Source organism: Cherax quadricarinatus, chromosome 49 (assembly GCF_038502225.1).
Source record: "Cherax quadricarinatus isolate ZL_2023a chromosome 49, ASM3850222v1, whole genome shotgun sequence".
Lineage (NCBI taxonomy): Eukaryota > Metazoa > Arthropoda > Malacostraca > Decapoda > Parastacidae > Cherax > Cherax quadricarinatus.
The window spans coordinates 27,716,508-27,788,596 of NC_091340.1; the positions used below are offsets into that span (position 1 = coordinate 27,716,508).

At 40.7% G+C, this 72,089-nt stretch overlaps 1 protein-coding gene across 2 annotated transcripts; it reads left to right on the top strand.

Moving 5' to 3' along the window:
- Nucleotides 1-15,286: 15,286 nt before the first annotated feature.
- On the top strand, nucleotides 15,287-39,023 carry LOC128697061 (methyltransferase-like protein 27). Of its 2 annotated transcripts, none has more exons than XM_053788588.2 (6): nucleotides 15,287-15,434; nucleotides 18,506-18,657; nucleotides 24,526-24,641; nucleotides 28,128-28,220; nucleotides 35,321-35,433; nucleotides 38,048-39,023. In XM_053788588.2, the coding sequence occupies exons 1-6, from the start codon at nucleotides 15,312-15,314 to the stop codon at nucleotides 38,117-38,119; spliced, it is 669 nt and encodes a 222-aa protein (XP_053644563.2). In that variant the 5' UTR covers nucleotides 15,287-15,311; the 3' UTR covers nucleotides 38,120-39,023. The 2 variants fall into 2 exon arrangements, with proteins under 2 accessions (XP_053644563.2, XP_053644564.2); XM_053788589.2 differs by having other exon boundaries at nucleotides 15,291-15,392.
- Nucleotides 39,024-72,089: the final 33,066 nt, after the last annotated feature.

A 72,089-nucleotide genomic window follows, 5' to 3' on the forward strand; every position in this document is an offset into this window, starting at 1 on the left:
AGTGGACTCTTCCTTCCTTGCAAACTAAGTTAATTGCACCCAGCGTCACGAGGCATGTTTTCCTCTCCTTGCTAGTATTCTTGTTGCAGCTACACAGTGAGAGAGTTCAACGGGAGTAATTACTCTTTCTCCTTACCAGGAAAATTAAGGAAAAACATGCTCTCCACTTTATCTGCAATTGGGACTATTAGAAATTCTAGTCTATAGCTAAATAACAGGAAATCTACCTTCTTGTATTGAACACTGTTGCAATGTGTAGCAAGGAAGAGATGTAAAGCTGAACTCAGCAGTTCTTTAGTACGGAGGGTGCACTGGCAGGCGCTTCAGCAGAGGACAAGCTAGGTTAAATTCAGACATGAGAGTGTGAACACATCACAAATCTCTCACTGAGAGCAAAGAAAATACTGACTTTGTGTGGTATACTCTGAAATACTGTCAATCTCCACTAGGAAACTAGTGTTAAAATGAAACACTGAGGTAAACATTGAGGTGCTATGAAGAAAGGGATAAGATATCACCCTATTGCATAATGTATGACCAAGTGACTCCCTATCAATGAGAACATAACTATGCATCTGTAGCAGCTTGCTCAGGACATCGGTACAGGGGTCATACTTCCCCTACCACAAACTAGGGAAAATTGGGTCAGTTACAATACCCAGGTAAGTCCAGCCATACCCAGACCTAATTATGTTAGCTGCAGCTGATAGGTAGGGGTGAGATTTGATTGGAATTACCAATAGATCCCGTCAAGGGTGGGTGATTTCACCCAAACCAAGTGAGTACAACTAAGCATTTCATATTATATTGAAGTGCTGAGATATACACCCCTTTGGGGCAAATTATATAAATAAGCACTATAATCCACAGCCATAGTGGTAACCGGAACGGCACCCTGAAGGGATGGCCGGGGAAAGGCTGTTCGACATTGTGCTGTTACAGATACGTAACGATTGATATATGTTGTTTCATGCAGGAAAGTGTACTTATCTAACCAGATCTCCACAAATTTGGCCCTTCGAACCAGACTGTGGCCATACAGTGGTCCAAGAACTTGTGTTTACAAATAATAAAGAATTTATGGTCCTTTGAAAAACTGTTAAAAACTGGAGTCTTTACAAAATATTTGAGTAGCTGCAAGGACTCAAAGTGGCCCGGTGGCCTGGTGGCTAAAGCTCCCGCTTCACACACGGAGGGCCCGGGTTCGATTCCCGGCGGGTGGAAACATTCGACACGTTTCCTTACACCTGTTGTCCTGTTCACCTAGCAGCAAATAGGTACCTGGGTGTTAGTCGACTGGTGTGGGTCGCATCCTGGGGGACAAGAATAAGGACCCCAATGGAAATAAGTTAGACAGTCCTCGATGACGCACTGACTTTCTTGGGTTATCCTGGGTGGCTAACCCTCCGGGGTTAAAAATCCGAACGAAATCTTATCTTATCTTAATCTTAAAGAGAACGGTAAGTTAGGTCCAGCTGCTTCTCATCACTGCCTCTAGAAAAAGGAAGTCGGTGCGCTGCCTCTCAAGCTGCCATCTGAGCATAGAAATTGCAGCAGCCACCCTCACCTGCTGTTCACCTAACATCTCCCAGCACAGCATAGAAAGTGGGGGCACCCAGCACTGCTGACACTCACTACACAGCAACTCACCCAAATGCACACACCTACGGTGCACCACCATTCAGAGGCGTCGCAAGGGTTGGTGTCACCCGGAGTGAAATCTTCGGTGTCACCCCTATGAAATCCAAGGGTGGGGGGATAGGGGTAGTAAACTCCAGTTATATCACTGCTGCATGACCAGTTACATAACTGCTGCACGACCAGTTACATAACTGCTGCACGACCAGTTACATCACTGCTGCACGACCAGTTACATCACTGCTGCATGACCAGTTACATCACTGCTGCATGGTCAGTTACATCACTGCTGCACGACCAGTTACATCACTGCTGCATGACCAGTTACATCACTGCTGCATGACCAGTTACATCACTGCTGCATGGCCAGTTACATAACTGCTGCACGACCAGCTACATCACTGCTGCATGACCAGTTACATCACTGCTGCATGACGAGTTACACAACTGCTGCACGACCAGTTACATCACTGCTGCATGACCAGTAACATCACTGCTGCATGACTAGTTACATCACTGCTGCATGACCAGTTACATAACTGCTGCACGACCAGTTACATCACTGCTGCACGACCAGTAACATCACTGCTGCATGACTAGTTACATCACTGCTGCATGACCAGTTACATAACTGCTGCACGACCAGTTACATCACTGCTGCATGACTAGTTACATCACTGCTGCATGACCAGTTACATAACTGCTGCACGACCAGTAACATCACTGCTGCATGACTAGTTACATCACTGCTGCATGACCAGTTACATAACTGCTGCACGACCAGTAACATCACTGCTGCATGACTAGTTACATCACTGCTGCATGACCAGTTACATAACTGCTGCATGACTAGTTACATCACTGCTGCATGACCAGTTACATAACTGCTGCATGACCAGTTACATAACTGCTGCACGACCAGCTACATTACTGCTGCATGACCAGTTACATCACTGCTGCATGACCAGTTACATCACTGCTGCACGACAAGTTACATCACTGCTGCATGGCCAGTTACATCACTGCTGCACGACCAGTTACATCACTGCTGCATGACCAGTTACATCACTGCTGCATGACAAGTTACATCACTGCTGCATGGCCAGTTACATCACTGCTGCACGACCAGTTACATCACTGCTGTATGACCAGTTACATCACTGCTTCATGACCAGTTACATCACTGCTGCATGACGAGTTACATCACTGCTGCACGACCAGTTACATCACTGCTGCACGACCAGTTACATCACTGCTGCATGACCAGTTACATAACTGCTGCACGACCAGTAACATCACTGCTGCATGACTAGTTACATCACTGCTGCATGACCAGTTACATAACTGCTGCATGACTAGTTACATCACTGCTGTATGACCAGTTACATAACTGCTGCATGACCAGTTACATCACTGCTGCATGACCAGTTACATCTCTGCTGCATGACCAGTTACATATCTGCTGCACGACCAGTTACATCACTGCTGCATGACCAGTTACATCACTGCTGCATGACCAGTTACATAACTGCTGCACAACCATTTACATCACTGCTGCATGACCAGTTACATCACTGCTGCATGACCAGTTACATAACTGCTGCACGACCAGTAACATCACTGCTGCATGACTAGTTACATCACTGCTGCATGACCAGTTACATCACTGCTGCATGACCAGTTACATCACTGCTGTATGACCAGTTACATAACTGCTGCACGACCAGTTACATCACTGCTGCATGACTAGTTACATCACTGCTGCATGACCAGTTACATCACTGCTGCATGACTAGTTACATCTCTGCTGCACGACCAGTTACATCACTGCTGCACGACCAGTTACATCACTGCTGCACGACCAGTTACATCACTGCTGCACGACCAGTTACATCACTGCTGCATGACCAGTTACATCACTGCTGCATGACCAGTTACATCACTGCTGCATGACTAGTTACATATCTGCTGCATGACCAGTTACATATCTGCTGCACGACCAGTTACATCACTGCTGCATGACCAGTTGCATCACTGCTGCATGACCAGTTACATAACTGCTGCACAACCATTTACATCACTGCCGCATGACCAGTTACATCACTGCTGCATGACCAGTTACATCACTGCTGCATGACCAGTTACATCACTGCTGCATGACCAGTTACATAACTGCTGCACAACCATTTACATCACTGTTGCATGACCAGTTACATCACTGCCGCATGACCAGTTACATCTCTGCTGCATGACCAGTTACATAACTGCTGCACGACCAGTTACATCACTGCTGCATGACCAGTTACATCACTGCTGCATGATTAGCTATATCACTGCTGCATGACTAGTTACATCACTGCTGCATGACCAGTTGCATCACTGCTGCATGCCCAGTTACATCACTGCTGCATGACCAGTTACATCACTGCTGCATGACCAGTTACATCACTGTTGCATGACCAGTTACATCACTGCTGCATGACCCGTTACATCACTGCTGCATGACTAGTTACATCACTGCTGCATGACTAGTTACATCACTGCTGCATGACCAGTTACATAACTGCTGCATGGCCAGTTACATCACTGCTGCATGGCCAGTTACATCACTGCTGCATGACCAGTTACATCACTGCTGCATGACCAGTTATATAACTTCTGCCCGACCAGTTACATCACTGCTGTATGACCAGTTACATCACTGCTGCATGACCAGTTACATCACTGCTGCATGACTAGTTACATCACTGCTGCACGACCAGTTACATAACTGCTGCATGACCAGTTACATCACTGGTGCATGACCAGTTACATCACTGCTGCATGACCAGTTACATCACTGCTGCATGACCAGTTACATCACTGCTGCATGCCCACTTACATAACTGCTGCACGACCAGTTACGTCACTGCTGCATGACCAGTTACATCACTGCTGCACGACCAGTTACATCACTGCTGCATGACCAGTTACATCACTGCTGCATGACCAGTTACATCACTGCTGCATGACCAGTTACATCACTGCTGCATGACCAGTTACATCACTGTTGCACGACCAGTTACATCACTGCTGCATGACTAGTTACATCACTGCTGCACGATCAGTTACATCACTGCTGCATGGCCAGTTACATCACTGCTGCACGACCAGTTACATCACTGCTGCATGACCAGTTACATCACTGCTGCACGATCAGTTACATCACTGCTGCACGACCAGTTACATCACTGCTGCACGACCAGTTACATCACTGCTGCACGACCAGTTACATCACTGCTGCATGACCAGTTACATCACTGCTGCATGACCAGTTACATCACTGCTGCATGACCAGTTACATAACTGCTGCATGACCAGTTACATCACTGCTGCATGACCAGTTACATCACTGCTGCATGACTAGTTACATCACTGCTGCATGACTAGTTACATAACTGCTGCATGACCAGTTACATCACTGCTGCATGGCTAGTTACATCACTGCTGCATGACTAGTTACATCACTGCTGCATGACTAGTTACATCACTGCTGCATGACTAGTTACGTCACTGCAGCATGACCAGTGACTAATGTTTAGCAATGAAAATGTTTAAAGGCCATAAACCGAACTTTCTTAATGATAAAATAATCGTAGTAATATTGAAGACACATAAACTCAAATACCACTTTGAGTATAGGCAACAGATCCTTCATTTATTCATGTTCAACAATGATAAAAAGAAAACTTGAAAAATAAAGAAAGACACTAGTTCCGATTTAACCTTGAGTACAGGTAACATCTCAAAGAATCTGATCTTACATTTCCTTCAATCTTACATTGCCTTCAGTCCTGCAAAATCATCTATCATATCAAAATCAATGATTTTCTCTATATAGGCCTATTTGTACTGTGTAATCCTATAATAGGTTATACAGAAACGAAGATTTTTTCTCTTAGGTTGCTGCACCATGGTTTAGGTCATTTGTGTCATCTTCTTTAGACTCTATGGTGTCACCCCCTAAATGGTGTCACCCGGGGCGGCCCACCCCCCTTATGACGCCTTTGCCACCATTAGACTGTGGTCTCAGACCAGTTTGTCTGAATCTTTATGTAGTGTTAATAGTATTTATAGTGTTTATAGACACAAATTAAGGGACGAGACTGTCTCATGTTTGTCTCTTATAATTTTAAGGGAAGTTTTTCTTAAGTTTAAAATTTCGTATACATTAGCAGTGAAATTTATATATGTATGTATATGATGCATAATGAATATACATGTAGATGTGTATAGCGTCTTACAAAAGGGCAACTCAGTAGTATTCCAAGCTAAGACAGCATCAACAACCCAGGCTAGCAAGAGCCAGGATCAAGGTCCGGCCAAATGCACCTTTCAAGGTCACTGGCGATCACTGGGTCAGTAAGACGTGCTGACAAATCGAATAACGAGGGCAGTCACATTGTACCTGCCACAAAAATCTTTCACAAAGATCGACTGTAGTCAGTAGTCAGACACCTGTCACACCTGCCACAACTGGCATACTAGTGCTTAGTCTTCTTAATCTCTCATTACCAATATTTGAAGGTCATGATTATGAGGAGTTTATTAATGGATTTCAGTCTCTGGTACATAACTGATCTGAAATGTCTGATTAAATCGTTTCCGGTGGTCAAAGATAATTATCGACAAGGTTTAAGAGTCTTAGCAGATAATTACCTTGATGCTGACAAAGCCAGGGTTAGACATGTATTCAAAATCTTAAGCTTTGAAGCCACCAAGACATAGTTTTTCAGATTTGCAGACATTTAAAATCACAGTAGACAATAGTCTCAGATCACTAGAGACTAAATATGATTTAAGTCAATGTGATTGATTTATCAGTGGTAATGTACAGGATAAGCTGTCACTACAAACCATTGAACGATTTAATATTATGTTCAACAAACACTATTTCTCTTGTAGAGAAATTAGCAAAGGTTTACAAAACAGTTTCTTGCATGCAAGCAACGAGACATGATGATAAACCTACAAATCCTGCTGTGGATAGTAAACCTTCAACTCAGTATAAAAAGAGTATACCTACTCTCACTAAATCACAGAATGGGAAATCCCATATAGGCATTTATCAAGCTGTGAATACAACAGACAGTAAACAGACTATCACACACAAACGTACTCCAAAATGTGTTCTTTGTGATGTAACACATTGGGCACAGTATTGCATTCAAAACACATCAATGGAGGCACGTAAACAACGTGTTCATCAGATGAAAAGGTGCATCAAGTGTTTAGGTGAACATAAGGGAGGTAAATGCTCACTGAAGAAGTGTTTTACATGCAGCATTACGCCCAAATACTTTTGCTGAACAGCAGAAAACTTACACAGAATCAGGAAGTCAACAAGCAACAGCATTAAATGTGAGGGATAAGTTTAAAGCAACAGCTCTCCTGATAGCTCGAGTTGAGTTATCTAATAAATTACACAAAACCAATGTGCTAACACTATTTCATCAAGGCTCACAAAGGTCCTTCATAAGAAGAATAGTGTTGCAGAAACTTAATAAACAACCCTATGCCAAAGTACAGTTAGATATAGCTGGTTTTTTCCAAAGTTCTGGTAAACAGACATATGACCTAGCCAGAATCACTGTTGGTCTAGGAAACAGGAAAAGACAGTAGAAGCTGTGGTAGTAGATGATTTGCCTAAGTCTGTGCAGATCCAGGGATTAAAAGAAACAGTTGCACCACTAAGGGCAGCCAATGTCAAGTTAGCTTGCCCAGACATACAGACGGACACTGTTAGTCCAATAGATTTAATCATTGGAAGTGATTATTATCATTATTTTGTGCAAAATATAGTAAGTAAACATGATGTTCACTTGCTGAAAACAGCAGGAGGCCACATGATATGTGGTCCCATTCCCTCTCAAAGTGGGAAAGAAACTGATATTGATTCAGTGGAAAAAGTACTAGTTACGAGAATAACCGCTGATCATGTACCACAGCAAAAATTATCATTACTGGAAGAAATGAATGAACCAGTTGATAAGTTGTGGGATTTAGATGCGATAGGTATTGATGTAAATAAACCAAGCCCACAAGAGTCTCAGACTTATAGCCAAAATTTGGACACTGTCAAATATAAGAACATAAGAAAGAAGGAACACTACAACAGACCTACTGACCCATGCGAAGCAGGTCCTTGTCCAACCCCCAGATAAGCTCAATGACCCACCTAGTCAGGTCACTTCCACTTAAGGAAGGAGCAAAGCATCAGACCTAGTAGCATAAGCTAGTCAAGTCCAACTCACACCCACCCACGCCCACTCATGTATTTATCTAACCTATTTTTAAAACTACACAACAATGTAGCCTCTATAACATCACTCGGGAGTTTGTTCCACTCATCCACAACTCTATTACCAAACCAGTGCTTTCCTATATCCTTCCTGAATCTGAAGATGGACAGTATTGGGTTAGGTTACCATGGAAAATAAATCCACCACATCTACCTAGCAATTATCACATGGCTTTCGGACAAATGAAAGCACAAATACACGAGCTTAAGAAAAATCCAGAGCTACTGACTGTCTATGATAATATCAGTTGGACAATAACTATATTGAGGAAGTAGTCGAAGACAAGCTGAAGACAGAAGCTCATTATCTCCCGCACCATGGAGTCAGAAGGATTCTGAAACCACTCCACTACGTGTTGTATACAATTGCAGCGCACGTGCAAATAAAGATGTAGCAAGTTTTAATTGACTGTCTGATGACCGGACCCTCACTAACTGAGAAGCTTGGAGACGTGCTCATGAAATTTCACACAAATCTATATGCCTACACGGTTGATATTTCCTAGATATTTGCAAGAAATAGAGATTATATTCGATTCTTGTGACCTGAAAATTCACATGATCCTCAAAGTCCTGTGAAAACATATCTTTTGAAATCAGTTTTGTTTGGTGCAACGTCCTCTCCATTCTTGCTAGAAGCTACTCTAAATACACTTTTGAAGAAATCTGAAAGTAACTTCAAAGAAATCTAAAATAAAAGTTTTTATGTGGACTATCTTTAAGGTACTGTGAATAAAGAGGAGGATTTAAAATCCTTATACAGAGAAGCTAACAAGGAAATGACATGCAAATATACCTCTAAGGATGTGGAAAGCTGATTCAACTCATTTAAGGGAACTTATCAAAGATTTCCCCGAAGCTGTAATTCCTGATTACAACAACATGCTTGGACTTAATTGGAACAAACAAGAAGACACTTTGAGCCTAAGAGGAATAAACAATAGCCAAGCAGTAGACTCACCAAGTGTAGTTTACTGTCAGAGGTATCACAATGTTTTGATCTTCCAGGACTCGTCCCACCAGTCACCATAATATGTAAAAATGCTTGCGCAAGATGTATGGAAACTCAAAATGGGGTAGGATGAGAACTTACCTCTAGAAATGAGTCAGGCATTAATTAGGTATCCTCCTGGATACCTAATTAACACATCCTCCGGGGTACTTAACACATCCTCTAGGGTACCTAATTAACACATCCTCTTGGGTACCTAATTAACACATCCTCTAGGGTACCTAATTAACACATCCTCCGGGGTACCTAATTAACACATTCTCAAGGGTACATAATTAACACATCCTCTAGGGTACCTAATTAACACATCCTAAAGGGTGCCTAATTAACACATCCTCTAGGGTACCTAATTAACACATTCTCTAGGGTACCTAATTAACACATCCTCTAGGGTACCTAATTAATACATCCTCCAGGGTACATAATTAACACATCCCCTCTGGTATCTAATTAGCACATCCTCTAGGGTACCTAATTAACACATCCTCTAGGGTACGTAATTAACACATCCTCCGGGGTACCTAATTAACACATCCTCTAGGGTACCTAATTAACACATCCTCTAGGGTACGTAATTAACACATCCTCCGGGGTACCTAATTAACACATCCTCTAGGGTACCTAATTAACACATCCTCTAGGGTACCTAATTAACACATTCTCTAGGGAACCTAATTAACACATCCTCTAGCTAGCTAGGGTACCTAATTAATACATCCTCAAGGGTACATAATTAACGTATCCTCTAGGGTACCTAATTAACACATCCTCCAGGGTACGTAATTAACACATCCTCCGGGGTACCTAATAAACACATTCTCTAGGGTACCTAATTAACACATCCTAAGGGGTACCTAATTAACACATCCTCTAGGGTACCTAATTAACATATCCTCTAGGGTACCTAATTAACATCCTCTAGGGTACCTAATTAACACATCCTAAGGGGTACCTAATTAACACATTCTCTAGGGTACCTAATTAACACATCCTCTAGGGTACCTAATTAACGCATCCTCTAGGGTACCTAATTAACACATCCTCCGGGGTATCTAATTAACACATCCTCTAGGGAACCTAATTAATACATCCTGTAGGGTATCTAATTAACACATCCTCTAGGGTACCTAATTAACACATACTTTAGGGTACCTAATTAACACATCCTCCGGGGTACCTAATTAACACATTTTCTAGGGTACCTAATTAACACATCCTCTGGGGTACCTAATTAACACATCCTCTAGGGTACCTAATTAACACATCCTCAATGGTACCTAATTAACACATTCTCCGGGGTACCTAATTAGCACATTTTCTAGGGTACCTAATTAACACATCCTCTAGGGTACCTAATTAATACTTCCTCTATGGTACCTAATTAACACATCATCTAGGGTACCTAATTAACACAACCTCTAGGGTACCTAATTAACACATCCTCTAGGGTACCTAATTAATGCATTCTCTAGGGTACCTAATTAACACATCCTGCAGAGGACCGAATTAACACATCCTCTGGGGCACCTAATTAACACATCCTCTATCGTACCTAATTAACACATTCACCGGGGTACCTAATTAGCACATTTTCTAGGGTACCTAATCAACACATCCTCTAGGGTACCTAATTAACACATCCTCTAGGGTACCTAATTAATACATCCTCTATGGTACCTAATTAACACATCTTCCGGGGTACCTAATTAACACAACCTCTAGGGTACCTAATTAAAACATCCTCTAGGGTACCTAATTAACACATCATCTAGGGTACCTAATTAACGCATTCTATAGGGTACCTAATTAACACATCCTGCAGAGTACCAAATTAACACATCCTGCAGAGTACCTAATTAACACATCCTCCGGGGTACCTAATTAACACATCTAGGGTACCTAACACATCCTCTAGGGTACCTAATTAACACATCCTCTAGGGTACCTAATTAACACATCCTCCGGGGTACCTAATGAACACATCCTCTAGGGTACCTAATTAACACATTCTTTGGGGTGCCTAACGGACACATCCTCTAGGGTACCTAACTAACACATCCTCTAGGGTACCTAATTAACACATCCTCTAGGGTACCTAATTAACACATCCTCTAGAGTACCTAATTAACACATTCTCTAGTGTACCTAATTAACACATACTTTATGATACCTAATTAACACATCCTCTATGGTACCTAATTAACACATCCTCTATGGTACCTAATTAACACATCCTATAGGGTACCTAATTAATACATCCTCTAGGGTACCTAATTAACACATACTCTAGGGTACCTTATTAACACATCCTCCTGGGTACCTAATTAACACATTTTCTAGGGTGCCTAATTAACACATCCTCTAGGGTACCTAATTAACACATCGTCTAGGGTACCTAATTAACACATCCTCTATGGTACCTAATTAACACATCCTCCGGGGTACCTAATTAACACATCTAGGGTACCTAATTAACACATCTAGGGTACCTAATTAACACATCGTCTAGGGTACCTAATTAACACATCCTCTAGGGTACCTAATTAACACATCGTCTAGGGTACCTAATTAACACATCCTCCGGGTTACCTAATTAGACCATCCTCTAGGGTACCTAATTCACACATCCTCTAGGGTACCTAATTAACATATCCTCTAGGGTACCTAATTAACACATTCTCTAGGGTACCTAATTAACACATCCTCCGGGGTACCTAATTAACACATCCTCCGGGGTATCTAATTAACATATCCTCTAGGGTACCTAATTAATACATCCTCTAGGGTACCTAATTAACACATCCTCCGGGGTACCTAATTAACACATCCTCTAGAGTACCTAATTAACACATACTTTAGGGTAACTAATTAACACATCCTCCGAAGTACCTAATTAACACATCCTGCAGAGTACCTAATTAACACATCCTCCGGGGTACCTAATTAACACATCCTCTTGGTTACCTAATTAACACATCCTCTACGGTACCTAATTAACACATCCTCTAGGGTACCTAATTAACACATCCTCTAGAGCACCTAATTAACACATCCTCTAGGGTACCTAATTAACACATTTTCTAGGGTACCTAATTAACATATCGTCTAGGGTACCTAATTAACACATCGTCTAGGGTACCTAAATAACAAATCTTCTATGGTACCTAATTAACACATCCTCTGGGGTACCTAATTAACACATCCTCTAGGGTACCTAATTAACACATCCTCTAGGGTACCTAATTAACACATCCTGTAGAGTACCTAATTAACACATCCTCTAGGGTACCTAATTAACATCCTCTAGAGTACCTAATTAACAGATCCTCTAGGGTACCTAATTAATACATCCTGAGTAACTAATTAACACATCCTCTAGGGTACCTAATTAACACATCCTCTAGGGTACCTAACACATCCTCTAGGGTACCTAATTAACACATCCTCCGGGGTACCTGATTAACACATCCTCTAGGGTACCTAATTAACATATCCTCCGGGGCATCTAATTAACACATATTCTAGGGTACCTAATTAACACATCCTCTAGGGTACCTAATTAACCCATCCTCCACGGTACCTAATTAACACATCCTCTAGGGTACCTAATTAACACATCCTCTAGGGTACCTAATTAACACATACTTTAAGGTGCCTAATTAACACATCCTCCGGGGTACCTAATTAACACATCCTCTATGGTACCTAATTTACACATCCTCGGGGGTTCCTAATTAACACATCCTCTAGGGTACCTAATTAACACATCCTCTAGGGTACCTAATTAACACATCCTCTTGGGTACCTAATTAACACATCCTCTAGGGTACCTAATTAACACATCGTCTAGTGTACCTAATTAACACATACTTTATGGTACCTAATTAACACATCCTCTAGGGTACCTAATTAACACATCCTCTAGGGTACCTAATTAACACATCCTCTAGGGTACCTAATTAACACATACTCTAGGGGACATAATTAACACATCCTCCGGGGTACCTAATTAACACATTTTCTAGGGTGCCTAATTAACACATCCTCTAGGGTACCTAATTAACACATCCTCTAGGGTACCTAATTAACACATCCTCTATGGTAAGTAATTAACACATCCTCCGGGGTACCTAATTAACACATCCTCTAGGGTACCTAATTAACATATCCTAAAGGGTACCTAATTAACACATCCTCTAGGGTACCTAATTAACACATTCTCTAGGGTACCTAATTAACACATCCTGCAGAGTACCTAATTAACACATCCTCTAGGGTACCTAATTAACATCCTCTAGGGTACCTAATTAACATCCTCTAGGGTACCTAATTAACATCCTCTAGGGTACCTAATTAACACATCCTCTAAGGTACCTAATTAATACATCCTCTAGAGTACCTAATTAACACATCCTCTAGGGTAACTAATTAACACATCCTCTAGGGCACCTAATTAACACATTCTCTAGGGTACCTAATTAACACATCCTCTAGAGTACCTAATTAACACCTCATCTAGGGTACATAATTAACACATCCTCTAGGGTACCTAATTAATACATCCTCTAGGGTACCTAATTAACACATCCTCTAGGGTACCTAATTAACACATCCTCTAGGGTACCTAATTAACACATCCTCTAGGGTACCTAATTAACACATACTCTAGGGTACATAATTAACACATCCTCCTGGGTACCTAATTAACACATCCTCTAGGGTACCTAATTAACGCATCCTCTAGGGTACCTAATTAACACATACTCTAGGGTACATAATTAACACATCCTCCGGGGTATCTAATTAACACATCCTCTAGGGTTCCTAATTAACGCATCCTTTAGGGTACCTAATTAACACATCCTCTAGGGTACCTAATTAACACATCCTCTAGGGTACCTAATTAACACATACTTTAGGGTACCTAATTAACACATCCTCCGGGGTACCTAATTAACACATCCTCTTGGGTACCTAATTAACACATCCTCTAGGGTACCTAATTAACACATCCTCCGGGGTACCTAAGTAACACATCCTCTAGGGTACCTAATTAACACATCCTCCGGGGTACCTAATTAACACATCCTCTAGGGTACCTAATTAACACATCCTCTAGGGTACCTAATTAACACATCCTCTAGAGTACCTAATTAACACATCCTCTAGGGTACCTAATTAACACATCCTCAATTGAAGGATAAATTACTCTTTTTTTTATTCACTAGCCATTTTGATTTTGATTTACCTATAGTAAATTAAGATTTGTAGTGACAGTGTTGTAAAGCTATCTCACCCAGTGATAGTGTTAGGCTGTTTCTTTTTCACTTCTTAAAGCCGAGTGTAACTTTTTTTTCACTTCTTAACGCCGAGTGTAATTTTTTTTTCCTTCTTAAAGCCGAGTGTAACGTTTTTTTTTCACTTCTTAAAGCCGAGTGTAATTTTTTTTGCTTCTTAAAGCCGAGTGTAACGTTTTTTTTCACTTCTTAACGCCGAGTGTAATTTTTTTTTCCTTCTTAAAGCCGAGTGTAACGTTTTTTTTCACTTCTTAAAGCCGAGTGTAATTTTTTTTGCTTCTTAAAGCCGAGTGTAACGTTTTTTTTCACTTCTTAAAGCCGAGTGTAAAGTTTTTTTCAATTCTTAAAGCCGAGTGTAACGTTTTTTTTCACTTCTTAAAGCCGAGTGTAATTTTTTTTTTTGCTTCTTAAAGCAGAGTGTAGCGGTTTTTTTTCACTTCTTAAAGCCGAGTGTAAATTTTTTTTTGCTTCTTAAAGCCGAGTGTAACGTTTTTTTAACTTCTTAAAGCCGAGTATAAAACTTAATTCACTAATTTATTTGAGAAACAGCAAATTCATTTTTATTACAATAAAAGTTCACATTTTATAGAAAATCATATTTTTCTGATCACAGAATTGAGTTTAAGCATAAAAAGTGTAAATATTTCTAGTTGTATATTATTAAATCAAGTTAAAAGGTTTCTCTGAGTCCTTTTACAAAATATAACCATCCTCACACTCCAACAGCTCATTAAATCCAAAAAAAGCATTCGTATCCACTCAAAATATAACCCTCCTCACACTCCAACAGCTCATTAAATCCAAAAAAATCATTCGTATCCACTCACTCCAACCGAACACGCTCACCCATGCCTCCGGTACGTCCAAGCCCACTGCTCACAAAACCTTTACCCCTCCCTCCATCCATACATATACTTTGTAAATTAGAGAAACAGACTTCTCTCTAAGCATTATATTTAAAATTTATGCAGCACCTGATTGGTGAAGATGTATTGTAATACGAGCATTAACTCTCCTTTTGCAGATGAATACACGAAGCAACAAGGAAGAACTCGGCCGTAATTGGCTTAAGGAGGTAATCAAGCCTGGTCTACAGGCATCACAGGTAATAGGAATCTACAATGATGCCTCCAAAATTTATGATCAGGTGAGTGAGTAGTAAAGAGTACACACATGCAAACATTATCTCTCGGTCCATAGCAGGATTCAAACCTGTAAACTCGGCATCAGAGTATACACCACTTTGTCCACACAGCTAGACGGTTACTTCTCCATACCCAGGAGCATCAGGTTTGTACAGGGTTATCTCATCAAATCCTACCAATTGCTAAATGTTAATCATTTCAAAATCTCTCTCATAGTTCACTGCATGTGGCAGGATTTGATGAAAAAACTTTGTACAAGCCTGGTGCCCCAGGGTATGGTGCCTGTTACGGCCCCCTGCCAAACTAGCGGTTAAATAGTTAACCTGCCGGCCGGCAGTACCAATGGGTACGTCATCAAACCCATTGTGGGGACTGCTGAGCCGGCCTTAAAGCATTAAGTACCTGAACTCCTCAGGGTACGCATTTAAGCAGTAGGCACCTGGACACCTAATAGTACACATCTACTGGCTTTAGAAACAGTATGTAACTGAGCACCTCACGGTACGCATCTACGCAGTAGGTACCTGAACACCTAATCGTACACATCTACTGGCGTTAGAAGAACCGCTCACCGCAGCTCACTGAGTCTGTTGGCCTCAGTTACTTGACGGCCGCATTCAGTGAGCTTGCAGCATGGTGTTCGGCTAGCGGTGTGTCAACCGGCTTTGGAGAGGATTTACTGGACTACCGGTGATGTCTGCGGACTCACCGCCTACGCTTGTCAACTGTGGGCCGGAGTCATCTGATGCTGTTTAGTGGGACATTACATGAAGAAAAGGTTGGAGTGTTACACTAAACTGGGCTAGGACCGTAGTGTGACACTTAGGGACGTATGATGGAGTGGAACACTGAGATATGCTACAGGACCGTAGTGGAACACTGAGAAGAAAAGGGTGTCGTGTGACACTGAAGATGGCCTGGTTGTAGTGTACATTGAATAGTGTCATGTGACTGGCCGCGACAAAGACGCTATGCGGGTAGTGTGACGCAAGGACAAGGGTGTCAAGTGTGACACGGTTGGGAAAGTGTGTGTATTACACGGAGAAAAGTATGTCAAGTGACAGTGGAGAAAGAGCGTCACAACTCGGATAAGTGTCGTGAGAAACGCAGTTGATTGTAATTTATTATTTTAGCAAAGATATATATAGTGACACAAGAGTGTCAAGAGTTGTACCCTGTGTAGGGTTACGAATTATTTATTTTAGTTAGATGCTAATTATAATTTATTGTAACATGTATATATCAGATGTTAGTTCAAATACCTATAGACATAGTATGTGTATATATATATATATATATATATATATATATATATAAATAAAATAGGGAAGTACTACCTCTAGAACTGTCCTGGGGACCCTCATCCTCAGAAAAAAGAATAAACTTGCTTCAGGGAAAACTCAAGGTTCTCCCTGAAGCTGTTTGATAATTTTCTCCTACCACCCCCTATATTTGATATATATTTCATTTAAAACGCAAAATACATTGACAAAACATTCACAAAAATACAATAGAAAGTAAAACAACATAGATAACACACACATGTATATATGATTATATATATATATATATATATATATATATATATATATATATATATATATATATATATATATATATATATACACACACACACATATGTGTGTTTGTGTATATTTCGCCTGCTCTTGCGAATTCCTTGCATTGTTAATATCTCACGTAAGGCTGATACATACAGGAGATGAGATGAAAAGCTGTAAGCCTTCTCCCTGAAAGCTGGCTGCCTTGGATCAAAGCCTAGCGCAAGCTGGACTCAAACGTATGGGTCCAGTGTGGGTAGATTGGTAAAGCACTGCGTACCTTGTTCCAAGGTTCGTAGGTTCGAGTCTCCTTCAGCCAGAGATCAGTGTTTGTATATATTTCGCCTGCTCTTGCGAATTCCTTTATATATATATATATTATATATATAATTATTTAACACATCCGCTATATATTCTACATATGCTTTATTTGAAAAAAAAGATACATTGACAAAATACATTGACAAAAATACAATATGGAATAAAACAACATAGATAACTCAGAGCTACATCTCGAATACTTCGCCCAGCTCCCCGGCAGTGGGCCGCGTGCCCAGAATGCTGCAGGCATTTTCCCTCTGGGTCGCGACACTGAGTCTCTGAAAGAGGAAGCTGGTCGCCCTGTGGTCATTGGTTTCTATGATGAGCTTTTCACCCAGCTCTTTGAGGAACTTTAGAGCACACTTGCTCCAAGTGTGTCTGACGCTATTGGGATGAAGTTATAGCAAGGGGGAAGGTGTTCTGGGCCTCCCTGTTCCTGGCAGCTCCACCCTCTTCAACTACGGAGTATGGCAAGTAGGTGACTGCCAAAGTGGCGGTGTAGGTGTAGTCCCAGGCAATCCGCTTTGCATCCTTCCAAGGTAGCATAGTGGCTCCATCAGGACGCTTTTGACGTCCGTCAGACCTCTGCACTTTGGGTTCACGTTGAGCTGGGCAACGGGCGTGGCGAGGCTTCTCTTTATGATGTCATTGACCTCCTCATGTCTGGCATACTTCCCTTCTGATGTGTGACACACGAGACCATGAAGTCCGAATTGATCAGCTGTCGCCCTGCCGCAAATACACCAATGTTCGGTGAGGATGGGGGCGGCTAGGCGAAGAGCAACACCAATCCGAATGGCCTGTGGGTCGAGACGGGTGCCCAGGGAGGAACTGGGAACAGCTAACAGGAAATCTCCCGAGTGTTGTGCCTTCACAGCCAGGAGATGAGCTTCGTCCTTTGCAATATCTCTCTCTCTCTCTCTCTCTCTCTCTCTCTCTCTCTCTCTCTCTCTCTCTCTCTCTCTCTCTCTCTCTCTCTCTCTCTCTCTCTCATATAATATATATATATTTATATATTATATATATATATGAGATAATGTATTGTGAGGTAATAGGAAATATTCTCCTCGCGTTGCCTTACCTTTGTTAATGCTGAAATTTTTGAAATCAATAGTTTAATAATTGCTGTAAAATATTTGGTGAATATATTAACATGTATAATCTGTTACATGTTTTCTCCTATATTCTTCCAGTATACTGTTGATTGTAAATACCAAGGGCCGACCATTATGGCAGAGGAGGTCGCTCGACTGGTCGCAGAGGAGCTAAGGCATGAGGTTAGAGTTCTGGACGTTGGCGCTGGTACTGGGTTGTTGGGACGCGAGCTCCACAAGTTAGGCTTTTCGTGAGTATGTTATTATTTTTCCAAACATCTATGTGTATAGTGTGTATAACTTGGTCACACAGTACATGAAAAATCACTGTGTATAGTGTGCATATCTTGGTCACAGTACAAGAGTCTTTGCTCAACACAAACAATCAAGCTAGATCTATCGAAATGTTATACAGAATTTAATAAGAAATATCTCTCTGCACTGTTCCTAGACTGGCATAAAAATGAGGTAAAATAAGATTTCGTTCGGATTTTTAATCCTGGAGGGTTAACCCAGGATAACCCAAGAAAGTCAGTGGGTCATCGAGGACTGTCTGTCTTATTACCATAGTGGTCCTCAATCTTGTCCCCCAGGATGCCACCCACACCAGTTGACTAACACCCAGGTACCTACTTGCTGCTAGGTGAAAAGGACAACAGGTGTAAGGAAACGCTTCAAAATGTTTCTACCCCGCGCGGGAATCGAACCCAGACTCTCCGTGTGTGAAGCAAGAACTTTACCAGCCAGGCCACGGCTTAAGAAACCATTCTTTCTAACCTATTATATTTTCCAGCAATAACTCTGAAGCTTGCAATTAACACATCTAAAAACATTATTACACTACTTTCTACCTGTCATAATTATCTCTAAGAAGTAGGTACTCTCTCATACACATAAAACTTAGCATTTCCATCATTAGTGAGAAACATAAATGGGCTGCTGTTTGTTACCTTTCAAAATGTCCCCTAATCTTTTAAATCCCCCATCCCTTACTCCCTCTATCTCTGTTCCCAAATGTCCCATCGCTATATCTAACCCACTGTGTATAACGTCCACCTCTACAATGTTTGTAAATAGTTAAAATTGGTTCATAGTTCAGGTATAAGACGTTTATAACAGAGAAACTTTCCTTACAATGCAATAAAAGCAAGACAGAGTAAATGCAGTAAACCAAGGTATTATCAAGTGATAAACCAGGGTATTATCAAGTGATAAACCAGGGTATTATCAAGTGATAAACCAGGGTATTATCAAGTGATAAACCAGGGTATTATCAAGTGATAAACCAGGGTATTATCAAGTGATAAACCAGGGTATTATCAAGTGATAAACCAGGGTATTATCAAGTGATAAACCAGGGTATTATCAAGTGATAAACCAGTGTATTATCAAGTGATAAACCAGGGTATTATCAAGTGATAAACCAGGGTATTATCAAGTGATAAACCAGGGTATTATCAAGTGATACACCAGGGTATTATCAAGTGATACACCAGGGTATTATCAAGTGATACACCAGGGTATTATCAAGTGATACACCAGGGTATTATCAAGTGATACACCAGGGTATTATCAAGTGATACACCAGGGTATTATCAAGTGATACACCAGGGTATTATCAAGTGATACACCAGGGTATTATCAAGTGATACACCAGGGTATTATCAAGTGATACACCAGGGTATTATCAAGTGATACACCAGGGTATTATCAAGTGATACACCAGGGTATTATCAAGTGATACACCAGGGTATTATCAAGTGATACACCAGGGTATTATCAAGTGATACACCAGGGTATTATCAAGTGATACACCAGGGTATTATCAAGTGATACACCAGGGTATTATCAAGTGATACACCAGGGTATTATCAAGTGATACACCAGGGTATTATCAAGTGATACACCAGGGTATTATCAAGTGATACACCAGGGTATTATCAAGTGATACACCAGGGTATTATCAAGTGATAAACCAGGGTATTATCAAGTGATAAACCAGGGTATTATCAAGTGATAAACCAGGGTATTATCAAGTGATAAACCAGGGTATTATCAAGTGATAAACCAGGGTATTATCAAGTGATAAACCAGGGTATTATCAAGTGATAAACCAGGGTATTAAGTGATAAACCAGGGTATTAAGTGATAAACCAGGGTATTATCAAGTGATAAACCAGGGTATTATCAAGTGATAAACCAGGGTATTATCAAGTGATAAACCAGGGTATTATCAAGTGATAAACCAGGGTATTATCAAGTGATAAACCAGGGTATTATCAAGTGATAAACCAGGGTATTATCAAGTGATAAACCAGGGTATTATCAAGTGATAAACCAGGGTATTATCAAGTGATAAACCAGGGTATTATCAAGTGATAAACCAGGGTATTATCAAGTGATAAACCAGGGTATTATCAAGTGATAAACCAGGGTATTATCAAGTGATAAACCAGGGTATTATCAAGTGATAAACCAGGGTATTATCAAGTGATAAACCAGGGTATTATCAAGTGATAAACCAGGGTATTATCAAGTGATAAACCAGGGTATTATCAAGTGATAAACCAGGGTATTATCAAGTGATAAACCAGGGTATTATCAAGTGATAAACCAGGGTATTATCAAGTGATAAACCAGGGTATTATCAAGTGATAAACCAGGGTATTATCAAGTGATAAACCAGGGTATTATCAAGTGATAAACCAGGGTATTATCAAGTGATAAACCAGGGTATTATCAAGTGATAAACCAGGGTATTATCAAGTGATAAACCAGGGTATTATCAAGTGATAAACCAGGGTATTATCAAGTGATAAACCAGGGTATTATCAAGTGATAAACCAGGGTATTATCAAGTGATAAACCAGGGTATTATCAAGTGATAAACCAGGGTATTATCAAGTGATAAACCAGGGTATTATCAAGTGATAAACCAGGGTATTATCAAGTGATAAACCAGGGTATTATCAAGTGATAAACCAGGGTATTATCAAGTGATAAACCAGGGTATTATCAAGTGATAAACCAGGGTATTATCAAGTGATAAACCAGGGTATTATCAAGTGATAAACCAGGGTATTATCAAGTGATAAACCAGGGTATTATCAAGTGATAAACCAGGGTATTATCAAGTGATAAACCAGGGTATTATCAAGTGATAAACCAGGGTATTATCAAGTGATAAACCAGGGTATTATCAAGTGATAAACCAGGGTATTATCAAGTGATAAACCAGGGTATTATCAAGTGATAAACCAGGGTATTATCAAGTGATAAACCAGGGTATTATCAAGTGATAAACCAGGGTATTATCAAGTGATAAACCAGGGTATTATCAAGTGATAAACCAGGGTATTATCAAGTGATAAACCAGGGTATTATCAAGTGATAAACCAGGGTATTATCAAGTGATAAACCAGGGTATTATCAAGTGATAAACCAGGGTATTATCAAGTGATAAACCAGGGTATTATCAAGTGATAAACCAGGGTATTATCAAGTGATAAACCAGGGTATTATCAAGTGATAAACCAGGGTATTATCAAGTGATAAACCAGGGTATTATCAAGTGATAAACCAGGGTATTATCAAGTGATAAACCAGGGTATTATCAAGTGATAAACCAGGGTATTATCAAGTGATAAACCAGGGTATTATCAAGTGATAAACCAGGGTATTATCAAGTGATAAACCAGGGTATTATCAAGTGATAAACCAGGGTATTATCAAGTGATAAACCAGGGTATTATCAAGCAATAAAATATAATCGAGACTGTAACTAAGATTATTTTTTCAACATAATGAAGGCAATATATATATATATATACCTTGACTGGAGAAGTGGGTTTAACACAGAAAAATGATTGTCTTAGCCAAAGAGTTATTCTTATCAGAGGAACAGGATAACATCACCTTCTATCAATAGACTGTGTATGATAGAAAAAAATCTATTAGTTCATAATAGACTGGGCAAGTGATCAATGGATATATAGAAAGTTGGTCATGAATATCAGTTTTATTATTATTATTATTATTATGGAGAGCGCTAAACCCGTAGGATTATACAGCGCATGTGGGGGGGGGGGGATGGAAGGTATTCAGGCTCAATTCCGGAAACTGGAGCACAGATCCAATTCCCTAGATCAAGAGCCCCTCACCAGCGTCAAGGAACCTTCCTTGAGGAGGAATATCAGATAAACTTCCAGTCAGGTTTAATCTTCAAGAATATAGAAATTTTTTGACGAATACCTGGAGACTTCGAGGGGGGGGGGCGTTCGAGGGGTAAACGCCCCCGCGCCTCGGTCTGAGACCAGGCCTCGAGGTAGGTCTAATAGCATCACCAAAAGTTTGAGAATGGAAATTACCTTTGAAGGGAAAATTGGTTTTAGTCCCTGGACTTGCTCTCCTCTTCCTTGGATCAGACCTGAATGGCTCCCATTCTCACAGGTGCTGTACGAGGAAAAGAGAAGAAATTAAAAATTAGACATAAAATAAAGAGAGAATTAGTGAAGCTACAAGAAGAATGAGAATAAAAAGATAACATAGTATCAGATCCCTTAAAAGTAGAATCAGATCCCTTAAAAGTAAAATCAGATTCCTTAAAAATAGGATCAGTTCCCTTTAAAATACAATCAGATCCCTTAAAAGTAGACTCAGATCCCTTAGAAGTAAAATCAGATCCCTTAAAAGCAGAATCAGATCCCTTAAAAATAGAATCAGAGCCCTTTAAAATAGAATCAGATCCCTTAAAAGTAGAATCAGATCCCTTAAAAATAGGATCAGATCCCTTTAAAATACAATCAGATCCCTTAAAAGTAGACTCAGATCCCTTAGAAGTAAAATCAGATCCCTTAAAAGCAGAATCAGATCCCTTAAAAATAGAATCAGAGCCCTTTAAAATAGAATCAGATCCCTTAAAAGTAGTATCAGATCCCTTGAAAGAAGAGAATAAGATCCCTTGTGTCGAATTAGCCAAATTGGCAAAATAAAAAATTAATGTTAATTAATAACTCTGTGGCAGAATTACATCTTTTTCAAAATAACTATTGATGCCATTAAACATAAAACCATTCGAGAATAATCAATTTTATTCATATAGAGTAAGTCAATTAACAGAGCCTAAAGAACAATTTAATCTATTCATCAATTTTAATGAGGTTTATGTCATAATCGATTAAAACCAGATTTCCAAAATTTTGTACATTATTGATAATAGGCACTTGGAAAATCCTAGAGGGACTAGTCCCAAATCTGTACACAGAAATCACTCCTTAGGAAGTGCAAAATCTGACAGATGAAATGCAGGGGCTCTATGAGTACCTTAAGAGACGACACAGTAAGTGTCAGGGGCAGAAGATTGTTCAGCATACATAAGGGGGATTACCAATAGACCCCTGGCTGTCTTCAAGAGGGAGCTGGACAGGCATCTAAAGCCAGTAACCAACCAGCCGGGCTGTGGTTCGTTCTTCGGTTTGCCTGCAGCCAGCAGTAACAGCCTGGTTGTTCGGGCCCTGATCCACCACGAGGCCTGGTCATGGACCGGGCCGCGGGGGCGTTGACCCCCGCGAAGTATCGTCTGGAAAGAATTTAGCATATGCACTGCACATCCATCTAACATAATTATATGATATATGTGGCAATAATCAGTATTTCCGAAGGCATAAATAACAATATGAGATTTTTTTTTCGACTAATTATTTTAATTATTTTAATGTCTATTACCTTTACGTACATAATAAAATTCTTTCCCAGTATCAATTCCCAAAATTTGATTTAAATCTGCTACATTCAGTTTAATGAATATTGCAAAGATCTCACCAAACTAGAGAATTACCCTATTTTCCGGCATATAAGACGCGCTTTTTTTCCTACAAAAAGAACCGTAAAATCAACCTGCGCCTTATATGCTCAAGGTCAGGGTTAAAAGTAAGCTTTACCTTACACTTTAACGCTTACCAACGTTACGTTACAGCTGCCTAGAAACAGCGTCTCATAAGCCTTACATCCTCGTGCGCCTTATATAACAGAAAATACGGCAACACATATTTATTCTAAAATGTATTTCTGTTCTTCATTAAAGTGGACGATTTTGAAGATTACTCAAAATATTGCCACAGGAATATCGATGCTCTGGAGCCCTCAGAAGGAATGATGAATATTCTTAAGAACACAGGACACTACCGAGTCAAGTATCAAGAGTTGATGGTCGTCGGACAACACACAGTTCCTCAGGGTAATAACATGTGTTCAAGAATGATCTGCCTAGAACAAGCCAGTAGGCGTATTTTCTTGTTCCTCTGTTTCTATATTAAATATTTGTTATATTTAAAGGAATCTGCTTGTATGTTACAGAGATTTGTCCAATAAGATATATTGAAACTACTACATAAATCAATCAACGTATATATATATATATATATATATATATATATATATATATATATATATATATATATATATATATAGAGATGGGGTCCACCTCTGATGTAAATTGTGGGACCCATAGCCTCGAAGTGGATAAAAAGGCTTCAAGGAAGAATATTTGGATTTCTTCCTGAAGCCATTTGAATATTCCACTTCCCCTACCACCCCATCTTTTAAACTATTTTTTTTTACCTTACATAATATATATATATATATATATATATATATATATATATATATATATATATATATATATATATATATATATATATATATATAAGACGGAGAATGATAGCAGATGAACAAGGAGGTTTGGTAGATAAAAGACTGTTGAGTAGACTTCAGGATGTACATGTTTACAGAGGGGCCACAGATATATCAGATCACTTTCTAGTTGTAGCTACACTGAGAGTAAAAGGTAGATGGGATACAAGGAGAATAGAAGCATCAGGGAAGAGAGAGGTGAAGGTTTATAAACTAAAAGAGGAGGCAGTTAGGGTAAGATATAAACAGCTATTGGAGGATAGATGGGCTAATGAGAGCATAGGCAATGGGGTCGAAGAGGTATGGGGTAGGTTTAAAAATGTAGTGTTAGAGTGTTCAGCAGAAGTTTGTGGTTACAGGAAAGTGGGTGCAGGAGGGAAGAGGAGCGATTGGTGGAATGATGATGTAAAGAGAGTAGTAAGGGAGAAAAAGTTAGCATATGAGAAGTTTTTACAAAGTAGAAGTGATGCAAGGAGGGAAGAGTATATGGAGAAAAAGAGAGAGGTTAAGAGAGTGGTGAAGCAATGTAAAAAGAGAGCAAATGAGAGAGTGGGTGAGATGTTATCAACAAATTTTGTTGAAAATAAGAAAAAGTTTTGGAGTGAGATTAACAAGTTAAGAAAGCCTAGAGAACAAATGGATTTGTCAGTTAAAAATAGGAGAGGAGAGTTATTAAATGGAGAGTTAGAGGCATTGGGAAGATGGAGGGAATATTTTGAGGAATTGTTAAATGTTGACGAAGATAGGGAATCTGTGATTTCGTGTATAGGGCAAGGAGGAATAACATCTTGTAGGAGTGAGGAAGAGCCAGTTGTGAGTGTGGGGGAAGTTCGTGAGGCAGTAGGTAAAATGAAAGGGGGTAAGGCAGCCGGGATTGATGGGATAAAGATAGAAATGTTAAAAGCAGGTGGGGATATAGTTTTGGAGTGGTTGGTGCAATTATTTAATAAATGTATGGAAGAGGGTAAGGTACCTAGTGATTGGCAGAGAGCATGCATAGTTCCTTTGTATAAAGGCAAAGGGGATAAAAGAGAGTGCAAAAATTATAGGGGGATAAATCTGTTGAGTGTACCTGGTAAAGTGTATGGTAGAGTTATAATTGAAAGAATTAAGAGTAAGACGGAGAATAGGATAGCAGATGAACAAGGAGGCTTTAGGAAAGGTAGGGGGTGTGTGGACCAGGTGTTTACAGTGAAACATATAAGTGAACAGTATTTAGATAAGGCTAAAGAGGTCTTTGTGGCATTTATGGATTTGGAAAAGGCGTATGACAGGGTGGATAGGGGGGCAATGTGGCAGATGTTGCAAGTGTATGGTGTAGGAGGTAGGTTACTGAAAGCAGTGAAGAGTTTTTACGAGGATAGTGAGGCTCAAGTTAGAGTATGTAGGAAAGAGGGAAATTTTTTCCCAGTAAAAGTAGGCCTTAGACAAGGATGTGTGATGTCACCGTGGTTGTTTAATATATTTATAGATGGGGTTGTAAGAGAAGTAAATGCGAGGGTCTTGGCAAGAGGCGTGGAGTTAAAAGATAAAGAATCACACACAAAGTGGGAGTTGTCACAGCTGCTCTTTGCTGATGACACTGTGCTCTTGGGAGATTCTGAAGAGAAGTTGCAGAGATTGGTGGATGAATTTGGTAGGGTGTGCAAAAGAAGAAAATTAAAGGTGAATACAGGAAAGAGTAAGGTTATGAGGATAACAAAAAGATTAGGTGATGAAAGATTGAATATCAGATTGGAGGGAGAGAGTATGGAGGAGGTGAACGTATTCAGATATTTGGGAGTGGACGTGTCAGCGGATGGGTTTATGAATGATGAGGTGAATCATAGAATTGATGAGGGAAAAAGAGTGAGTGGTGCACTTAGGAGTCTGTGGAGACAAAGAACTTTGTCCTTGGAGGCAAAGAGGGGAATGTATGAGAGTATAGTTTTACCAACGCTCTTATATGGGTGTGAAGCGTGGGTGATGAATGTTGCAGCGAGGAGAAGGCTGGAGGCAGTGGAGATGTCATGTCTGAGGGCAATGTGTGGTGTGAATATAATGCAGAGAATTCGTAGTTTGGAAGTTAGGAGGAGGTGCGGGATTACCAAAACTGTTGTCCAGAGGGCTGAGGAAGGGTTGTTGAGGTGGTTCGGACATGTAGAGAGAATGGAGCGAAACAGAATGACTTCAAGAGTGTATCAGTCTGTAGTGGAAGGAAGGCGGGGTAGGGGTCGGCCTAGGAAGGGTTGGAGGGAGGGGGTAAAGGAGGTTTTGTGTGCGAGGGGCTTGGACTTCCAGCAGGCATGCGTGAGCGTGTTTGATAGGAGTGAATGGAGACAAATGGTTTTTAATACTTGACGTGCTGTTGGAGTGTGAGCAAAGTAACATTTATGAAGGGATTCAGGGAAACCAGCAGGCCGGACTTGAGTCCTGGAGATGGGAAGTACAGTGCCTGCACTCTGAAGGAGGGGTGTTAATGTTGCAGTTTAAAAACTGTAGTGTAAAGCACCCTTCTGGCAAGACAGTGATGGAGTGAATGATGGTGAAAGTTTTTCTTTTTCGGGCCACCCTGCCTTGGTGGGAATCGGCCGGTGTGATAATAAATAAATAAAAATAATGTATATATATATACATATGTATATATATATATATATACATATGTATATATATATATATATACATATGTATATATATATATATATATGGTGCCTAATATGTCAGTTAAAAGATATTTTTAATTTATGTTGATATAAAAATTAATGATTTTGTACCAAAACAACCTTAGAAAACTTACCTGACCTCGTTATAATAAGCGCAATTTAATTTAACCTAGTCCATCTAAATATATTTTATATTGGTGTACAATAATTTAATAAACAATGAAATAAATTTTTCTCGTTAGCTTCAGAATGATTTTTGCGAAATTACTGCATGCATTAATTTTCGCTTGCCCTATTCAGCAAGAAGTGCGTTGCTATTCAAGTGAAAAAAAGGCAAGTTTCACGTATTCGGCACGACATATATATACATATATATGCTTTGTTGACAGATACGTACGATTTGCTGGTGATGTGTGGATCGATGGCTCCGGGTCACATTCCAGCTGAATGTGTGGAAGATTTTATCCGTGTTACAAAGCCAGGTGAGTCCCTCTGTATTGTCCCTAATTACCATAACAGGTAGAATAATACTTTTTCTCACCCAAATGAGAAATAATAAATTAAAGAGTCACATTTGCAGTATACGGAACATTTCTTGACACCGCTCAGCTTAGTGGGTTTATCATGCCACAAGCGATGAGCTTAGTAAAGTAGAGTAAGGAAATGAATGATAGTGAGAATCATTGACTATACGAGTATGTGCGATGTACGACAGGTCACGATGGCTCACGAAATCGTAATGACACGATTGCAAACAAATTATACAACGGGCAGGGTTAGAACCCGCAATCAGAGAGTCAGAAACTCCAGACCGACGTGTTAACCACTGGGCCAGCTAGCTACAATAAGATTCATCCAACTAGGTGTATTTATACACCATAGAAAGGTTAACATAGGCACCACTGTGACCACAAATGCTAGCTGGTCCAGTGGCTAACGCATCGGTATGGAGTTTTGGGACTCTCTGATCGCGGGTTCTAACCCCGCTCGTGGTAAGGTCGGGACTCGACGATTCACATACTATCTAAAAGTTTTGTAACAAGTTCGGTTTTATTATAGACATCATTATTTTTGGCTAAAGTTGTTGAAAATACTGATGTTTACTGATTCATCATCTCCTCTACTCTGGGTGTCGTACTCTCTTCTCTGGGTATCGTACTCTCTTCTTTGGGTGTCGTACTCTTTGGCAGTATGTAGTACACCTTAGTACTTCATTTCCTGGGTATATGCAATAATCGGAAATAGGCGGTACGAGATGCAAAGCAGTGGGGAAGTTGAATGATAGCTCTACGACTTTCGTGTTGGAATAAACACATCAGGAGCATTGCCAGCTTCTGTTGATGTGTTGATTGCAATACGAAAGGCCCAGAGCTATAATTCAACCCTGTGGTTATTTTACTCTCACACACATAACCACAAATAGGTGAGTGCAAATAGGTGAGTGCACACACACACACACAAACACACAAAATCACCCAAAATCACACACCCAAGTGCAACAGAAACAATGGGAAGACCAGAACGAGCCCCTGGTTTACCCGACGGTGTAAGGAGGCAAAAACAAAGTGCAATAGAGAATGGAAAAAGTACAGAAGGCAGAGAACACATGAAAATAGGGAGATCAGTCGCAGAGCCAGGAACGAGTATGCACAGGCAAGGAGGGAGGCCCAACGACAGTATGAAAATAACATGGCATCGAAAATCAAGACTGACCCGAAACTGTTGTATAGCCACGTCAGGAGGAAGACAACAGTCAAAGACCAGGTGATCAGATTGAGGACAGAAGGTGGAGAACTCACAAGAAATGATAGGGAGGTATGTGAGGAGCTGAACAGGAGATTTAAGGAAGTTTTTACAGTAGAGACAGGAAGGGCTTTGGGAAGACAGCACAGAAGGGAACATCAAGAGGGAATATACCAACAAGAGTTGGATGACATACGAACAACCGAGGAGGAGGTGCAGAAGCTGCTAAGTGACCTTGATACCTCAAAGGCGATGGGACCGGACAACATCTCCCCATGGGTCCTTAGAGAAGAAGCAGAGATGCTGTGCGTGCCCCTAACCACAATCTTCAACACATCCCTTGACTATGGAACAATACTCTTCTCCAGACTGAGAGACTGACCACCTCAAAACTTCAAGGGTGATGGACTGATTACATCGTCTTCAAGTATCCTCTGCTTCTATCAACTTTTCTGTACTCGACTGAAGAAGCCTACTGTGTAGGCGAAACGTTTCGGAATAAAGATACCTAACTGTTGCATATGTGTCTTACCTAACAACCTGTCGGTATTTTATACCATTTTAATGTTCACATCCCTTGAAACTGGGCAACTACCTGGGAAATGGAAAACAGCAAATGTAGTCAGCATATTTAAAAAAGGAAACGGAAATGAGGCACTAAACTACAGACCTTTGTGTCTGACATGTATTGTGTGCAAAGTCATGGAGAAGATTATCAGGAGGAGAGTGGTGGAACACCTGGAACGGAACAAGATTATAAATGAAAACCAGTATGGGTTCATGGAAGGCAAATCCTGTGTTACAAACCTTCTGGAGTTTTATGACAAGGTAACAGAAGACATGAGAGAGAGGGGTGGGTTGATTGCGTTTTCCTAGACTGCAGGAAGGCCTTTGACACAGTTCCCCACAAGATATTAGTGCAGAAGCTGGAGGATCAGGCGCATATAACAGGGAGGGCACTGCAATGGATCAGGGAATACCTGACAGGGAGGCAACAACGAGTCATGGTACGTGAAGAGGTATCACAGTGGGCGCCTGTGACGAGCAGGGTCCTGCAGGGGTCAGTTCTAGGACCAGTGCTATTTTTGATATATGCAAACGACATGATGGAAGGAATAGACTCTGAAGTGTCCCTATTCGCAGATGATGTGAAGCTGATGAGAAGAATTAAATCGGATGAGGATGAGGCAGGACTGCAAAGAGACCTGGACAGACTGGATATGTGGTCCAGAAACTGGCTTCTCGAATTCAACCCTGCAAAATGCAAAGTCATGAAGATTGGGGAGGTGCAAAGAAGACCGCAGACAGAGTATAGGCTAGGTGGACAAAGACTACAGACCTTACTCAGGGAGAAAGACCTTGAGGTGACCATAACACCGAGCACATCACCGGAGGCACACATCAACCAAATATCTGCTGCAGCATACGGGCGCCTGGCAAACCTGAGAATAGCGTTCCGATACCTTAATAAGGAATCGTTCAAGACACTGTACACTGTGTATATTAGGCCCATACTGGAGTATGCAGCACCAGTCTGGAACCCACACCTGGTCAAGCACGTCAAGAAGTTAGAGAAAGTACAAAGGTTTGCAACAAGGCTAGTCCCCGAGCTCAGGGGAATGTCGTACGAGGAAAGGTTGAGGGAAATCGGACTGACGACACTGGAGGACAGAAGGGTCAGGGGAGACATGATAACGACATACAAGATACTGCGGGGAATAGGCAAGGTGGATAGAGATAGGATGTTCCAGAGAGAGGACACAGAAACAACTGGAAGCTGAAGACTCAGACGAGTCACAGGGACGTTAGGAAGTATTTCTTCAGTCATAGAGTTGTCAGGAAGTGGAATAGCCTAGCAAGTGAAGTAGTGGAGGCAGGAACCATACATAGTTTTAAGAAGAAGTATGACAAAGCTCAGGAAGCACAGAGGGAGAGGACCTAGTAGCGATCAGTGAAGAGGCGGGGCCAGGAGCTGAGTCTCGACCTCTGCAACCACAATTAGGTGAGTACAATTAGGTGAGTACAATTAGGTGAGTACACACACACACACACACACACAACGATCTAGTAAGTATTTGTTTAGTCAGAGTTGTGAGGAAGTGGAATAGTCTGGCAAGTGACGTAATGGAGGTAGGAACTATACATAGTTTTAAGACGAGGTATGATAAAGCTTATGGAGAGAGGATAGAGAGGACTTAGTAGCGATCAGTGAAGAAGCAGGGACAGGAGCTATGACTCGATCCCTGCAACCCCAAAGAGGTGAGTACACACACACATATATAATTTTTTTTTTCTTCTTCAACAAGTCGGCCGTCTCCCACCGAGGCAGGGTAACCCAAAAAAGAAAGAAAATCCCCAAAAAGAAAATACTTTCATCATTCAACACTCACCACACTCACACATTATCACTGTTTTTGCAGAGGTGCTCAGAATACAACAGTTTAGAAGCATACACATATAAAGATACACAACATATCCCTCCAAACTGCCAAATCCCAAACCCCTCCTTTAGAGTGCAGGCATTGTACTTCCCATTTCCAGGAGTCAAGTCCGACTATATGAAAATAACCGGTTTCTCTGAATCCCTTCACTAAATATTACCCTGCTCACACTCCAACAGATCGTCAGGTCCCAAGTATCATTCGTCTCCATTCACTCCTATCTAACACGCTCATGCACGATTGCTGGAAGTCCAAGCCCCTCGCCCACAAAACCTCCTTTACCCCCTCTTTCCAACCCTTTCGAGGACGACCCCTACCCCTCCTTCCTTCCCCTATAGATTTATATGCTTTCCATGTCATTCTACTTTGATCCATTCTCTCTAAATGACCAAACCACCTCAACAACCCCTCTTCTGCCCTCTGACTAATGCTTTTATTAACTCCACACCTTCTCCTAATTTCCACACTCCGAATTTTCTGCATAATATTTACACCATACATTGCCCTTAGACAGGACATCACTGCTTCCAACCGTCTCCTCGCTGCTGCATTTACCACCCAAGCTTCACATCCATATAAGAGTGTTGGTACTACTATACTTTCATACATTCCCTTCTTTGCCTCCATAGATAACGTTTTTTGACTCCACATATACCTCAACGCACCACTCACCTTTTTTCCCTCATCAATTCTATGATTAACCTCATCCTTCATAAATCCATCCGCCGACACGTCAACTCCCAAGTATCTGAAAACATTCACTTCTTCCATACTCCTCCTCCCCAATTTGATATCCAATTTTTCTTTATCTAAATCATTTGATACCCTCATCACCTTACTCTTTTTTATGTTCACTTTCAACTTTCTACCTTTACACACATTCTCAAACTCATCCACTAACCTTTGCAATTTTTCTTTAGAATCTCCCATAAGAACAGTATCATCAGCAAAAAGTAACTGTGTCAATTCCCATTTTGAATTTGATTTCCCATAATTTAACCCCACCCCTCTTCCGAACACCCTAGCATTTACTTCTTTTACAACCCCATCTATAAATATATTAAACAACCATGGTGACATTACACATCCCTGTCTAAGACCTACTTTTACCGGGAATATTTTCCCTCTCTTCCACACACCCTAACCTGAGCCTCACTATCCTCATAAAAACTCTTAACAGCATTTAGTAACTTACCACCTATTCCATATACTTGCAACATCTGCCACATTGCTCCTCTATCCTCTATCATATGCCTTTTCTAAATCCATAAATGCAATAAAAACTTCCATACCTTTATCTAAATACTGTTCACATATATGCTTCAATGTAAACACTTGATCTACACATCCCCTACCCACTCTGAAGCCTCCTTGCTCATCCGCCATCCTACATTCTGTCTTACCTCTAATTCTTTCAGTTATAACCCTACCGTAAACTTTTCCTGGTATACTCAGTAAACTTATTCCTCTAATTTTTAGTCTCTTTTGTCCTCCTTCCCTTTATATAAAGGGACTATACATGCTCTCCGCCAATCCCTAGGTACCTTCCCCTCTTCCATACATATATTAAACAAAAGTACCAACCACTCCAACACTATATCCCCCCCTGCTTTTAACATTTCTGTCATGATCCCATCAGTTCCAGCTGCTTTACCCCCTTTCATTCTACGTAATGCCTCACGTACCTCCCCCACACTTACATTCTGCTCTTCTTCACTCCTAAAAGATGGTATACCTCCCTGACCAGTGCATGAAATTACCGCCTCCCTTTCTTCCTCAACATTTAAAAGTTCCTCAAAATATTCTCGCCATCTACCTAATACCTCCATCTCCCCATCTACTAACTCTCCTACTCTGTCTTAAACTGACAAATCCATACTTTCCCTAGGCTTTCTTAACTTGTTTAACTCACTCCAAAATTTTTTCTTATTTTCATTAAAATTTCTTGACAGTGCCTCTCCCACTCTATCATCTGCTCTCCTTTTGCACTCTCTCACCACTCTCTTGACCTTTCTTTTACTCTCCATATACTCAGCTCTTCTTATAACACTTCTGCTTTTTAAACACACACACACACACACACACACACACACACACACACACACACACACACACACACACACACACACACACACACATATATATATAAATATATATATATATATATATATATATATATATATATATATATATATATACATATATATGTCGTGCCGAATAGGTAAAACTGAAAATTGGTGAATTAGCAAGAACTCATTTAAAAATAAGTCCTTTATAAATTTTTCTCATTTACGTTTAAAGTTATGATTATTTTTTCATTTATGCCAATGCAAAAATTAATAATTTTGTACCAAAAGCACCTTAGGAAACATACCTGACCTTATAATAACAAGTGCAATTTGATTTAGCCTAATCCAACTTAATATATTTTAGATAAGTTTTCAATAATTTAATAATAAATAAATACATTGAAATATGTATTTTTTTCGTTAGATTCAGAATGATTTTTGGGGAAACTACTGCATACAATTAGCGAGACGAGCGTTGCTATTTAAGCCAAAATCGAATAATCAGGGCACTTTAAACCATATATATATAATTACACTCTCTTTAGCATGTGTTTGGTGATTAGCATATTAATGTATATTTCGATATATATTTATTGGCGTACGATTAACCTTGAACTTACACGTTCTACCAGATCTATGAATATTTATATCCAAAAAATATAATTATTCCGTTCACCTCACATTCCACAGTGAACGTAATGGAAGGGACCAGTGAGTTAAATCTTCAGGATTTTCACTACAAGAACACTGAGTATATCGTCCACATACCTCAACAACTTAGCACTTTTAAGATGTTTTTGAGTATTTTGTTCCCAGTATACATGTACAAATTAATACACGAGACAAAGGATTACCCATAGCCATGCCAAATTTCTCTAAGTAGTTTTTCACCCCACACAAATTTAGAATAGGCAATTTAATCAAATCAATAATTTGATTAGTGTTTAACGGAAAGTCATATTCTGGAAGGTCTTAAGCATATCAGTCCTACAGATCATCTAATGGTACTTTAGTAAACAACGCTGTTACATCAACACTAAATTTGAAATCACTAGACATTTTAATGCCTAGAACTCATTTTTTTTTAAACCTTTCACCACACCTAGAACTCTATTAATAAGATCACTGCACTGGTTTCTGCTAATCAACTCTCTGTACACCTGTCTCCATCTATCCTGGATGACAGTAAATAGTAATCATCTCTCTGCACGTCTTCTATCTCCATCTCTCCTGCATGACAGTAAATGAGTTCTCATCTTACATCATAACACTTTCAATTTTCATAATTCATTATCACTACTATTACCACTAATATTGCCTCTGCCACAGGTGGATGGGTGGTCCTTCTGATACGACTGGAGTACCTGTTGACAGCTGAAGACTACAAAGACAAACTGGAGGCTCACATGAATCGTTTGCAGAAGGAAAACATGTGGTGTAAGGTAATGTTCTCGAGTTCATTTCCTCCGCATTTTATCATAAATGTTTGGTAGTGTAATGATGTAAGTTCACGTCGAAGTTGAGGGTTAAACGAAGTAGGTAAAAAATGAATGCGCCAGGGTTTATATAGTGTTAATAGCTGTTAATGAGAATAAGTACTACGTATCTGTCGATGCTTAGTCCTGACGGCAGTCGTGAGCGGATGTATCCCTTTGAAGCTTAGTTTTGATACCTGTAGGTAAACTGTTTAACTTACCCCCAACGAAAACCAGAGGTACCATGGGCACACTATAACACAGTAAATGTCTGAGGCTCAAGACTTTTTCAGCAGTCCCCTATCATACATAAGGGAAATTACCAATAGACCCCAGGCCGTCTTCATGAAGAAACTGGACTGAAATCTAAAGTCAGTGCCCGATCAGCCAGGTTGTGGTTCGTACGATGGACTGCGTGTAGTCAGCAGTAATATCTTGGTTGATCAAACCTTGATCCACCGGGAGGGCTGGTCAAAGACCGGGCCGCAGGGGCGTTGACCCCCGGAAGAACCTTCAGGTGGATTCCAGGTAGGCAGAGTCTGCCAGCCTCTCTACAGACTAGCAAAGTTATGGTAAACACTTCCTCAGCAGGTTGGTGTCCGGTGTCCTTGATGACACCTGATTTCTGGTCAATAATCAAGCTGAATACTCTAGCGCACTTGGTCGCTGGTTGAAGCTGGGAGTGCAACGAGGATAGATACAAGACATGGTGAGATGACACTGACCAGCTCTAGAGATGAATCACCTCGCTTGCCCTATAACAACACTGCTACCTACTATGTACAATATAATGGACTGCAGTCCATATAAATGAAGAAAGTGAGGGACAAAATTAACGTATATGCCCCCGGGTCTCCTGTGAGCTCGGTGTTTCGAACGTGTGATGTCTGGCACTCAGCTTAAGGTGTTACTCGTATACATGCTTGTAACACCCACATAATCAGAGTCCCCTTCTCTGTGTGTGAGCTCTGGTTTAAGGTCAGAAAGTCCCTGAAAAAAACACTTAAACGAATCTTGGTACTCTTTCATAAATGTCACCGATTAGATGCTGTGAGCACATGTCAAATTACAGGCACTGTATTTTAGATACTAAACTCTGTGGTATAATCTGGCTGGTATAGGTAGAATCTTAGCCAAGCTAGCAGTTGTAATGTTCAGGAAGACTTAGTTATTGTTAATGCTAGCTAATGCAGTGTTAAATTAAATTAGACAAGCAGCTGAAATATTATATAAGACCTTTAATTTACAAGGTAAGCAGTGATCTGGAATTAAATCTTCTGAGAAAATAAAAAAAAATGTTTGCAGCCGAAATTGAATGTTAAGTCACAACAAAATCTTTAATATTAAATAATACCAGCATCAGGAATATTAGTAATGCAAAATCAGTAATTCGTAAGCTAGGACCAGTTTAAGTAAAACCAACAGGCAGAGTGGCCAGACCTTCATGAAGAACAACAAATTCACACTTATAAAAGTCAGGCAGATTTGCTTCTTTCTAATTATTTTAAGAAGAGTTTTTGCAATTTCTGGTTCATTTTTCGCGATAAAGATGTTTCTGAAGAAATATTCTACTGTAGAGGTGAACTAGGAGTTGTTTCGGACATTATGTGCTAAGGGAACGAGGTTTTTTAAGAACTATCATGCACTAAAGGAAACAGGTGTTGCTTCGGCAGGTGTGTTTATGACTGTCATGTACTAATGGGAAAGGAGATTGGACCGGGAACTATATTGTGATAAAGTGGTAAAAAAGAGCAGTTTTGTACCTACTTTGGTGAAGAAAGAAGATGATAGGTCGACCACGTTGAGATATGGGGAAAAGAGATGGGATGGAAAACCTGCGTCCGAGGTATAACAACCACATAAACAGTCAACATCGTCATTGTTTGGTCGCTTTTATTTGTAATAAAGTAATTGTTGTATGCGAAGATTATGTAATCTTTATTCAGAGCATGTTAACACACTCATATAGGCTGCCTCACTTACCAGCGAACCAGATGCTAAGGGTCTGACTATCGGGGCCCCATCGTCAGATCAGTATCTAGGTTCAGCCAATCGTAAAGTGGATCTGGCAATTGTGAAGGTGACGTGGCTACCACTCACCTTTTCACCCTTGTCATTTTCATTTTACCGCTGGTTGAACCACGGTGGTCTGCTCTTTCTTGGCTGCTGTTTTGTCTTGATTACCGTGGCGTGCACTAATACCTATTGCTGTACATAGTGTATATAGTGTACATCTGCTACACTTGGTGAAGGATAATATAATTCAAAGTTTTTCAGCTGTGTTTATTTTGCTCCCTTTACGCCCAGGATAACAGGCCTTTGAGTACCTGGATTGTTATGTAATCTGAATTCATATTTTTGATGAAAATTTACAGTAATATTGCCTACCTCAAACATTTTCAACTGCCCTTCAGACTCATGAATAATGTAATTCTCAATATATTCTCTGTGGTATCCATACCTCTACATTACTTTCTCAGCCTTAAAAAAAACTATCGATGGAATATTGGTTTTGATATCATTTGAGTATATCCTGTACATTTAGACCAATTTTGAATTTAAAATACGCAATATTCAACAGGAAGTGAGAAAGGTGGTACCAAACTACTGTACTGACCACGAAGGAGTTTTATTTATCTATCGTGTTCTGTAAACAACGAGGGTGAGTATTCCTGCTACAATAAGTGCAGGTTACTGATACAGTCCACAAAATTGTCCTCAGTACTCCACTCTGTATGAGAATAAGAGATATAAAGTATCTTAAATATAGAACACTAATTATCTGAACTCAGAAAATATTCAGAAAAAAAAAACAGAAATGTGTTTATTGAAAAAAAATCTCTTCTGTCCATTCTATCACTAATCAGTAATTATAATGATCATTATACCTTAATATCCAGTTAAGTAATATACAACTACAATTATAAATATTCTCTACATCTGATAAAACGTGAATTAATTATCAGTAAACCTTATAATTTGCATTTGTAGAGATATTTCCATCACTTAAGAAGGTTGGTCACTATTCTGTCAGTAGTGCCTTTATACATGTACATGTCAAACACGTACTTGTTTCCATTACACGTACATACTGCTCAGTTTTTGAAATCAAAATCTAGTGGCTTTTTCCATGATATTTTCTTTGCTAGATGCCCAACTCTCACACATATCTTACTCATCAATTAACAATAGGTATTACAATAGGGTAACTTCTCTTACTGGACAGCATCCCAAAAAATGTACACGTATATATAGGATAACATTATATTCATATTGTTGCTTCCTTGTCATCTTCAATCTTCATGAATTAGTATATATAATAATGGGTTATGAATTATATTCAGAAGTTTTATGTTGATTTTTTACTCATCATTGATGAATTTAATATTATTATTATAAATGTTCTGACTGGAATATGTTAAAAGAAAAAAAAAAAACTTATATATGCAAGTAAACTGTATAAAGGACATGTAGGTAATTTACATATGTAAGACAATTATAATCACCCAAAAGAACGTATAACTGTAGTTATGTACATAAATACAAGTACGTACTTACTTATTTTTTGCTAATTACCTAATCCTGTAGTGTTAGTCTAAGTTATAGTAACATCCTGTAAAACTTCCATTCTACCTGGAGAGGGTTTCGGGGGGTCAACGCCCCCTCGGCTCTGTCTGAAACCAGGCCTCGTGGTGGATCAGGGTCTGATCAACAGGCTGTTACTGCTGGCTGCACGTAAACTGACGTAGGAACCACAGTCCGGTTGGTCAGATACTGACTTTAGGTGCCTAGATACTATTCTTAATATTTCTCCAGATAGATCACATGGGCAGGGAGGGTTAAAAATACAGATCCATTCAGATTTGGAAGAATGGGCATGGGCATGGCGTCTCAACACTCAAGATTACCACGGTGTCCCGTGGCTTGGCAGGCAACTCTCCCGCCTCACACATTGAGTGTCCGTTCCACCCGGCCGGGTGGAAACTTTAGGTAAATTTCCTTACACCTGCTGTCCCCGTTCACCTAGCAAGCAACCAGGTACCTGGGTGTTAGTCATTTGGTCTGGGTCGCATCCTGGAGGACAATATTTAAGGACACCAATGGAATTAAGACAGACAGTCCTCGATAACGCAGAGATGTAAGCCATAGCTCCGTGTCTTCCTTTGCGTATGACATCAGGATTACCATGGCAGTGACCTCCATCGAAGACACCGCGCGACTTTCTTGGGATATCCTCAGCGGCTAACCCTCAGGGGTTAAGAATCCGGAGACAATCTTACAGTTATTTTCAGCACTGTATACTACACAAACAGCTAATGAAACAATTGAAAATAAAATAATTAAGAACCTCACAGAAATAGCGTACACAGCTCATTCATATTAGTGGAACCAATGTGTGTGAAGCACAAATAATTGTGACTGATTAAAAAGTGAAGAAATTTAGCATTTAGCAATCCAGTTGAGAGAGCATAATTGTGGAAAAGATTTCTGTATACCTTTGAAGAGTTTCGAGAGTTTCTCTACTCTGTGAGCCCGGCCATAGGCCAGGCTCACAGAAATGTCAGTAGTTTAGTAGCTCCCGTCTTTGTGCAAGGTACATGTGCAATGTAGCAGGTTCTTCCATTGCCGACCTTATCCAAAACTATTACAAATGTATTTGCAGTAAAGTGAAAGTCAACTGATGTTGTTGGAACTTTTAAGGTTCCAGGAATATGGGATGATAGAGAAAATAAGTTCAGTGTTAAAGGGCAATGGCTCGGAAGAGCGCAGCGCCTGACGGAGATCAAAACCCCAGTATCCGTCTTGTTTTGGTTGCCTCTCGGACATTATAATCACTAGAAAAATGTCAGTTGTCTATCATATTATAAATGTTGTAGTATTATTACTATCAAAAGTAAGCGCTAAGCCCACAGGGGTCAGGCAGTTATAAATCGCGTGAACTACAGACAAACTGGTATGTAAGACGTATGTGAAACACTTGGTGTCTTAATTAACGTCCTGCTTTCGGTATTTTAAACTATAATATGATACGTGTCTTACACTGGTATCTTGGTACAAAAGATGTCTTCAGCAACTCTCTTCCTAACAACTGTTTAACATGACCTACTTTCAATAGTGGGCCCAGCCCACCTATGGCCTCATCTCCAAACTATTACACATGTGGCCAACTGCTTATGTTTGACGATAAGAGATTGATCATCTGACATCTAGGATGATGAAGGACAGTTGACATCGAACTACGTATCCACTGCACTGACTTCATCTTCAACCAACATTGACATATCCAAGAGTATGCTTAATTTTTTTTGTTTACTGGTGAAGTCTGCAGCGCGGGCGAAACGTTTCTTCAACAAAGATTTCACGTTTGAAAAAAGATATCAGTAAAGACTCCTTGTGTTGCTGACACATAATAAACGTCTTGTCATTAATGATAAATGATAAACGTCATTTCTGCAAAGTACAATTTAAAGTTGATTCACGAATAGACGACATTTTTGATATATTACAAAAGCCTTTGGTTAAGCAGGACATTTCCGGCAGTCTTCAAATAAATTTATCACATTAACTCTCACACTCTGGTTTATGATGACATTTTTTTGGATTTAAAAAAAAAGGCAGTGTTTTGGGGATTTTTTTTTTCCAAAAACTTTTGGGGAGATTTTTGGGGGTAAAACAATGTGTTATAACATTTGTAGCAGTTATTATAAATTCAGATACTGATCTACATGTCAATATTACTCCACAGGATAAATAATCTGAAAGACAAGAAAATAAAAAATATATATATCTTTGCTTTTAATTTTTTATTTGTTGTATCTAAAGGTCTAATACGTATTATTAGTATGAATTTAAAAGTGGATACAAGTTAAGGGTAAATTTATTAAAAAAATAAGAAAATATAACTGTCCAGTTTAGCTAGGTTAATGGTACTAGTTTCTTAAATTACAGTTCAAAATATAACTCACGAAATCGTAATGACACGATTGCAAACAAATCATACTATGAGTGGGGTTAGAACCCGCGATCAGAGTCATAGAACTCCAGGCCTATGCTAACCTTCCTATGGTGTAGAAATATACCTAGTTAGATGAATCTTATTGTGGCTAGCTGGCCCAGTGGCTAATGCGTCGGTCTGGAGTTTTATGACTCTCTAATCGCGGGTTCTAACCCCACCCATGGTATGGTTTGTTTGCAATAGTGTCATTACGATTTCGTGAGTCATATAGACAAAGTACAAAGTACTAAATTATGATAAAGTGACTTGATTGGTAGCGTCCTCATTTCATACGAGTGAAACGTTGGGTATGTTTCCCTTAGACACTTGTGCAATATTTGGGAGTCTTCATTGAGGAAACGTTTCGCCAGCCAGTCCATCAATCAAGACTGATGGACTGAACTCATCGACTCCAGGCTGGGGACTGATTACCTTAAACGTCTCTTCCTCCACCGTTCTACTGTGTTTTGGACTGAAGAAGCCAGTGGTTGGCGAAATTCTTCCTCAGTAAAGATTCCCAGATGTTGAACAAGTGTCTCAATCTTCAACTTGTCGGTTTTCTAAGCCATTTACATCACTCATGTTTCCTTACACCTACTGTCCCTGTTCATCTAGTAGTAGGTACCTGGGTGCTAGCCACCTTACACCTACTGTCTCTGTTCATCTAGTAGTAGGTACCTGGATGTTAGTCACCTTACACCTACTGCACCAGTTCAACTAGCGGTCAGTAGATATCTGTGTGTTAGACACCTTACACCAACTATCCCTGTTCGTCTAGCAGAAAGTAAGAACTTGGGTGTCACAGCCGATTGTTGTGGGTCGCATCCTGGGGGACAAGATTAGCCTAAGTTACTGATATGCTCTGATTAACCAGGAAAGTGATAAGCTTCGTTTTAATAATGCCCACCGATAGGAAAAGTTGAATGTCGATCAGAAAAGGCATTCAACAGTAGGAGATCTGATTCCATCCATTCCACAGTATGAGATCTGATTCTAACCATTCCACAGTAAGAGATCTGATTCCAACCATTCCACGTTACTTTGTCTATTTCTGTAAAATTTCGAACTAAAATCTACTCCAACTGAAGTTATGGGTGATCATCATTGTTACAAATATTTAAAGGCACACAGAAGAAGCAGTGAGTAAAAATTAATAACTCTGACAAATTGGGACTTACCCTCACCAACAGCAGTGTGACCCTTTGATTCAGAAAACCATTTACGAAATCGTAAGGAGGCGATTGCAAACAAACCACAGTACGGGTGGGGCTTGAAGACCTGGCCTGGACTTTCATGACTCACTTGCCGCTAGTTCAATCCCCATCCGTACCTTTGTCTAAGTCATTCTACAGTCATGACACGGATTCCAACGACTCCAAGTTCCTTCACTATTTTAGTAACCTCAAAAAAAAAAAAATCCATTAACGCAAAAGAAATTTCATGGGTACTGTCCTAGCCCTCAGATGCATCTTCCAATAAATACCGAAGCAGTTATAGGCAAATTAAAATTTACTTAGCGTGATTAAACGACAATAACAGTTACAAATTATTTTTCATAAATTGATGAGCTCTGTACGTACACACTTGACTTACGCTGACTTGGCTGAGCCACTGAGAGTCTTGGGGATCAGTCATCTGTGCAGCATTTGTGAATCTCTGTTGTGGAAACGTTTCACTAACCAGTGACTACTTCAGTAATACAGAGAAGAACCGGGAAAGATAACGAGTTCGATGTAATCACATCGACTTCAGGCTGAGTGACTGATTACCTCAAAATCTTATCTTCCTCCGTTCTGTGTATTGGACTGGAGAAGCCACTGGCTGGCGAAACGTTTCCTCAATATTCACAAATGTTTTCTAAGCCATTTACATCACGGCTTCGAAGTTATCCGAGCCATTCCAGGATGTTCGGAATGAGTTTCTTAACTTTCGTCACAGCGAACTTAAAAACGCCAAGTGTTCTAAGAATTTGGTCCTCCTTGTTATACACAAGTGTTGATGGTTTGAAGCTAATTGGCTGACGCATTCTCGAGTTATAAAGGAAATAATATCGAAAATTTGGAGGCAAAAAGGGCCAAAATAAATCAGGCCTATCAACAACTCGAGGGTCATTAAGTAACCTGCACATCACCAGACCAATATATTTACAATGCGAAATAGAATATAGAAGGAAGCAGTACACAAGCATTTTCAATTATTTTATGTATTAAACCTATTTTTTCGGTTTATGTAAAAAAGTGGTGAATTCAGTGTTCGTTTAGTAATTCAGTAAGTACCGTGAGTAAAGGGCTGTTGGGGACTACTATGTTAAGAGTAACGTCTCACTGGAGTAACATTCCGGGCAAGTGGTGCTTACTCACTTAGGCAATTGCCCGAACGTTAAAGACCCACCGACTATTACTTTTCTTCCTTAGTGTCGATTTGGCAATGTCCTTCTTTCAGGAAGGTTGTTTGATGCCGTTGAAAGGTTCTCGACGCCAGGAAGTGGATATTTTTACTTTCGTCAGATTAAATTTAATTTCTTACCATTTCCCAAGCTTCGTAGTTCTAGGTTGATAGTTCTGGGTTGATAGTTCTGGTTAACCTTAACAAAGTCCCGGTACGGAGTAGTTTCAACGAAGAGACGGATCTCAATTAAAAGAGGTCGATCCTTGGAGAGCAGCTGTATTCTTTGCAACGTAAAAACTGACTCTCCAGAATGGCTGCAGTAAAGTGAACGAACTCTGTGTAATTTCAGCGAAGAGAGTGACTGTCGTGGGTAGCTGCAACGAGGAGAGTGACTGTCCTTGGTAGCTGCAGCGAGGAGAGTGACTGTCCTTGGTAGCTGCAGCGAGGAGAGTGACTGTTGTGGGTAGCTGCAACGAAGAGAGTGACTGCCCTTCGTAGCTGCAACGAGGAGAGTGACTGTCGTGGGTAGCTGCAACGAGGAGAGTGTCGTGGGTAGCTGCAACAAAGAGAGTGACTGTCGTGGGTAGTTGCAACAAAGAGAGTGACTGTCGTGGGTAGCTGCAACAAAGAGAGTGACTGTCGTGGGTAGTTGCAACAAAGAGAGTGACTGTCGTGGGTAGCTGCAACAAAGAGAGTGACTGTCGTGGGTAGCTGCAACAAAGAGAGTGACTGTCGTGGGTAGCTGCAACAGAGCGACTGTCGTGGGTAGCTGCAACGTAGAGAGTGACTGTCGTGGGTAGCTGCAACGAAGAGAGTGACTGTCGTGGGTAGCTGCTACGAAGAGAGTGATTGTCGTGGGTAGCTGCAACAAAAAGAGTGACTGTCGTGGGTAGCTGCAACGAAGAGAGTGACTGTCGTGGGTAGCTGCAACAAAGAATGTGATTGTCATGGGTAGTTGCTATAATTAACGTAAGATAAACAATAATAATTAGATGTATCTGGGTAGCTGGGCGATGCGATTCAGAGCGGTGATAAAATTCTAATTCTCCTAATATAAAAAATGTATTCTTATGTGTATGTATACAAATGCCTATGTATATGTGTCTGCGGTAAAAACCTTGTTAATAAATTGGTTTAAAAAGACGCGTAGCAAGCACTAGGACATATTCCTTCATCACTTCGACTCGAGGCTGAGGAACTGATTTCCTCGAACTCCTCTTTATCTTCCACCGTTCTTCTTTGTATTGGACTGAGGAAGCCACTGGCTGATTAAACGTTTCCTCAATATTCACACATGTTGCACAAGTGTCTCATTCTTCAACATGTATATTTTCTAAACCATTTTCATTTCACTACTACTACCACCACCACTACTACTACTACTACTACAACCACTAACATATCAGTTGTCTCATACTTCAACGATAACCGGATACCACATTTCAAATTTACCTTTGAGCTTCAACATTTCCACTTATCCTTCACAATGCAGGATCTGTACTTCCCACCTACAAAGACACAGGTCTGTCTAAAGAGTTTTCCTGAACTCCTTTATCTATGTTACATAGTTTGCTCTCTCAGAGTACGCCAAGCCTTGAGAACCACTCGTCTCCATTCCGATCTAACACTCTCATTCAAGGCTGATGGATACTCAAGCCCCGAGGACTCAAAGCCTCCTTTACCTTCTCCCTCCAACAAGTTTTGGGGCGGGTAAGACACATGTGCAACAGTTAGATATCTTTATTCCGAAACGCTTCCCATACACACTAGGCTTCTTCGGTCGAGTGCTATTACAACCCAGGATTCCAAATGGCCTGTTACCCCGGGTGTAATGGGAGCAAATAAACACAGCAGAAAAAGTTTAGACTTGTATTATCCTTCACCAATTTAGAACAGCAATATGTACACTATGTACAGTGATAAGTATAGTGCACTCCACGGTAAGCAAGGCAGAAATAGAAGCCACAAGATAGCAGACCGTGCTTCAACCAGCTCTAGAATGGGAATGACAAGGGCAGACAGGAGAGCGGTACCCACATAACCTCTGCGATTGCCAAAACCATCTTCTTATTGGCTAGAACCTGGTCACTAGTTGAACGACGGGGCGCCATCATCAACTCTTAGCAACCTGGTTCGCTGGTTGGGGGAGATAGCCTGTAAATGAGGGTGTGTACGTGCGCCGAATAAAGGTTACGTACTCTTTGCATGCCACAAGTGCAGAAGAGTTGGTAGAAATAGTAGAGATGTAAAGACAATGTAATCAGGGTGATGGTGGACTGAGCGGTCTTCACATCTCTGCTGCTTCTGCTCACCCCTCAAGGAAGGTTCCTTGATGTTGGTGAGGGGCTCTTGATTTAGGGAATTGAATCTGTGCTCCAGTTCCCTGAATTAAGCCTGAATGCCTTCCACATCCCCCCCCAGGCGCTGTATAATCCTCCGGGTTTAGCGCTTCCCCTTGATTATAATAATAATGCTTCTGCTCACTCTTCTGTACTCGACTGAAGAAGCCTACTGTGTAGGCGAAACGTTTCGGAATAAAGATACCTAACCGTTGGTATAAAGATACCTAACTATTGCACATGAGTCATACTTATCAATTTGTCGGTATTGTATACCACATTCTTGGGGGGAACGCTACTGCAGGGTTCTTATTCTCCCTATGTATTCTTTTAGCCATCATTTTCTTCTCTATACTTCTGAATATCTTTCGTAACCTCACACCATCTTCTAATTTCTGTCAGAATTCATCCCCATATATCACATCTCCACTGCCTTCTCTTGTAGTACGACTCTGTGGTGAGGTGGTCAACACGGCTGCCATTACAGTAACAGACTCAGGCTGAACTCCCGGCAGAGTTCTATAATAGTGATGGAACTAATAATTGCAGTGCTGCTGCTGCTGCTGCTGCTACTACTACTACTACTACTACTACTACTACTACTAATAACAATAATAGTAATAATAATAATTATAATAGGAGAAGGTAGCATCCAAACGGCTCCAGCAAATGGGCAAAAAATACAGAACATTTTCTGTTCTTCCTTGCTGTGAATGGATGCGACAGACTAGAATTAATCTGAGAAGTGTCTTGCCAAGAAGAGACGGAGACTCTGACAGACATGTTACGTCGAGGTAATCTGTTGCCACTCGTTGCCCAGGAAAGAATGAATTCCCTTTGAGGGAAGTTGAATGAGGGGGGGGGGAGAGGAGGATTATGCAAAACACAAGCTCCAAAAAAATAGTTATCTTTTTATTATTATTATTATTATTATTATTATTATTATTATTATATTACAGAGATGAGAAAGTTCTTTATGTGGTCAAACAGCACCTGTGGAATGGAAGGTAACCAGGAATGATACGTGAAAGAGTCTGATACAGATTCACAAGTATCACAACACGTCTAAAGAAAAAAATGAGTCATTACGTCATTAAAAGCAAATTTTGGTTACCAATAGATTCACCACAAGACAAAAAACCTTTCAACAGACAACTGAATAACTTTCAGTAGCTCTGGAATTCCCTTACACGCTGGCATTTTTCTGGATACGACTTTCGGCTAAAGAGAAATTTCATAAATTTTGCATATGGCTTCTAGCAGGTCTGGCTTTTATCCAGAATGTCGTTTCCAGCAGGTGTGGAGTTCTTATACACAAATTCATTACACGCTGACAGTGACAGCAGCTGGACCCGTTGCGCACATTGTGATTCCTCTTATAACCTGTAACCTGTGACTCTAGTCCCTCCCACTACTCTCACCATTACTTGAAGTCACCTCACTTGACCTCCTTGACCCCGTGGCCTGGATGGGAAAGCTCTGGCTACACACACGGAGGGTCCGGGATCGATTCCTGGCGGGGTAGAAACATTTCGACGCATTCCTTACTCCTGTTCACCTACCAGCAAATAGGTACCTGGGCGATAAATTAGACACATGTGCAACTCTTGGGTATCTTTATTAAGGAAACGTTTCGCCACACAGTGGCTTCATCAGTCCATACACAGGAGAAACTTGAAGAACAGGAGGAGAATGAGGTAATCAGTCCCTCAACCTTGAGTCGATGTGGTCAGTCCATTCATCTACAACAGGTACCTGGGTGTTAGGTGACTGGTGTGAGTCGCATCCTGGGGGACAAGATTGAGGACCACAATGGAAATAAGACAGATAGTCCTCGATGACGCACTGACTTTCTTGGGTTATCCTGGATGGCTAACCCTCCAGGGTTAAAAATCCGAACGGAATCTTATCTTATCTTACCTGTACATAATCTCGCAGCTTTATTACCTCACTTGTAAGTTGTCACTAATTACTATTATAAGTTTTTGTTATTTTTTAGCTATATATAGCGGTAGTTTTGCAAACTTTGCTCGTGGTGAGTTATAAGCTCTCCTTTAGATTTATGAAACCTGATCTAACCCAACCTAACCATCCTAAAATTAATTAGCTTATTTCTTAACCAAAACTTTGAAGGGGATTTTGGAAACATTAAGAAACTGAAGAAGACAACCTTGTTAAAACGGTTACGTAGTAACACATTAACTGATTCACGAAATCGTAATGACACGATTGCAAACAAACCATAACACGGGTGGGGTTAGAACCCGCAGTCCGAGAGTCTCAAAACTCCAGACCGTTGCGTTAGCCACTGAGCCAGCTAGCTACAATAAGATTCATCCAACTAGGAGGAGGAGTCTGTAAAAACTAACCTAAAATGCTAACCTTCCTATGGTGTAGAAATATACCTAGTTGGATGAATCTTATTGTAGCTAGCTGGTCTAGTGGCTAACGCGTCGGTTTGGAGTTTTGTGACTCTCTGATCGCTGGTTCTAATTGCACTCGTGGTATATTTTAACACAATAGTTGGCTGATATTGAACATGAAATTTCACAAATTGTTAAAGCGTTGGAATTAAAAATAAACTTTTAACATGTAATTATGGATATTCTGCAGAAATAAGTTGGTTGTGCAATAAAGATAATTACATTTTGTACCCACGCAAATTTTTTTTTGAGTTTTATATTAAGTTAAGTTAGATATGGTTGGATAGGTTAATTTATAATGCTGTAGCATATACATAAAATTGGCCAACCCCCCCCCCCCCCAAAAAAAAAAATTAACAATTTGCCCACAAAAAAACTCTGTCTACTGCAAAACCCACTTAATGTTAACCTCTGCAAACCGTATATCATCCCATAATTCCACCGTGTAGCTAAAGTAAATTTTGACTCCGCAATACCTTGAACTCAGGCACCAGTCGTATCATAATCACTTAATTCACATTAAATTCAAGGCCTCATAGAGTTGTCTTGTAACTTAAAATCGGTGATTGTACTTGATTTCCTCCCTCTACCACTTCTTCCCCTAGCTCGATAAACAGTTAATTATCATAAATTCCACGTAGCTCTTAGCGTGTTGTTCTGTTTCTGGTTCTCCCCATCCCAGACAATCCTGGTAAAATTTGCCAAGAACAGTATATAAAGTATCTTGATGAATTACACACATATGCAACATCTTTATTGTAGACACATCGCCATCCAGTGGCTTTATCAATACAAACTCAAGGACATAATTGGAAGACAGCAGAATAATAAACAAAAGATGAGGTAATCAGTCCCTCAGCCTTGGAGATGTTGAAGAGCACCATAGTCTTGAAGACTCTTCAAGACTATGGTGCAGTGTACCATAAATGTACAAGTATCGTGATCGCCTCTCTCCCTGGTTCTTACCTTTCCAGTGAATTCAAGCATTTTATTTTCCTTCGTATCTTTACTCGTAGCTCATCCCTCTGCTATGATACTAATGAAACTGCAAGTATTTATTGTCTCACGGTATTAGATGTACTCGAGAAATATTTTTTTTGTGTGAATAATTAAGTGGTACACAATGAGAAGAATATGACAGGTCTCCTATATGTTTACATATTCTTAATATTACTTACATGTGGTCTTCCCTAGACGGTAGAGGAAGACTCAAGGGTAGTTCACCATCATACGAGTGAAGGCTCACATGTCACCTCTGTGTAATAATTCATTAAATATTCAATGAGAAGCTGTATGATCTTGTAAGGATCATAAAGGGTCACAGTATGACCCTTATAGGCTAATTCAGGGTCATAGGATGATCCTTACAGGTTCATACTACCTGTTTGACATCGTAAAGATCATACAGATGGGAATGTAAAGGATAACCAGGTCTCATCAGTAAAAAGGGGAGAATAATTTTAATACCATGAATATCCCTTCAATAGCATCAAGGAACCCTTTTACAGATTCCGGTTATTCCAGTCCCATGGCAGAATCGGGAAAAGCAGCTGCGTTTATTATTAAAGGAAAAGCAGTGAGGCAGCAGGCAACACGAAGAGTTTACCAAACACTCAAGCTTACTGCAGTGAAGGCAAGAATTTCCTACAAATAACAAGTAATGTTTGGGACCTTAAAGAGTGGCGACTCGTCCCCTTGTTTGATCAACTTAACGAAGCAGGGAGCTGGAGGAGGAGGATGAGGAGGGGAGGAAGAGGAGGGGAGGGGAGGAGAAGCAGGGGGAGGTAAAAAGTAGGAAGAGGACGAGAAGAGGTGAGGAGGAAGAGGAGAAGGAGAAGGACGAGGAGGAGGCGGGCTAGGAAGAGAAGAGCAGGAAAGGAGGAAGAAGAAGAGGAGAATGAGGATGAGGAAGGAGTAACAAGAGTATCAGAAGAGGAACTTACTCACTGAATAAAGAGAAAAGGAATAATAAAAGTTGCAGCAGTAGGGAAAAAGAGTGATTTGCGGAGTAGTGATAATATAAATAGTAGTAATAATAGTGGTAGCAATGATAGTAGCAGTAGTAGTAGTAGTAGCAGGAATTTCTGCTCAGACGTAACCATGTAAGTTTTACACTACTCTTCCCGATTTAAGCTTTTAGCACCTCTAGTACACTTCAGACATTGCCGTTCTTAAGTTTTTTTTTTTTTTAAAGATTTTATAATTTAATACCTGTGCTGGGGATGAGTTACCAAATAGTTATATTAGAAGTAGAGAGAACACTGTTGAAAGGACGGGTAGGGATGGGAAAGAGAGGAAACGATGGACAAGAGAAGGAGGGAGAGGGAAGGAAATTAGCGGAAGAAGGGAGGTATAAGGAAATAGCGATGTGAGAGGGAGCAGGTGAACGAATGGGGAAGAGGGAAAGAGAAGAGGAAACAGTGAAGAGATGACTTAGATTGGAAATAACACACCTTGGCCAATAGAACTGCAGGAATTTTGTAGTGGACGACTTTTTCTCACTGGATGCTTCTAAGGACATGTTTGAAGGAAGGGAAAACTCTTGGGTACACATCTTGGCATCCTGGGCCTAAGTTTCTTACGGCGATATATTGTTTAGTGTAAGGGTCCCCAGACTCCTCAGCTTATAAACCCCTTCATGAAGTTTCAGATTGTTCATCGACCCTCAATTAATAGTACTTTAACTAATTGTACTACGATTAATAACAACAACAACAACAACAAAAACAATAATAATAATAATAATAATAATAACGATAATAATAATTAATAATAATAATAATAATAATAAGAATAACTTCAGAAAAATAGACAATATTTAAATTATGAAAAAAATAAGATTTAACATAGCTTTTTTTACTGAAATTATTGATATCATTAATGGGAAGAAAGCATCTGATGAGGGTCATTAAGGACACTGATATCTGGTCGGTGACTGGTAAGTTTTAGTCATAAGTCACCATATTCTTCCAAGTTCATTCTGCTCCTCTGTTTAGTTAAAATAACATTTGCAAGTTATTACAAAAAACGCGATTCTAAAAGCTTAGAGATCTCCAGTGAGTACCAGAAAGGACTGCCCTTCTAGCATCCAGCCTGTTACTGGGTTTTCGTAACAAGTAGTCAGTATCCTTGTCCAATTATCCATTAGAATTCAGTATGATTCAATAGTGCTTCAGGATTACAAATGGTAGGCTACTAACTAGAGAAATTAAAATTTAATAAATTTATTAAGTCTAGAGGTATATTATCAAATTAAATTAAATTAAATTAATCACAGTAATCAGAATAATATTAATCACTTCTCTCGTATCCAGTATTATTGTGCTAAAACACATATCACCTTTATAATTCTTAAGTACCGTCTGGTACATTAACATTTAATAAGATATTACAAATATGTACAAGCAAGTTTGTGTGTGTGTGTGTGTAAGTGCTTTAAGTAGTTCGCTATGTCTCAAGACTCGACTAGACTTAAACAAGTGACTGACAAAGTCCTCACAAACTAACTTCTTGACCAACTGGCAATCAGAACAGTCTGCTTGAACAATAAAAAGAATGCTAAGCCCAATAGCAATATAACAAGCAACTGCGACACAGAATCAGGAACAAGGAGATAATATAACGACACTAAGTAGGGACCATCTGCAGATCCTCCACGAAAGTCACAAAACTCCCATACTACTGAATCTAAGTTCAGCATAAGAAAATCCCCGACTGTGATAATACACAGATACCAGTACAAATTAGGTCAGAAGCTACAGCTCAGGACCTGAGTTGTTTCGAGTGTCTATGAGACACAATCTCAGTACAACGTCGAAAATCACTAAGTCTATACAATGTTCTGTGAACAGAGTCTCACAGAACTAACAATAATGAGACAAGAGACAGTCTTCCAACAAGGGTCTATAAGGGAGATTTAGGCACTTTGTCTGGAATACGTCCAACCGCCCAGCGAGTCTAGACCAGACTGAATACTTCAGGCGAGGTGAGGACACCCCCCCTCGATCACGTGATAGCTCCGTGGACAGCTGCAGCACAAACAGAAGCCGGCAGAGTAACGAGCAAAGAGCGATAATTATAGTAGTTAGACAATCAAGACTTGAACTGAGCACATAATATGTTACATCCTACCTAACCAAAGGAAGCTAAGTCAAATAACAATATAAAGCAATACATTTACGATTTAGCTATTATCGCAAATACAAGCAATATAAAATTATATGAAAAGGTAATAATTATATATATATACATAATAATCATTGCAACCCATTCAGGGTTTGCAACACAAGACCTCAGAATGACCCCCTTTTTACCTCCAGCCATTTATTGACACCTTCGATAATGACCAGTACCTTTGCTCATTATTTATAATTATTCTCTACTACTAGTTTTAGCTATGCCTGGATACAGTATACTTTTTGGTATCCTCCTGGATACCAGTGGAAAAAAAATACACTAAAGCCTCTATTACAGATGTGATAAATGATCTTGAAAACCGACAGCATGAAGAATTGAGACACTTATGCAACATATGGGAATCTGTATTGAAGAAACGTTTCGCCACACAGTGGCTTCATTGGTCCAATAAAACAGCAGGAAGGTATAAGGAAAGGAGGAGTTTGAGGTAATCAGTCCCTCAGCCTGGAATCGATGTGTTCAGTCCATCACTCTTGTAGGAAGTACAGCATGATCCCTAGATTATAAAGGGCACTGCATTTCAAGACATTAAATTCCGAGTGTGTAGGAACTGGCTGTGAGTCTGTGTTTAATAGTGAAACAGCGGTTTCTTCAGCCCAATGCAGAGAAACGGTGGAAGCTGAGGAGGAGTTTGAGGTAAGCAGTCCCTCAGCCTGGAGTCGATGTGACCAGTCTATCAGTCTTGCTAAAAGTGTAGCATTTATGCGGAGAAGGAACGTGATACAGGGAATTGTTCATAAGTCTCCTAATCTATAGGCCCGATCTGATTCCACTAGCGGGTCGGGTTTTCCTCTGGTGACTCCGCCTACCACTGCTGCACCTCATCCGTCTGCAGAATATTAGTCCTATTTCCGCGAAAATCCTGCATTTTTACCAAGATTGATGAACAAAACACATCGACATCGGGCTGACAGACTGCTTACTTCAAAATCCTCTTCCTTATCCAACATTTCTCTGCATTAGACTGAAGAAGCCACTAGCTGGCGAAACGTTTCCAAAATAAACATTCCCAAGTGTTCACTAGCTTATGTGACGATTTCAAAACGACTTTTACCAAATGTCTCAGACTTTCTACCTGCATTGATAACTTTGCCCAAGAATTACTACCCAAGATCAAAGGATTGTGCATCGCCTGCAAGAACTTGACCGAAGTTCTGTAGATATTTTTCTGGTTTTGCTTTAAGTAAACTTCCTTTGATGTATATTTCAGTGGACAGCGAGAGTTAAGGAACACGTGAAGTGAGGGAAGTGACAGTTAAGGCACACGAGAACTGAGGGAAGTGACAGTTAAGGAGCACGAGAACTGAGGGAAGTGACAGTTAAGGAACACGAGAACTGAGGGAAGTGACAGTTAAGGAACACGAGAACTGAGGGAAGTGACAGTTAAGGAACATGAGAACTGAGGGAATTGACAGTTAAGGAACACGAGAACTGAGGGAAGTGACAGTTAAGGAACACGAGAACTGAGGGAAGTGACAGTTAAGGAACACGAGAACTGAGGGAAGTGACAGTTAAGGAACATGAGAACTGAGGGAAGTGACAGTTAAGGAACATGAGAACTGAGGGAATTGACAGTTAAGGAACACGAGAACTGAGGGAAGTGACAGTTAAGGAACACGAGAACTGAGGGAAGTGACAGTTAAGGAACACGAGAACTGAGGGAAGTGACAGTTAAGGAACATGAGAACTGAGGGAAGTGACAGTTAAGGAACATGAGAACTGAGGGAAGTGACAGTTAAGGAACACGAGAACTGAGGGAAGTGACGGTTAAGGAACATGAGAACTGAGGGAAATGACAGTTAAGGAACACCAGAACTGAGGGAAGTGACAGTTAAGGAACACGAGAACTGAGGGAAGTGACAGTTAAGGAACATGAGAACTGAGGGAAGTGACAGTTAAGGAACATGAGAACTGAGGGAAGTGACAGTTAAGGAACATGAGAACTGAGGGAAGTGACAGTTAAGGAACACGAGAACTGAGGGAAGTGACAGTTAAGGAACACGAGAACTGAGGGAAGTGACAGTTAAGGAACATGAGAACTGAGGGAAGTGACAGTTAAGGAACATGAGAACTGAGGGAATTGACAGTTAAGGAACACGAGAACTGAGGGAAGTGACAGTTAAGGAACACGAGAACTGAGGGAAGTGACAGTTAAGGAACACGAGAACTGAGGGAAGTGACAGTTAAGGAACACGAGAACTGAGGGAAGTGACAGTTAAGGAACATGAGAACTGAGGGAAGTGACAGTTAAGGAACATGAGAACTGAGGGAATTGACAGTTAAGGAACACGAGAACTGAGGGAAGTGACAGTTAAGGAACACGAGAACTGAGGGAAGTGACAGTTAAGGAACACGAGAACTGAGGGAAGTGACAGTTAAGGAACATGAGAACTGAGGGAAGTGACAGTTAAATAACATGAGAACTGAGGGAAGTGACAGTTAAGGAACACGAGAACTGAGGGAAGTGACAGTTAAGGAACATGAGAACTGAGGGAAGTGACAGTTAAGGAACACCAGAACTGAGGGAAGTGACAGTTAAGGAACACGAGAACTGAGGGAAGTGACAGTTAAGGAACATGAGAACTGAGGGAAGTGACAGTTAAGGAACACGAGAACTGAGGGAAGTGACAGTTAAGGAGCATGAGAACTGAGGTAAGTGACAGTTAAGGAACACGAGAACTGAGGGAAGTGACAGTTAAGGAACACCAGAACTGAGGGAAGTGACAGTTAAGGAACACCAGAACTGAGGGAAGTGACAGTTAAGGAACACCAGAACTGAGGGAAGTGACAGTTAAGGAACATGAGAACTGAGGGAAGTGACAGTTAAGGAACATGAGAACTGAGGGAAGTGACAGTTAAGGAACACGAGAACTGAGGGAAGTGACAGTTAAGGAACACGAGGACTGAGGGAAGTGACAGTTAAGGAACACGAGAACTGAGGGAAGTCACAGTTAAGGAACACGAGGACTGAGGGAAGTGACAGTTAAGGAACACGAGGACTGAGGGAAGTGACAGTTAAGGAACATGAGAACTGAGTGAAGTGACAGTTAAGGAACACGAGGACTGAGGGAAGTGACAGTTAAGGAACATGAGAACTGAGAGAAGTGACAGTTAAGGAACACGAGGACTGAGGGAAGTGACAGTTAAGGAACACGAGGACTGAGGGAAGTGACAGTTAAGGAACATGAGAACTGAGGGAAGCGACAGTTAAGGAACACGAGGACTGAGGGAAGTGACAGTTAAGGAACATGAGAACTGAGGGAAGTGACAGTTAAGGAACATGAGAACTGAGGGAAGTGACAGTTAAGGAACACCAGAACTGAGGGAAGTGACAGTTAAGGAACATGAGAACTGAGGGAAGTGACAGTTAAGGAACACCAGAACTGAGGGAAGTGACAGTTAAGGAACATGAGAACTGAGGGAAGTGACAGTTAAGGAACACCAGAACTGAGGGAAGTGACAGTTAAGGAACACTAGAACTGAGGGAAGTGACAGTTAAGGAACACCAGAACTGAGGGAAGTGACAGTTAAGGAACATGAGAACTGAGGGAAGTGACAGTTAAGGAACACCAGAACTGAGGGAAGTGACAGTTAAGGAACATGAGAACTGAGGGAAGTGACAGTTAACTAACACCAGAACTGAGGGAAGTGACAGTTAAGGAACATGAGAACTGACTGTAATGAGCATTAAGAAAGGAGATAATTGGGGAAAGTTACGTAGTATAATATTAAAGCTAGTGAAAGTTAAGTGAAAGTTACGTAGTATAATATTAAAGCTAGTGAAAGTTAAGTGAAAGTTACGTAGTATAATATTAAAGCTAGTGAAAGTTAAGTGAAAGTTACGTAGTATAATATTAAAGCTAGTGAAAGTTAAGTGAAAGTTACGTAGTATAATATTTAAACTAGTGAAAGTTAAGTGAAAGTTACATAGTATAATATTAAAGCTAGTGAAAGTTAAGTGAAAGTTACGTAGTATAATATTTAAACTAGTGAAAGTTAAGTGAAAGTTACGTAGTATAATATTAAAACTAGTGAAAGTTAAGTGAAAGTTACGTAGTATAATATTAAAACTAGTGAAAGTTAAGTGAAAGTTAATACACTCTGTGAATATTCATTAAATTTATTTCGAAAACTTAAAAAAAAATCTGAAAAATAAAGTCACAATATACTCCAAGATGTGAGAACACCTGAGTCTTCCTGCCATTTAACTCCGGCAGTTCTTGGAGCCATTTATCCCCATTATTGAATAATCAGTTTATGTCGTAAGTGATGCCAAAGCAAAGGTAAATATTTAAGAATAAATTTATGCTTTTATTAATGGAATATTTTAGTGGAATATCGATTAAAATACTTGAATGAAGAATGAGACAAAAATATAGAACATGTTTCGCCAGCCAGTGGCTTCTTCAGTCCAGTACAGAGAAGAACGGTGGAAGAAGAGGAGTTTGAGGTAATCAGTCCCTTAGCCTGGAGTCGATGTGTCCATCAATGCTCTTCAACCACAGTTCTTCTCTGTATTGGACTGATGAAGTCGCTAACTGACGAAACGTTTCCTCAGTAAATATTCACAAATTTTGTATATTCATATTGCAGCTCCTGTACAGCTGCGTTGACTCAGCAGCTGCGGATGTCTGGATCCTCCGGAGTCCACATATCCACTGTTTTCACTGATGCTTTCATATAGATACTCAAAAATTAGGGACAAAGGAATTAATGTACAATTGCTATGGATCCCATCACACATTGGATTACTCCTTCATGATAAAGTTGATATGTTAGCCAAGAAGAGTATCCAGAAGGAGAACGTAGAATATAACTTTGGTATAACTGTGTCTAGCATTAGGAATAATATTAGGAGAGAAGTAAATAATGAAGATGATTGTTATAGGAATGCAGTTAGAAGCCTGAGTAGATCTATAACCCACTATGATAACATGAACGTAGATAAGTATGTTTATGGAGCAACTTGCAATGTGAACAGACTGACTGATGTTGTAGTGGCCAGGCTTAGGCTTGGTTACAAGTACTTCTGGCAGTTTGGGAGACACACAGATGATGATCAAACTAAATGTAAATTATGTGATCAGGCATATGGTCACTCTCTTGAACACTATGTGCTTAATTGTCCACTTATTGAGGAATACAGAGACAGACAGTATAATAACCTATGTGACATGTCAAGATATCTTATTAATGAAAATAAGATACCAGATATACTAAGCAAATTTCCTAAATTTGCTTGTAACAGATAAGTGAACTATAGATATGTAGATATAAATCCATATGCATTCCTGTTAACCCTTTGGGGCCTAGTTCCTAGGCCTTTTGTGTATCCACATGCTCTCGCGCTACAGTCCACAGGATGGATATGGGGTGCACAATAAACTAGCCACTTCGGTGGCAAAAATCTCTCCTAAAAATCTCTTTTCATACAGTACAACCCACCTTATTTACACAGGCACACACACTTTAATTTTGAACATGTTACAGATATATGCCAAGTCTACAAAATCATTAGACAGAATTTAATATTTTAAGGACCTTTGACGATTTTTTTTACGATTTTTTTTAGCGATTTTAGTTAATTCTGTGGATTTTTTTTTATGGTTTGATATTTATTTTTTTTTTTCATTATTGTAGTTGTGATACTTATAAATTTTTTCCAATTTTTTTTTCCTGTGATTGTTTAAGAATCAGTAAGTGTAAAAACTAAGGTGAGTAAAACATGGAAGAGAGATGAGAAGGGAGAATAAACAAGGAGAAGAAAGGCGGGAGGAGAAAGAGGGCTAGAAGACAGAAGTAACTGCTCAGAACTCACACTGGGAAGACGAGTGACAAACAGAAATTAGAAGAAACTGTGAAGAGAAAACTAAATAAGGGGAGAGAGAGAGAGAGAGAGAGAGAGAGAGAGAGAGAGAGAGAGAGAGAGAGAGAGAGAGAGAGAGAGAGAGAGAAGACACGATGCAGTAAGTGGAGCAATACACAAATATCCCGCAGAATATAACTGAGGAAGTTAGGTAACAGCTCTTGGCTTGTAAATAAAATTACGACCACTCAACCAACCCTGTAAAACCCCTGTGAAAGTGTATGTGTGCGTGTGTGTGTATATCTGAGTGCATGTTTGTGTAAATGTGTACTAGTGTGTGAATATGTATGTATTTGTGTGTGTTGTCATAACAAAGCGTAATAAAAGCAGGAACAATAAAAGAGAATGAATATCAGTCGTGCTGTTAAAAACACAATCGTGAAAAGCAGTGTATTCCAGTGTGAGAGGAGCTGTATCAATTAAGGGGTGGACAAGAGGGTGATGGAGTCAGCATGACAGAGAAAACCTGCCAGTAACAAGCATAAGTAAAAACAGGTAACACTATACACATGGAATATTAGCGAGAGAATAATTTTCCAGCGATTCCAGAGGAACAACAATTTCATCAACTGGGAAAGTTTTTACGACCATTGTTGTGGAGCTCAGTTTGTGTTGGGACGGAGGGTTCACCTGAACCATTATTGCCTTTGTGAACCTCTTTTGGTGAGCGGCTGGGTGCAAGGGGCGTGTTATTGCATTTATAGACCACTGTTGATGCACGGCCAGATGCAACGTGTGAATTACGGCCTTCTAAGCACATCTTTTACCGTGAGGGGTAAAGCATCGGAAGAATTACTGCATTTATGAACGCCTTCTGTTGTGAGGCTGTAAGGGACGGGACAATTATTGCCTCTGTGCACCTTCATTTGCGTTATGATTGAATGAACGGGAGGCTGAACGACGTCTCCCTCCTGCCTTTGAAATATATTGGACCAGGTGTGTATGTGTGTGTGTGACAAGCTCACAAACAAGGTCATAATTAACCTGTGTATGCCATGCCTTGATGATCGTTAAGGCAGCATCAGCAACAGGTATTGTTTTTGATGTGGTTGTCGGGGAGTGAGCATTTATCTGTGAGAGTAACCCCCTCAAGGAAGGTTCCTTGATGTTGGTGAGGGGCTCTTGATTTAGGGAATTAGATCTGTGCTCCAGTTCCCCGAATTAAGCCTGAATGCCTTCCACATCCCCCCCCCCCAGGCGCTGTATAATCCTCCGGGTTTAGCGCTTCCCCCTTGATTATAATAATAATAATAATAATGTGAGAGCAACACTAACGAGGAAGGTTTCGCACTGACGCCACGTTATTTGTTTTACAAGATTCTTCGGAAAGCGCCAAAATCCTAAGGAAATGCTTCACGAAATCGTAATGACACGGTTGCAAACAAACCATACCACGGGTGTGGGTTAGAACCTGCGATCAGAGTCTCAAAACTCCAGACCGTCGCGTTAGCCACTGGGCCAGCTGGCTAGTTTTGAGACTCTCTGATCGCAGTTTCTAACCCCACCCGTGGTGTGGTTCATAAGGAAATGCATTCGAAAACAGGAGGGGAAGGATTTAAACAAGTATTAGCGATAGTGGGTAAAGGGTTCAGATTCCTTACCTCAGGCGCTCTTAACTAGCTTTACGATACCACTTTTGTTTAGATAAAAGGACACACATAAATCTACTGTAACATTTTTCTGTGACAACGTTTCGCTCTCCAGGACCTTTGTCAAGCCGGTAACTAGACTTGACAAAGCCTACTTACCGGCTAATGTCACATTGTCGTGCCGAATAGGCAGAACTTGCGATCTTGGCTTAAATAGCAACGCTCATCTTGTCATATAGGACAAGCGAAAATTTGTGTATGCAATAATTTCGCCAAAATCATTCTGAACCTAACGAAAAAAATATATTTCACTGAGTTTTTTTAGTATTAAATTATTGTAAACAAATCTAAAATATATTTAATTGGGTTAGGCTAAAATAAATTGCGCTTGTTATAATAAGGTTAGGTAAGTTTTCTAAGATTCTTTTGGTGCAAAATTATAAATTTTTACATTAACATTAATGAAAAAAATATATCTTTAAACGTATAAGAGAAAATTTCAGAAAAGACTTAATTTTAAATGAGTTCTTGCTAATTGACCAGTTTTACATATTCGGCACGACAACATTAACTGCATCTGTGCTCATTTGCCTAACATTCTGCCGACATTTCGACCATTATTATTGATACCACTTTCAAAGAGAGAGAAAAAAAAAGAATCAAGAATTCAATTAGCTTCAATTAGGCTTCAGCTTATTAAAAAAAAAGCGTTTAGATGCAATTATAAATTAAGAGTTTTAATATTAAAAGTTCCTGTCAAGTGGAATTATCAATGATTAAAATTTTACTCTGCAACAATAATCAGAGAATAAATAAAATATATATGAATTGAAGTGAATAGAATATACTTATTTTTTGTTGATGATCCGGTATTCTCCTTTGGTAATTATTTGTGATTATTTTAGCACTGATGATGGAATACGAGAAACCGAAACGTTAATAATAATAATAATAATAATAATAATAATAATAATAATAATAATAATTATTATTATAATAATAATAATAATAATTATAATAATAATGAAAATAATAATAATAATAATAATAACAACAACAATAATAATAATAATAATAATAATAATAATAATAATAATAATAATAATAATAATAATAATGAAAATAATAATAATAATAATAATAATAATAATAATAATAATGAAAATAATAATAATAATAATAATAATAATAATAATAATAATAACAATAATAATAATAATAACAATAATAATAATAATAATACCAATAATAATAATAATAATATTAATAATAATAATAAAAAATAACAACAGCAATAATAATAATAATAATAATAATAATAATAATAATAATAATAATAATAATAAAAGTAATAATAATAATAATAATAATAATAATAATAATAATAATAATAATAATAATAATAATAATAATAATAATAATAATAATAATAATAATAATAATAATAATAATAATAATAATAATAATAATAATAATAATAATTATCTTCATTTCAACAAGTACATGATACAACTTATACATACCATAGCTGACATCAATGACATACTGTATTCAAAGCTTCTTGTTATGCAGAGCATTTCCTGTAACTTTAGTTAATTTTGTCCCCAGGATGCGACCCACACAAGTCAGCTAACACCCAGGTACCTACTTACTTGCTGCGTGAACATGGACAGCAGGTGTAAGACGACTAACATCCAGACACCTACTTACTGCTAGGTGAACAGAGGCTTGTATCTTAAGGATACAAGCCACAATGCTTCCACCCATACCGGGGATCGAACCACGGAATTTAGGATGCTTACTATAATCCTGGTATTCTTATTCCACAGGTTGGTGGGTCAACGAGGTTTGAGACGAATTGAGTATCAAAAGGGCCATATTAAGGACGCACGGCAGCCTCCATCACCTCCAGAAAACTTGCATCCCAAAATTGTGTGATAAAAATTTAGGGATACAACACAGGGCCAACACAGGGTCAAAACAGGGCTAGCATCCCTCAGGGATGCTAACCCTGTGTTGGCCCTTAATCATCTGAGGATAATCTATATCTAAAAGGCTATCTTGATATGCAAATTAGTTAAACTGAATTTGTATCGTTTTAGTGGAATACACTTGAGAAGTGTATTCCCAAACTGTGACCACAGGCAAGGGTATCCCCCGGATACCTGTGACAACAGGCAAGGGTATCTTCAGACACCTATGATAACAGACAAAGGAATCACCAGACACCTTTGACAACAGGCAATGGTATCCCCAGATACCTGTGACAACAGGCATGGGTATCCCCAGACACCAGTGACTACAGGCAAGGGTATCCCCAGATACCTGTGACAACAGGCAAGGGTATCCTCAGACACCTGTGACAACAGACAAGGGTATACCCAGACACCAGTGACCACAGGCAAGGGTACCCCCAGACACCAGTGACCACAGGCAAGGGTATCGCCAGGCACCAGTGACCACAGGCAGGAGTATCCCCAGACACCAGTGACCACAGACAAGGGTATCCCCAGACACCAGTGACCACAGACAAGGGTATCCCCAGACACCAGTGACCACAGGCAAGGGTATCCCCAGACACCAGTGACAGCAGGCAAAAGTATCCCCAAACACCAATGACCACATGCAAGGGTATCCCCAGACATCAGTGACCACGGGCAAGGGTATCCTCAGACACCAATGACCACAGGCAAGGGTATCCATAGACACCAGTGACGACAGGCAAGGGTATCCCCGGACACCAGTGACCACAGGCAAGGGTATCCATAGACACCAGTGACGACAGGCAAGACTATCCCCGGACACCAGTGACCACAGGCAAGAGTATCGCCAGATACCAGTGACCACAGGCAAGGGTATCCCCAGACACCAGTGACCACAGGCAAGGGTATCTCCAGACACCAGTGACCACAGGAAAGGTTATCCCCAGACACCAGTGACCACAGGCAAGGGTATCCCCAAACACCAGTGACCTCAGACAAAGGTATCTACAGACACCAGTGACCACAGGCAATGGTATCCCCAGACACCAGTGACCACAGGCAAGGGTATCCCCAGATACCAGTGACCACAGGCAAAGGTATCCCCAGACACCAGTGACCACAGGCAGACACCAGTGACCACAGGCAGACCCAGACACCAGTAACCACAGGCAAGGGTATCCCTAGACGCCAGTGACCACAGGCAAGGGTATCCCCAGACACCAGTAACCACAGGCAAGGGTACCCACAGACACCAGTGACTACAGGCAAGGGTATCCATAGACACCAGTGACGACAGGCAAGGGTATCCCCGGACACCAGTGACCACAGGCAAGGGTATCCATAGACACCAGTGACGACAGGCAAGACTATCCCCGGACACCAGTGACCACAGGCAAGAGTATCGCCAGACACCAGTGACCACAGGCAAGGGTATCCTCAGACACCAGTGACCACAGGCAAGGGTATCCATAGACACCAGTGACGACAGGCAAGGGTATCCCTGGACACCAGTGACCACAGACAAGGGTATCCCCAAACACCAGTGACCACAGACAAAGGTATCTCCAGACACCAGTGACCACAGGAAAGGGTATCCCCAGACACCAGTGACCACAGGCAAGGGTATCCCCAGACACCGGTGACCACAGGCAAGGGTATCCCCAGACACCAGTGACCACAGGCAGACACCAGTGACCACAGGCAGACCCAGACACCAGTAACCACAAGCAAGGGTATCCCTAGACGCCAGTGACCACAGGCAAGGGTATCCCCAGACACCAGTAACCACAGGCAAGGGTATCCACAGACACCAGTGACCACAGGCAAGGGTATCCCCAGATACCAGTGACCACAGTCAAGGGTATCCCCAGACACTAGTGACCACAGGCAAGGGTATCCCCAGATTCCAGTGACCACAGGCAAGGGTATCCCCAGGCACCAGTGACCACAGGCAAGGGTATCCGCAGACACCAGTGACCACAATCAAGGGTATCCCCAGACACCAGTGACCACAGGCAAGGGTATCCCCAGACACCAGTGACCACAATCAAGGTTATCCCCAGACACCAGTGACCACAGGCAAGGGTATCCCCAGACACCAGTGACCACAGGCAAGGGTATCCCCAGGCACCAATGACCACAGGCAAGGGTATCCGCAGACACCAGTGACCACAATCAAGGGTATCCCCAGACACCAGTGACCACAGGCAAGGATATCCGCAGACACCAGTGACCACAATCAAGGGTATCCCCAGACACCAGTGACCACAGGCAAGGGTATCCCCAGACACCAGTGACCACAGGCAAGAGTATCCCCAGACACCAGTGACCACATTCAAGGGTATCCCCAGACACCAGTGACCACAGGCAAGGGTATCCCCAGACACCAGTGACCACAGGCAAGGGTATCCGCAGACACCAGTGACCACAATCAAGGGTATCCCCAGACACCAGTGACCACAGGCAAGGGTATCCCCAGACACCAGTGACCACAGGCAAGGGTATCCCCAGACACCAGTGACCACAGGCAAGGGTGTCCCCAGACACCAGTGACCACAGGCAAGGGTATCCCCAGACACCAGTGACCACAGGCAAGGGTATCCCCAGACACCAGTGACCACGGGCAAGGGTATCCCCAGACACCAGTGACCACAGGCAAGGGTATCCCCAGGCACCAGTGACCACAATCAAGGGTATCCCCAGACACCAGTGACCACAGGCAAGGGTATCGCCAGACACCAGTGACCACAATCAAGGGTATCCCCAGACACCAGTGACCACAGGCAAGGGTATCCCCAGACACCAGTGACAAAAAAACCTGCTTAGCATGGGTCAATACGTATATTGCAGTGAGCATCGAATTTTACGTTATTTTTAAACGTTACCATAAAACCGTAGATAACGTCGTAATTTTTTAAAAATAATACTGAAATATGTCATACCATAACATCTTATGTTACTAAAAGAGGCTAATACATAACATATAACAAAAATCGTTTATCTTTGTCAAGCGTAGTTTTACGAATCGTATTTAACTCCACTCTAGTAATATAATTATTTATAATCACTTTTAATTTCTCTTAGAATATAGAAGTCATTCCACTGAAGGTGTATCGGCCATCACTTACAGAGTCGCACGAGCTCCAGGGTGGAGATTTCTTATATGTTTGGCTGAGTGTGTGCATGGCACACCCAGATGGAGTACTTGTCCCATCTGTCGGCTAGAGTAAGAGAATCACTTCCATGCAGAGTTTACCGATCCCTCAGTGCGCTGAGTGTGGGTGGGACATTCCCAGATGGAATTTTGCTTCTATTTGTGGGCTGAGTGTAGGAGGGCTGCTCCCAGATGGATTTGTATTAACATTAGGGGGTGGGTGTGGGAGGGTCACTCCTAGTTAGATTATTACTCCTATTTCTGAAATGAGTGTGAGAGGGTCGCACCCAGATGAATATGTATATGGTCCGTGTACATATATCGCATGAGAGGGGAATATTACAGAAGGGAAGAGGGTTGGTGGAGCTGTCACAGAGGCGAGGTAAACAATAAGGCAGGGACAAGGCGACGCTCGTCAGGAAATATGAAGCATCAATAACGAGAGAGCGATGGAAGTTAGGCGGGGAAGACAAGGGATGGAATGGAGGAGACACGAGAGTGAGAGGCGGATTTCGAGGGACGGACCTGGAAGTACAGACCTGGAAGGCGGGCTTGGAAGGACAGGCTTGGAAAGACCGAGCTGAAAGAACAGAGCCGACATGTAGGCCACAAAGATTAGGCTGGAAAGTGCTCAAGATGGACTCACGAAATTGATCAGCAAGTGACAGGGTGTGTGATGTGCAGCACTCGAGGGAAGGACTGTGCTGGAAGGAGGGAGCTGACAAGCACTAGAAAGACATCAAAGAGGAGCCGTATTTACTAAGTGAGTTGTGTTTGTGATGGTAGTGTGTGTGTGTGTGTGTGTAATAGAGAGAGAGAGAGAGAGAGAGAGAGAGAGAGAGAGAGAGAGAGAGAGAGAGAGAGAGAGAGTAATTACATTTATTATTGAGCATTTGTGATTTATTGCCAGAGGAATTACGCTAATTTAAGATATATCATTATTTTTTTAAACTTCAGCGACACAACCGGGATTTTACACAAATTGGATTTTCTGAAATGTGTCATTAAGCTTTAGCTGCCAGGACTGGCAAGCAGCTTAAAAAAAAGGTCTACAAACTTTTACTAGAACTTGAAATTCAATTTGAGTAATTATGAGAACGTCATGAGAGCGTCAGGAGAACATCATGAGAGCGTCATGAGAAAGGCTGTTAGGATCCTAGACATGTTTATAATATTAAAATGATATTGAATATACGACACAGGTGCAACAATTAGGTATCTTTATTCCGAAACGTTTCGCCACACAGTGGCTTCATCAGTCCATGCAAAGGAGAACACTGAAGAACAGAAGAAGCAATTGAGGTAATCAGTCCCTCAGCCTTGAGTCGATGTGGTCACTCCATCAGTCTTGAAAAAAAAATTATTACCTCAAACTTCCCCTGTTCTTCACCATTCTCCTTTGTATGGACTGATGAAGCCACTGTGTGGCGAAACGTTTCCTCAATAAAGATACCCAAGTGTTGCACATGTGTCTAATTTATCAACTTATCGGTTCTCTGAACCATTCATCTACATTCGAGTACAGAGGAGTTAGCAGAAGCAGTTAAGTTGTGAAGACGATGTCATCAGTGCATCACCCTTGGAGACGTAGTTTTGAGGCTGAGGGACTGACCACCTCAAAACTACGTCTCCAAGGGTGACTGACTGAAGACATCGTCTACCCATTTCTACTGCCTCTACTAATTCATCAGTACTCAACTGAAGATGCCTACTGCGTAGGCGAAACGTTTCGGAATAAAGATACCTCACTGTTGCACCTGTGTCTTACTTACCATCATGTTTATAACAGGTTTATAAAAAGGGATGTATCATGTGCCTCTCGATTCGTTTCCGATCATCTCTGCAAAAAATGATATATGGAAGAAAGAACACTGCAGCAGGCCTACTGGCCCATGCGAGGTAGATTGAACATTAAAATGGTATAAAATACCGACAGGTTGTTAGGTAAGACACATATGCAACAGTTAGGTATCTTTATTGTGAAACGTTTCGCCTACACAGTAGGCTTCTTCAGTCAAGTACAGGAAAGGTTGATAGAAGCAGAAGATACTTGAAGACGATGTAATCAGTCCATCACCCTTAAAGTTTTGAGGTGGTCAGTCCCTCAGTCTGGAGAAGAGCATTGTTCCATAGTATGAAACAATATGGAGAAGAAGTGACAGGATGGAGCTTTTATAGCGCCAAGAGGTGAGACGTAGGAGAGGTAAGAACTCAGATGTTGAGAGGTCCCTCTCAATCTGTCAGACACTGCAACACAAGGGTATCTTGGTACAGACCTGCAATCAACTTCGACAACTTCCACTAGTGAGAGGGGCTGGATTTGAGAGGGACCTCTCAACATCTGAGTTCTTACCTCTCCTACGTCTCACCTCTTGGCGCTATAAAAGCTCCATCCTGTCACTTCTTCTCCATATTGTTTCATACTATGGAACAATGCCCTTCTCCAGACTGAGGGACTGACCACCTCAAAACTTTAAGGGTGATGGACTGATTACATCGTCTTCAGTATCTTCTGCTTCTATCAACCTTTCCTGTACTTGACTGAAGAAGCCTACTGTGTAGGCGAAACGTTTCACAATAAAGATACCTAACTGTTGCATATGTGTCTTACCTAACACCATGCGAGGTAGGTCCAATTCTCCCACCGGCTTAAGCCAATGATGAAATGGTATGGTGATACCGACAAGATGTGGGAAAAGACACTTTTGTACAGTTCAGGACATTTATTAATATCAACAATATATTAATATCAACAATATATTAATATCAACAATATATTAATATCAACAATATATCTTCTCCACTTTTACTCTCAACATGACACCAAAACTAAACGTGGTGTAATTATAGGCTTCTTCCTGCGCGCACTCAGAATCTGCAGCAATGAGTTCCTTGAGGAAGAATGCACTATAATTGATCAAGTATTTTCTAAACTCCACTATCCTCGTCACTTCATTAGAGACTGAAGACGACGGGCATTAAACATCTTGTTAGGCAAGACACATATGCAACGGTTAGGTATCTTTATTTCGAAACGTTTCGCCTACACAGTAGGCTTCTTCAGTCGAGTACAGAAAAGTTGATAGAAGCAGAAGATACTTGAAGACGATGTAATCAGTCCATCACCCTTAAAGTTTTGAGGTGGTCAGTCCCTCAGTCTGGAGAAGAGTATTGTTCTTTCGAAATAAAGATACCAGACTGTTGCATATGTGCCTTGCCTAACAACCTGTCGGTATTTTATACCATTTTAATGTTCATTAAACATCTTCAACACACCCAGAGAAGACACTGCCGAGAAGAGATACATAGTCCTCCCCACCAGCTCCATTGCCAAACATGTTTCCAACATCTTTTCCAATACATCATTCCAAGTATCTACCTCCACAACCACGACCATCAAGGACATCACCAGTAATAGACAGGACAAGCTTTCATCCTCTGCAGGGGTATACATAATCCTTTGTAATGACTGCAGCAAATTATACGTGGGCGAAACATCAAGAGACCTCCAAACACGTATTTCAGAACACCAATACGCAAGCAGGACTGACGATACAAGGAATGCCTGTGTACAGCACCGCAATTCACACAACCATTTAATCAACTACAGAAACTCAAGACTTATCGCCACAGAAGACAACACTCAATACCGAAGAATCCTGGAATCATCGCTTATCTCTACAACCAACAACTTTAACCAGAACAATGGCTTCTATAACATAGCTGAACCACTTGCCAAGAAACTTCTTCATCGCTATCCCACATAAGAACATAGGAATGGAAGAACACTGGCAGAAGGTCTGCTCACAACTTATCCAATCTCCCTTCCAAGCTACCCAAGATTTTAACTCAATAACCCCACCCGGTAGATCATCAGATGCAGCATTCTCCACCTGACCTCAACATTCTGAACCTTCCGCCCCAGGTAGATCTGTTTGTGGCTTGAAAAAGCCCACTGTGTGGGCGAAACGTTGTCAATAAAGGATCACATTAAACTGCATATATGGAAATATAAACACAAATGCAGTATAATGTGATCCTTTATTGACAACGTTTCACCCACGCAGTGGGCTTTTTCAAGTCACACACGGATCTACCTGGGGTTGGAAGGTACGGGAGTATTTATAGTTCAGAACGTTGAGGTCAGGTGAAGATTGCTGCATCAGATGATCTACCGGGTGGGGTTGTAGAGTCTTGGGTAGCTAGGCGGGGATATTGGACAAGTTGTGAGTAGACCTTCTGCAGTGTTCTATGTTCTTATGTGGGATAGCGATGAAGAAGTTTCTTGGCGAGTGGTTCAGCTATGTTATAGAAGCCATTGTTCTGGTTGAAATTGTTGGTTATAGAGATAAACGATGATTCCAGGATTCTTCTGTATTGAGTGTTGTCTTCTGTGGCTATAAGTCTTGAGTTTCTGTAGTTAATTAAATGGTTGTGTGAATTGCGATGTTGTACACAGGCATTCCTTGTATCGTCAGTCCTGCTTGCATATTGGTGTTCTGAAATACGTGTTTGGAGGTCTCTTGATGTTTCGCCCACGTATAATTTGTTGCAGTCATTACAAGGGATTATGTATACCCCTGCAGAGGATGGAGGCTTGTCCTATCTACTACTGGTGATGTCCTTGATGGTCGTGGTTGTGGAGGTAGATACTTGGAATGATGTTTTGGCAAAGATGTTGGAAACATGTTTGGCAATGGAGTTGGTGGGAAGGACTATGTATCTCTTCTCGGCAGTGTCTTCTCTGGGTGTCTTGAAGATGTTTAATGCTCGCCGTCTGCAGTCTCTGATGAAGTGACGAGGATAGTGGAGTTTGGAAAATACTTGTTCAATTATAGTGCATTCTTCCTCAAGGAACTCGTTGCTGCAGATTCTGAGTGCACGCAGGAAGAAGCCTATAATTACACCACGTTTGGTTTTGGTGTCGTGGTGAGAGTAGAAGTGGAGAAGATCGTTTTGGTTGGTGGGTTTTCGATAGACTTTAAAACGAAGTTCGTGGTCAGCTTTGCAGAGTAGAACATCAAGAAAAGGAAGAGTGTTGTCGACTTCTTCTTCAAGTGTGAATTGGATTGAAGGCTCGACCTGGTTGAGCTTGTCTTGGAGAGCTTGAACGTTGAAGCGTTTAGGAGTTATGAGGAGAATGTCGTCAACATAACGGAGCCAGGTGACAGACGAAGGAATAATGGTGGAGAAACATTCGGCTTCTAGATGTTCCATGTATAGGTTCAGTGCAGTCCTGGCGAACCTATACATGGAACATCTAGAAGCCGAACGTTTCTCCACCATTATTCCTTCGTCTGTCACCTGGCTCCGTTATGTTGACGACATTCTCCTCATAACTCCTAAACGCTTCAACGTTCAAGCTCTCCAAGACAAGCTCAACCAGGTCGAGCCTTCAATCCAATTCACACTTGAAGAAGAAGTCGACAACACTCTTCCTTTTCTTGATGTTCTACTCTGCAAAGCTGACCACGAACTTCGTTTTAAAGTCTATCGAAAACCCACCAACCAAAACGATCTTCTCCACTTCTACTCTCACCACGACACCAAAACCAAACGTGGTGTAATTATAGGCTTCTTCCTGCGTGCACTCAGAATCTGCAGCAACGAGTTCCTTGAGGAAGAATGCACTATAATTGAACAAATATTTCCTAAACTCCACTATCCTCGTCACTTCATCAGAGACTGCAGACGGCGGGCATTAAACATCTTCAACACACCCAGAGAAGACACTGCGGGGAAGAGATACATAGTCCTCCGCACCAACTCCATTGCCAAACATGTTTCCAACATCTTTTCCAATACATCATTCCAAGTATCTACCTCCACAACCACAACCATCAAGGACATCACCAGTAGTAGACAGGACAAGCCTCCATCCTCTGCAGGGGTATACATAATCCCTTGTAATGACTGCAACAAATTATATGTGGGTGAAACATCAAGAGACCTCCAAACACGAATTTCAGAATACCAATATGCAAGCAGGACTGACGATACAAGGATTGCCTGTGTACAACATCGCAATTCACACAACCATTTAATTAACTACAGAAACTCAAGACTTATAGCCACAGAAGACAACACTCAATACAGAAGAATCCTGGAATCATCGTTTATCTCTATAACCAACAATTTCAACCAGAACAACGGCTTCTATAACATAGCTGAACCACTCGCCAAGAAACTTCTTCATCGCTATCCCACATAAGAGCATAGAACACTGCAGAAGGTCTACTCACAACTTGTCCAATACCCCTGCCAAGCTACCCAAGACTCTATAACTCCACCGGGTAGATCATCAGATGCAGCATTCTCCACCTGACCTCAACATTCTGAACATGACTATAAATACTCCCGCACCTTCCACCCCAGGTAGATCTGTGTGTGACTTGAAAAAGCCCACTGTGTGGGTGAAACGTTGTCAATAAAGGTCCACATTATACTACATATGTGTTTATATTTCCATTGTGTCGGTATTTTATACCATTTATTTCCAAACTGCATATATGTTTATATTTCCACTAAAGGTGATACAGTGTTGCCTGCTATCACTTACACAGATACAATACTCCCAGTTACCGTATTTTCCGGCACATAAGACACGCTTTTTCCCTACAGAACGTCTTGGAGAATCAGCCTGCGCCTTACATGCTCAAGGTAACACGCAAGGGTAACATTTGGGTTACG

Coding starts and splice junctions, on each gene's coding strand:
- LOC128697061 (XM_053788588.2), top strand. CDS start 15,312: ATGAATACACGAAGCAACAAGGAAGAACTCGGCCGTAATTGGCTTAAG. Junction 15,435..18,505: donor CCTCCAAAATTTATGATCAG/GTGAGTGAGTAG, acceptor ATATTCTTCCAG/TATACTGTTGATTGTAAATA. Junction 28,221..35,320: donor TATCCGTGTTACAAAGCCAG/GTGAGTCCCTCT, acceptor CCTCTGCCACAG/GTGGATGGGTGGTCCTTCTG.